The 72,089-nt window shown below is 39.7% G+C and overlaps 3 protein-coding genes and 1 non-coding gene across 6 annotated transcripts; all 4 read right to left on the bottom strand.

Annotated features, from left to right (window-relative positions):
• Positions 1 to 372: 372 nt before the first annotated feature.
• trnastop-uca (transfer RNA opal suppressor (anticodon UCA)) lies at positions 373 to 459 on the bottom strand. Its single transcript has one exon. It is a non-coding gene; the product is annotated as a tRNA-Sec (tRNA).
• An 841-nt stretch (positions 460 to 1,300) lies between these two features.
• On the bottom strand, positions 1,301 to 10,482 carry LOC113037005 (uncharacterized). Of its 3 annotated transcripts, none has more exons than XM_080289256.1 (6): positions 10,461 to 10,482; positions 5,603 to 6,214; positions 4,451 to 4,732; positions 4,064 to 4,341; positions 2,211 to 2,398; positions 1,301 to 1,874 (listed from the first exon to the last, which is right to left on the bottom strand). In XM_080289256.1, exons 2-6 carry the CDS (start codon positions 6,210 to 6,212, stop codon positions 1,571 to 1,573), a joined length of 1,662 nt encoding a protein of 553 aa, XP_080145382.1. In that variant the 5' UTR covers positions 6,213 to 6,214; positions 10,461 to 10,482; the 3' UTR covers positions 1,301 to 1,570. The 3 variants fall into 3 exon arrangements, with proteins under 3 accessions (XP_080145382.1, XP_026049482.1, XP_080145383.1); XM_026193697.2 differs by lacking the exon at positions 10,461 to 10,482 and adding an exon at positions 7,623 to 7,782; XM_080289257.1 differs by lacking the exons at positions 1,301 to 1,874; positions 2,211 to 2,398; positions 10,461 to 10,482 and adding exons at positions 3,276 to 3,651; positions 7,623 to 7,782.
• A 3,618-nt stretch (positions 10,483 to 14,100) lies between these two features.
• Positions 14,101 to 59,179, bottom strand: ppp1r37 (protein phosphatase 1, regulatory subunit 37). The gene is made up of 13 exons (XM_026191277.2): positions 57,381 to 59,179; positions 38,489 to 38,586; positions 32,853 to 32,898; positions 32,572 to 32,672; positions 27,239 to 27,358; positions 23,647 to 23,797; positions 23,308 to 23,463; positions 21,697 to 21,809; positions 18,849 to 18,990; positions 18,578 to 18,744; positions 16,275 to 17,913; positions 16,078 to 16,155; positions 14,101 to 14,970 (listed from the first exon to the last, which is right to left on the bottom strand). Exons 1-12 carry the CDS (start codon positions 58,114 to 58,116, stop codon positions 16,079 to 16,081), a joined length of 3,546 nt encoding a protein of 1,181 aa, XP_026047062.1. The 5' UTR covers positions 58,117 to 59,179; the 3' UTR covers positions 14,101 to 14,970; position 16,078.
• Positions 59,180 to 60,309: 1,130 nt separating this feature from the next.
• On the bottom strand, positions 60,310 to 61,152 carry LOC113035672 (histone H2A-like). Its single transcript, XM_026191279.2, has 2 exons — positions 61,033 to 61,152; positions 60,310 to 60,816 (listed from the first exon to the last, which is right to left on the bottom strand). The coding sequence occupies exon 2, from the start codon at positions 60,784 to 60,786 to the stop codon at positions 60,370 to 60,372; it is 417 nt and encodes a 138-aa protein (XP_026047064.1). The 5' UTR covers positions 60,787 to 60,816; positions 61,033 to 61,152; the 3' UTR covers positions 60,310 to 60,369.
• Positions 61,153 to 72,089: the final 10,937 nt, after the last annotated feature.

Below are 72,089 nucleotides of genomic sequence, written 5' to 3'. Positions count from 1 at the left end.
TTACTTAAAAAGAAATAAAAATATATAAACAATCTTTTTTTTTCTTTTTTTTTACATATATGTGTTTTAACAGTTGCAGATGTGTCTATCTGTCACAAGACGGAGTGGAGACGGTGTACAGGTAGGGCTTTGTTTGTGAAACCCTTCTGTTTAAAGTGCTCATGGTTTGGAGGACCATTACCATCTCCTGCATTGAAGAGTTCAGATATTATTTTGATACTGATATATAGGAGTCCGTAAACGTGAACTTTTATTTTGGAGAGCAATGACGAAGGTTGACAGGAAGTGGCACAATGCGTTTTTAAGTGTTTATACAACACAAATCATTAATCGCTCAATTAATCATCATTTCAAAACTGTTCTTCGCCGTTACGCCCGAAAGGTGGAATTGAACCACTCTGCCGCTAAGCAGCTACAGGTTTGAAGCCTGCACCCCGGACCACCGAGGCTCATCCGGGCACTTACTGACATCCTCTTTACGCGTATAAATACCCCATACCTTTAATACTCATCTGACTCACGGTGCTACATACAGTGACTGTTTTAAGCGTGCTTTAATCAAAGATAGGTCACAAAAACGACCGTCTACTGTAAGACAGATAATCTAATCTTTCTTGTGCGAATAAATCACTGAAGAAAAGACATGTAATCAAGTCTGCGCTGTTATGCAAAGCAGACGTGCTTTGATTGGCTGTCTGAAAATATAAAGGAGGAGACACGGATTTCTCAAAGGTAAGCTGCATCATCACCGCTACAACAGAATCCAAACAGCCGACCGCTGATTATGGCTGTATTGCCTTTGGGTGTGTTGTGCTGAATAGAAATATTATTATATAGCATTCAAATTATAAATAAAAGACTAAAAATGAGAAATGCATAAAGCCTATTGATCAGATGATGTAAAGCGGTTTTAACAGCTGTAAACGGTTTTTAGAGGCATCTCAGGCACATCTCACACATAGCTGAACTCACCTCCTGCTCTTCTCTTCTTGCTTCATGGGACTTTGACTTAAACACAAGATATTTTTCAAGATCACAAAGATGTTTAGCAGGGATAAGAAGGACTCACATGGTTTACACTTACAGGAAATTTACCCATAAATGTTTGTTATTGTATTTTAGATTAACTCCAACTTTTCCACACAGTATCAAACTCGTGTAATGTTGCAAATATAGCATTTCACGATGAGTTATAGCTGTAGCCAAATTTTAATCGTAGAATGATATTTGGAGTGAACAATCTGGAGCAGTGAATCATTTTTATTACTTCTTACTCCTGTTTTAAAAAAAACAGAACATATTAGAATGAAGATTTGTTTTATTGTACAACTTGGAAACACTAACAGAGTTTTCAGGCACAAGTATGGCGACATAGGGGATTACAAAAAAAATCGAAACCATTTTACTACACACTGCATAAAATTTCTTGGAGTAGCACCACAAAACTCGAGACTGATATTGAGCTTATTCGGGTCATTTTATTTCCTCACATTTCACCATCTTCCCCTCTCCGTCATGAAATGAATGTGATGATTAATTTCTTTCCTCCGTGGTTATTCTTTGGTTATTGTCAGAGAAAAGTGTTCTCAATGATCAAAGTCTGAGGCTCTTCCTTTGTTTCTCCACTCGGTGGCGCCAGGAGGCTCTGGATCGCCTCCTCTGGAGGAGAACAGCACATACTCCTGGCACAGGCCTTTCCGCAGGAAAGACTGCACGCCAGGGGAGGTGGTGGTGAGGGGTCCTCTCTGTGGATAACAGGAGAAGCTCCGTCCTCGCTGCCTAACGAGGTGGAATCAAACTCTGGTTGAACAGTGCAGCAGCTCACACCTGCACTTCGCAGCACTTTAGTGACTCCAGACATCATTTCAGCACACCTGCATACATGTGAAATGAACCTGCATCAATAAAATGTCGCATTTTGAATTTAGACAGATCATATTTATGATAGCCACTCAGCAGTGACAGTTAAAGTGAGACTGGTGGTCACATTTTGACCACCATGTTATTATTCTTTGACTCTATTAGAGTAACCTTGCATTATGCAAAGTTAGAAAAGGATCCTTATTTAACATAGAATGGAAATAGAATGCTAGAATAAAAACGTTTAGTTAGATATGTGCACAACAGCTCCTCTTTAAGTACATTCCCAACTAAATACTCAGTGCTGACTGTCAGAACACCACCGAAGAACAGAAACCTATTCGTCTCACCTGTGTGCTGGAAATCCCGTGTAGCAGTGCAGATGAACAGAGGCCACAATGAGGGATTCAGTTAACTGCCAGACGTGGAGGTCGTGCACAGCCTGCACTCCAGGCAAGCATGCAATCCTCCGCCCAAGATCAGTAACGCAAATATGTGGTGGTGTGGCCTGTTGTAGCAGCAGCCCATACCTGTACAACTACAGAGGGAAGCAAGAGTGAAAACAGAGGCCTGTACTACGAAACACACTTTGGAAGTGCCAGAAAGTGATTGGCAGCATTTGAAGTGTTGTCAGAGAATATGGAAAAGGGAAATAGCTGCAAACCTATAATATTATTATATATATCATATATAACCTTATTGTAAATCCTGTGGACTGCCCTCTATCAAAATATATATACATACATGTATATATATTCATACATATACATGGATATGGCACATAAAGAAAATGGATACAAATGTCAATAATAGACATTCAGTCAGACTTTTGCACAGAGAACTAGGATGGTCTAAAGTTTGTTTTTGTTTATTTGTGTTTGTTTTTTCACAAAAAAAGCACCTAAAGTGGAGTTTTTTCTGATGAAAAGCAGTAAAGAAAAATCAGTAAAACTGAAAATCAATAAAGACTCTTAGATACAAATGTAGTTTTTTTCCCCTGTTGGCTGCAACCAATTTTATTGTTCTATAAACCAGAATATCTGACTCTCAAACAGAGCAACTATTTGCGTCTGCTGACCTTATATCGAATTTATTAAGCCTACATTTGAATTATGTTTTTATATCTATTCCTGACTTGCTTGCAGACATTTAAACCACCAATTTAATGTGAAAAACTGTATTTTACACATTAATTTATTCAAATACTTGATTTTAATCCACCAGAATCTCTTGTCCATAACTGCATTATTTCCTTCCTGACTTCAAATTGGCTAAAACTTACTAATGCACTAAGTCTATACCTGTCTTACTTACCAAAGTGCTTAAAGCACAAGCATATTCTAACTGTACTTTTAATAATAAACTACTGTACACTGCTTTTCCTCTCACACACTCTCATAGTGTGGATTTACAGTTGTGTTGTTTTCAGTCCGCATTACGTGTTTAACCTCTTCATAGTTTTCCTGCAATATAATTTTATTTGTAAAATCAGTTGCTCTGCTGCCAGTTAACTAAGTAGATTATAGAAAGATACTCTGCTTGAGATGAACTCATCTGTCATGCCAGCTCTGTTCTAGGATGCCCTCTGGACCCAGTGGAGGTGGTGAGTGACAGGAGAACGGCGGCTAAGCTGTCATCCCTGTTGGACAACGTCTCCCACCCCATGCAGCAGACTGTGACAGCACTGAGCAGCTCCTTCAGTGGGAGACTGCGGCACCCACGGTGTGGGACGGAGAGATTTCGCAGGTCTTTCCTCCCCACTGCTGTCAGACTCCACAACAAAGACTTTAACTGAACAAACACACACATCCACACATGTGCAATAACACTAAGTGCAATAATCTTTTCTGGCATCGTTGTATTTTTACTCAGTTGTATATAGCATTTGTATTCTATTTTTATCTTATTGTATATTTTTATTCTATTTTATTCTACTGTATATAGTATATTATTTTATTCTATTCTGTACAGTTGTGTACTGTATTTATTCTTATTGTATTCTAATTTTTGCGTCATAACTTTTGCACTGTCCACTTCCTGCTGTGACAAAACAAATTTCCCACGTGTGGGACTAATAAAGGTTATCTTATCTTATCTTATCTTATCTATTCTGGATGCAGACTAGAGGCCTGTCTCCAGACCTTTCAAATGATTACAACTTTAAGTGTGTAGTTTAGCATGACATAAACACACAGAGCGTGACCTGCGGTGCAGAGGTGGCAATCAGCGTAATGACAGCCAGCAGAGAGAGGCCAGGATCCAGGTAAACCAGGAGGCAGCAGGCACCAGAGCTGTCGATGACCTCCGGGAGGATCAGTAGCATCACCAGACTGTTGATCAGGCCCAGAAGAGACGTAAAAACTCCCTGAGTGACAAAGATCAATGACAGGAGTCTGATGGGCCAGCGGTTGGTTGGAACCGGATTCTCAGTATGAGGTAATGACTTGCAGACGTCAGAGGTTTTAGACGCATTTTGACTCTCTGAAATAAGAGAAAAGAGCAAAACACATGCTTTGAAACTGTTGTTTGGGCTAAAACACAGGAACCTGAACAGAAAAAAAGTGGACAGTCTACAGAGCTGAAGTGTTACCATGATGTCCCGTGCAGGTGTTGTGTTCAGGATTCTCTGTGAAATCACTCTGACCCTTACAAGCCTTCGAATCTTCAGCACTGCTCGCTACTTTAAATCCAGGCGGGTGAACTTCTGGCTGTTGTTGCTGACTTTGGGCGTCAGTGTCAGGGATGCTGGAGGTTACCGGATTGCAGAGGACGAGCGCCTTGCTGTGGAGCATATCGTGCATAGCAGACTCAACTTTTGATACACTCGTGTCTTCGAATTCCTCTTGGCCCATGGATTGCTCCTCAGCCAGGACTGTGGGAGTGGAACACAGGAATGAAAAGCAAACATGGACACCATTTGATCTTCCTTACAGCTGAATATACACTGCATAGCTACATTAGAGTACATAGCTAATAATCCATTCCCAACGTCTACATGCACTTGGCCTAATCTAGCCATTAAAAAAAAGCTTTCTACTCTTCTATAAATTGATAATTATTTTTGAAAATCAACTATTGTGGCAGCCTTACCAAGATGTTACAAATACAACTAATTCTAGCAACCAAGGGTGCACCAATATATCTCTTTATCTGCTGAAGTAAAGTGAAATGTGTTGTAATCTACTGTGTCATTTGTAAGCAGCCACATTTAGTGTGAATGGGAACTTAGCCATGTCCAACCCCTTATTTCTTCATCATTTTAAGCCAATACATGCTGGCTGTAGCTTTATGTTTATTATACCGTCTAATCATTTCATTCCTCTTGTGTGATTCTCATTCTAGAAGTCTACTGAAGTATCTTTGCATGATTCACAGATCAAAATAATCTTTATTCCTCTTATATTGAAACTTGGCAGCAGCTCAGTTCATCTTCTGCATGAAACAAGCTGTTTTAGCTCTTTAATGCTTTAATACCTTTAAATCAGCAGCAAGTAGGCAGGGCGTCTGTGCTTGCAGCAGAGTACAGATATTAATATGTATGTGAGTGTAAAATATATAAGAAAAGAATATAAGAAAAAACAAGAGTGACTAAAAAAACAGATCTCAGGTCTGCGGTTTGAAGCTGTAAATCTGCAGGATTGGATCAATGCTTACCATCCCTGATGGTACAATGAGCCGAAGAGTTGTGTGCAGGTAAATAAATTAGCCCTTTACCTTCTTTCATTATTTTTTTGTGTGTTACCTTTTTGGTTAACTAGTAGGTGAGATCCAGTCTCTTCCTCGCCCACCCCGGTCTTCTTATGTCGCAGAAGATCACAGCTCAGCCCGAACACAAGCATCTTATAGAGCGTGCTGACTACTCCAACCACCACAAGCAGCTGGGGTTGATGCACTGGGTGTGGCTTCAGGAAAAAGTGGATAATTTCCATGGAGTATGAAATACATAAGGAGACCAGTAGGAGGGTAGAAATGAAAACCCTCACAACCTGAACCCTGCTGTTGTGGTAAGACAGACCGCAGTTTAGAGCTGCAGGGGAAATCTTTGGGGAGAAGGGCTGATGAGGGTTGACCACTGATGGTGTCTCATGGTTAGGCTGAGCAGTGACTGTCTGGCTACCAGCTGGAGGTTCAATGGAGGAAGCATGTGGAGAAGTAGAGGGCTCCAAAGCGGAGAGCGATGTTTTAATTGTGCTTGCAGTCTGAGGAAGAGGAAGAGCCAGGTGCATGAGGATGAAGAGCGTGTGGAAACCATCCACCAGGGTGATGAGAGACTTACACAGCTGACTGATGGCGATCTCGCACATCAGCAGCAGAATGGTCACTCCCAGCATGGACCAGTGTAACACCCGCATTCCTGCAATTAAGAGTACAGAAACATTCAAAACACTCAGAATCTGAGACCCCACTGTTTGCACTGAGGTCTAACATGAAGGGCGACAGTCACATAACACATGAACAGGTGACTATAACCACATGTTCTGGCATAATAATAAATAATAAGTGATGACCATTTATAGCTCAATCTAAGTGGAGATGTTTGTTGAAAAAACAGCATGTTAGCACTAACACCTGATACCAGCTACCAAGCACGGTGGTGGGAGTGTAAGGATTTGGATTTGTTTTGCAGCCACAGGGCCTGTGCACCTTGCAGCCATGCAACATGAACTCTTCTGTATGCAAAAATATCTTACAGTCAAATCTGAGGCCATCTGTCCGACAGCTAAAGCTCGGCTGAAATGGGATCATGCAACGGGACAGTGATCCTAAGCTAAGCAGGAAATCTACAACAGAATGCCAAAAGAGCCAAGGTGTTGTAATGACCAGGTCAAAGTCAGAACCTCATCTGACTGAAAGGCTGTGGTAAGACTTTCAAGGGAGCCCACAAATCTCAGCGAACTGAAGCAAATAATGTGAGAGGATAAAGTCACAGGGATGAGATGTATGTACTTTCTCACAGGCCTAGATAGAGTCTTTTGAAAAACTTCTTTCTTAACAACATGTATGCAAACCATTTATGCATCCAATGGTTGAATGTGTTATTATTTTAAAGTCAAGAAAAAAAGGAGTGAGAGAGTGAAATTCATAAAAAAAATAATAACTTCAATAACTATTGAAATCCATCCATTCACTGATTTTCTCAACTGCTGATCCAGTTGAGGGCCATGGGAGAGCTGGAGCATATTTTTCAGCTATCATAGAGCAACAGGCAGGTTACACCCTGGAGAGTTCATCATCCACCGCAGGAGCTACAAACGGGTCAAATGTTTCACAAAAATGAACATTTCAGAGTTAAGAGCTGAATTCTATCCCTGAAGTCAGATTAAGTTTTGTCCTTGCCTGAAGAAACAAACTCAAAGAGCTACACTTTGTGTTGTGATGTTGCAAAAGCATCTGTTACACTCAAGGTCAGGATGTCAGCTGCATGAGCCCATACAATTCACACAATTCACCACATGCCTCTGTGCCGTCTGGTGCACTCATGACTTCTCAGCATACGCGCACTGATGATTGAATAAGTAGAACTCTTATACATGAAATGAAGCATTGCACCTTTTGAGGGCTTTTTGTTTGGTACTTTAAAAGTCATTTAAAGCCTTTTATTACTCTCGCGATTAAAATCTTGAGCTAAAGACGACTTTTTTTTTTTATAATTGCAGCAGTCTTGGTTTCAGAGAAACAACTTTTCAAACAAGAACACGTTTCAATCATGAAACCTACGACCAACTTTCCACAGCATGTCATATATTCTTAAGTTCATTTACCCCAGAAAAATGGATGTCCCTCAGCCGGCACTAAAAGGTAAGTTGGACTCCTGGATGTGATCCGTGCAGCTGAAGCTGAAAAGTGTCATTCATGGTGCTCACCATCTCTCACTCTCTCTGTCCCACCACACTCCTCCTCTGCTGTAATCACAGTCATGTGAGCAGGGGAGGGTGTGGGTGGGATCATCCCTCGTTGGTGGGAGAAAATACGTTGAAAATACGTTCACACGGCCCACCCACTCTTCAGATACCCTCCAAGCAGATCAAGTGAAGCTTATTTGCACTAATTAAACCCTGATTGTGTTGTCAGGATTATATAATGCCATCATGAGGTGAGACCTTCTCAGCTCTGCCTTAAACTATTTAGGATACTGGCATCCAGTCAATATTATAGCTCCATTACCAATGGACTTGCTGCCTTCAGCTGGCCTGTCTAATTATAGTGGGAATCAGGGTATAACACTCTATTATAATTTGGAATAAACTAAATACTAAACACTCTCTAAGCCCCCTACTGGTAATAAAATGTTCATTCAGATATTCATTCAAGTATTTGCAGTATATGTACTGATTATTTCATCGTCTATTTCTTGAAATATTTATCAAAGGAGGCAGAAATATCATATTTACTGGGATTCGCATATTCTTATATTTATTCTATATATTCATACATACGATCTACAGCACATTTGTGGGGAGAAACGTTCATGCTTCGATGTCAAATCTAAGCTCATGTGAGGCTGTATGTTTGCCAGCTCAGTTTGTCAATGGGCCAAAATTTGATGAGTGAATTCCTAATGCTTTGTTCCACAGGCAGAAGGGTCAACAAAAAGTCAATGTTCAGATCACACATAAGAGTTTTCTCCATAAGAAGGCGAGTACTTTAGTGTATTTGCAGTAATTTAAGTTTAATCAAGAATCATTTTAAAATCTTTCCTTTTAAAAAAAAAAAAATTCCTTAGCCCCTGTGAGCTCGGTGGATGTGCTGCACCCTCTCTGTCCCCCTCTCGTGATCCTACTATGACGCTGCAGTCCCATCGGCCCCTGCTCCTTAGTGTCAGCGTGAGGGGGGTTGTTTCAGTCCACTGGACTGTGGATCAACAGGCCAGATAGGGGCTGACACCACAGATAAATCCCTACTGTTTCACCAGCATGCCAGCACATTCCTGAGGCACAGCTAAACCCAAGGAAAGACCCAGCGAGGAAGCATTTGATCACTTGTCGCTGTCCCGAAACAGAAAGAGGGAGCCATAAAGTTTGAAATATGGCCTGTTATACCAATTTCCCCCACCTCTGTTTTTTTTTTATTCTGGGACTGTGAATCAGTGAATCAAAGCTTAAAATCTTTACACTGACCCTGCAGCCCCTCTAGAGGTTTTATCTCTTCCAGCAATCTAAAAATAAAACTCTGACACACATTTGTATATAATTGCTTAAACATCAAAGAGTCATCAAGCAACCCCAAAGGACATGCCGTTCTTTAAAACACCTGTGCCTGTCTGGGTCTAAATGATTAATTATTCATTTCTGGTTGAGTTCATGTTAGTGGTGGGGAAACATGGTTAGGTTGTATTTTTTCTTCTTCACAGAGGGTTGGCATCCTACTTAAGAAAGGATAAGGCACCCTTGTTAACTATCTCACATTAACAGTTAATCGAGATCACATTAGTCATTTTAAATATGCTCAATAGCATTTCTGCACTCTGTGACTTTCTTTTGGCCCTCCTTCTCGGGCCTGTTGCCTGAGAAAATCCAAGGCTGTCCCATAAGTCTTTTGATTTTTCGAGATAGTTGTACATAACTAAATGTGATGGCTAAAAAGACAACAAAAAAAGCCACCTTTAGCCTATGTGCAGCAATTACATGCTCACTAAATAAAATAGTCTGGATGGCAACTAAAATGCTTCAGTTGGGAATGTTAAAGGAAATGTTTTAGTATTAGATCCAGTTCAGCTAGTTTTGGTTTAGCTTTAGCTCAAAGCTCACAACAAACTCCATAGATGCCAGCTAAAACAATAAGCTTGTTCAAACATACAGATTCAAGAATTAATACATTTCAGTGGTGAACTTGGTATAATTATCAGATCAAACTGCATCTTATTTATTGATGAAAAATAAATATTTAGGTATCATTGGTATCATAGCCAGTACAATATGTTGTTTTTAGAGGTGTTTAGGTGATATCTGAGAGTTCATTGGATATAATACAAATACTGTGCTAGTATAAACATATATCCATGAAAACTACATCCAGCTTTTTCTGAGGTGGTCTTGACCAAAGAAATTCCTCTCATCTGCCAACTTAGACTAAATAAACAAATCAAATCCTGGATGGATGCCAACAGGAGGAAACCAAAAACGGAGATGCACTCTTGAAATCACACTTCATTTTAATATTGATTAAGAGAACACTGAAAGAAAGGGGAAGCTCACTGATCTGGCCCACTTAATATTAAAGTGAGCCATATGAGGCCCTCGATGTAAAAAGAATTTGACAACAAGACTAAGCACAGTAAGAATCCAAATAACACAGATGAGCTCTGTGTGATAGACAAATTTTGATCAAAGAATTACATAAAGAATTTTAACATCACGACCCTACGATATATAGCTGACACTCAGAAAATTATTCATGCTTTTATTTCCTCTTAGTTCGATTTCGGTAAAGGCCTTGTATGTCAGAAAAAAAGTCATAGCTTCCAAGTGAGCAGCTGCTGTCTCAAGAATTTAGCTCTGTTTAATCCAGCGTCCCTGTGTGCACATGAAAAGCAATTTCCTTTGAATCGTTCTTCACTAGAAGAAAATCTGTGTCCAGTTAATATTTATTAAACCACATACCTGGTCCTGCTCCTTGCTGTGGGCAGTTATCAGCTTTTTCTACTTGAGGAAATTAAACGTCGGTGGAGAGATTCAAGAAAACTTCACACTGATGAACTTTTCAGCCATCTGCCCCGAGGTCCACAATCACATGCCTCGTACCAGCGTGGAGATAAACAAGCCTCAGGTGCTTTTCGAGCCATATGATAAGTCACAAAAGAAGAAAACGCAGGAGGCCAACAGAACATTAGGAATGTTTTATTTCAACGAGAATTTCCCCACGGATGCAACAAAACCAAAACTCTGTGCAGCAACAGTGTCACACAGTTTGTGTCCCGAGATGTAAGAGTCCAGACTGAGAAGAAAATCCTCCAAATCTACACCGAACGTGATTACACTACACTGACTGCAGGGCAGGTTTGGGTGGGTGATTACAGGCACTGATGACAGGAAGGACGTTTTGTGGCATCACAGATAACTGTTGCAATCGGTGAACACAGAAGAAAACTGAAGATTGAATGAATGTAGGCCTGTGGTTCCAAACTTGAGGGCTAACATTAAAATATATTTCTTTTCTTCTTAAATAATCGAGTAGTTTGGTGTCTGGCCTCTGGAAAATGACATAATTAAAAATGAATTAATAATAACAAACCAGCTGAGTGGTCAGAGCATCGCCCCTTACAGCAGTTGAAGTAAAGGAAAGATCACAGTTTCTGTTTACAACTGTAAAAGTTTACAAACATGAAAAACAAAAAAATAGTGATTCAAAATGCAAAGATGAGCCATTTCTGGTACTTTCTTCAGCATTTCAGGATTCATAATGTAACTTTGAAAACAAAAAACAAAGAAACTCTGTGACATTTACTTGAAACTTGCACCACTTTGGGGCCTCTTCTCAATTTTCTCTCATTCTTATATAATTGGGCGGGGTGGATTTGTGTGGTCAAGAATTTGTATAGTAAAACATACAGAGCAGAGCTCCCATCGCTCTCCACACCTTCACTCCAGGACAGCCTACTACACCCTAGAGGGATGAGTCGGTTCACACTGGGGAATAGTTTCAGGAGAGGGAAGTGTTTCTCCTGGAATCTCTGTGGTGTTCTAATAATAACGCCATGACTTCTTTTTGTTTTATACTTAATTTCAAAGGCATGAAATAGAAATGACCATAGGACAGGAGGGAGAGAGAAACAAGGATCTTAAGGAACAAAAGAAGGTAGCTAAAACATGCTTTTCTCCTTTTTCTGAAGCCAACTTTAAATTTAAAGGCTGTGAAACCCTGGTGCAGAGAAATGGGACACTTGTTTATTTTCCATCAGCCTGCTATGAAATTTGACTGACGATAAATCCAAACGAGTCCCCTGGTGCCAGTTGGTAAATGCTAGGAAACAGCCTCATTATTCACAAAATGAAACATGCAAATATTTAGCAAAGAATAAAAATAAATGAATAAATGTTGAACAGGTGGACAGAGTATAAAGATTTTCACACTTATTGTCTTCATGGAGTTTTTGTAATGCTACTTTTAGCAACTTCCTTACTGACAATCGGTCACCACAGCAGGCAGCACGTTTGATTTGATAGATTTATTTATGTAGGTGCCAGGTGCACTTCTTGACATCACCACAGAGGGATTTGTATCTCCTCCCCAGGATCCTTCTCCATTGTGAAGCGAATGAATAAACCACTGCAGTATTGAGCCACCAGAAATACAACGATAAAGTCAGCTTTCAAAAAACACCTTAATTTCAAATCTTTTCTTACGATTGAGATAATATGTGAAGACCTGAAACTAACAGTATACTCTCATTACATCAGCCAAACATGTCCTATAAAGAGTAAAATGCATGGATGTGTCAGTGCGTTTGGTCACACAGTATTTTAGTCCTGGTCAAGTTCTTAACATGGGGATCTTTGCTCAATAAGTTGCTATGGTCTACTGTAAAATTGTCTTATCTGAAAACAAATAAATTAAGCATCCAAAGCAAAAAGCAGAGGACTGTCTTAAGATCTTTCATTTTTGGAGCGTCTTCAGGTTGGGTATCACTGGTCTAAAGTGACTCAAATGTAGAGATGTCTCATGTATAAGTCCGATTTCTCTTAGTTGGAGCAAAAGGTGTGTGTGTGTGTGTGTGTGTGTGTGTGTGTGTGTGTGTTGGTGGTTGTTAATCAGAATTTGAGAACAGCCTGACAAGCTTGAAAAGTGTGCATGCAACTTGAAACTATGTGTAAAAAACAAAAACCACATTAATGACACAGCATCCGACGTTCAAGTAACATCGTTATCAGTGACAGGCTTTGGTTTAACGTGCCTGCGAGGAGCCGCTCAGCAGTGCAGAAAACAAGCCAAAAAGAACAAAAGAGCAACAGCACATTTCTTTCCTTTCAGAGGAGCCGTAATCATGTCAGTGCTGCTTGCTGCACTTCTTAACACCATTTTAATTGCCGTTACTGCAACATATTGAGCCTGGTCTGTTATTACATTATTTGTAACCCAAAACTTCATCCAAATCATTCTTGCTGTCATTCATGCATTCGTGTGCAGCTCCAAGTGGAGTATTTTCCATTGAAACATACATTCAGTCATATTATTAGTTATTACATGCATTTATTTGAGGAACAAATTTTGCCATACATAACTTTGTGATTACCAGCACAGTTTAATTAAGTTAACAAATTATTCTTTAAAAAAAAGAAAAATCTAAAATTAAAGCATTACAAACAGTGGGAGCAAACTATCGTTTGGGTGTAGAAGAGCAGGAAGGTTGAATGCTGCTCCGTCGGCAGGAAAAGAAATCCAACCTGCCGGTATCTGCTTCAGGGAGGAATTATCAAAGTAGAGATACCGTCTAACTGCCCTGCTCTGAAAAACTATGGTCAGGAGTTGGATTTTTACAGACATCAGCACGTGATTCTGCTCAGACTGTGAGCTCCTTTGGGCCTGTGGGGAAACAGCCATCACTGCCCCCTTGTGGCCACAGATTCACACAGCAGCGCAGCTTTAAAATATGTTGCCTCTTATGCCCACCGCTTCTTTGTTTTGCTGTTACCGTTTCTAATCATTCAATCTTATTTACCCTTCCTCTCATTTTTATTAGAGCCCCTCCCCCCTCAAAAAACAAAAGAAAAACTAAATATTTCCCCTAGTGTGATATGATATATACATCAAAAACTTTAAAGCAAACCCCTAATCAGAAGAAAGGAAAGGAAAATGGGGGGGGGTGGGGGTCAAATAAATCAGAGGGCTCATAAAATAAATATAAAGTAATTGATTTCTCAAAACAGCCAAACAAAAAACCTGGACACCTGCCCCCTTAGGAAAAAAATCAAAACAACACTGAATCTGAAGTGGTGAGACTGAAGGCAACATGATGAGGAGCGAGAACATAGGGGAGAGATGGCACGAAGTGCCAGTGGAAGACTGAGGGACCGGAGGAAAAGAGCGGGGAGATGACGACTGAGACCAGGCTGTTTTTCCTTACACTTTCACACAACAAAGATCAATCGAATAAAGCAATCACTGAGCTGCAGAGAATCAAAGGAAAAACTGATTTTTGCCCCGTATCGCCCAGAAATAAATCAACCAAAATCAGACGTATACATTTCTGATATTCACTAAAGTTTTCTTTTCTTTTCAGCGGGGAACAAATCACCGACTCGGTGAACTCTAAAAAGCATTTTTATTGTAGCAGAAGCGAGCGGGAGATGGTTGCAGCTCCTCCGCGTCAGATCTGAAAGGTCTGAGCGGTGGTGGGAACGCCGATTCCTGAGGGGCCAAAGTGAGTACAGGAGGAGAAAACAAACAGGAGAGGTCACTTTGGCAGAAGTCCCTTAGAGTTTAAAGGAGGGAGTGGGAGACACGCACACAGAAAATGTTGACACTTAAACAGACACGTTAACAACTTCAGCTTCTGTGGATATAAAAGCCTTAAAGAGCGACCTACTCCAACCTCAAGTGTTTAAGCCAGCAGGTCTGATGGGCAGGGTCTACCACTGTTCTTTTGTCTTCTGTCACGTCACATCATCTGTTATTGTCTTTGTGTATGTATGTTACAAAAAATCCTTTTAATTACTATTTTTTTTTTTTTTAATCATTGTGGAGACCTACAGAAGAGCGCAAGGAGCTGTGAGGAAGGTCCGTCTTTGGTTAGTGTTTCATCCTCTCTCTTTTGTCCCCACACTTCTCTTCATGTAAAGATTGCGGCTGACAAAATGTAGTGACAACAGGTTGAACTTTATTTCTCTCCCCCTCATTTCGCATATTCAATGTGCATGTGTGTTTCAGTGGTTGGGTGTAGTGTGGATGTGGAGGGTCTCCTTATGTCACAACTGAGCTCCACAGGCAAATCTTGCCCTTCAAGTCTTTTCCATTATTTGTTTGTATCTTCCTGTACAGAGCTGCGAGTTTAACACTGGGTCTTCTGTCCTTTATGAGAATGCTGTGTTGGAGGTTATGACAAAAACTTGAAGGGCAACCAGTCACGTAGCAAAGCCAGACAACTTATGCTGTTTTCACCTGTCCCGACAGTCCCTGTGGAAGCAGGAGAGAGGAGATAAACGTTTTAGAAACTGAACTTTGATCCGAACCACGTTTAAATATTTCATTAACCACACCATGAAGCTGTATTCATGTACACACCAGAAAATGGTCCATTTCACAATCATTTGCACTACAGAATATACTCTTTGTGGTTCAGTGGAGGAAATGTGAGCAAGATATACTTGTATATAAATCCACTTGGCCTTCACATATCAGCACAATCCAGCACCCCACACACACACACACTCTTACTACCAGTGAGCTGGCAGGCTAATGTCCGACTACAGAGCTGCCCCTCTGTTACACAAGTGTTTGAAAAGCTGCAGAGCATGTATGAAAACATCTTAACACTTCTCTTTGATACAAGCATTGCAACTAGTATGTATCATTTGTTTCTAGGCTACATGGATGATGACATTTAACACCTATTGTTTGCCCTATATAAGATCTGATTTATGACTGGATGTTATTGGTCATATGAGATTTAAGATTGTGCTGTTTCATTGTCTGATGAAGAGCAGACACTTGCGTTTTGCATCATTAATGTCATTATCTGCACATTTGGTCATTTTATTGCGTTTTAAGTTGTGAGAAATAAACTGTAAACTGAAATATTAAAAGAGCAGAAGCAGAAAACACAAAGTGCCTTTTCTGTCATTTTCGTGCTGTTTTTCTACCAGAAGGAGAATGTGCATAGAACGTGCTACATATTAGCACCAGCTTAACACTTTCCAGAAGCAGGTTCTGTAGCATTTTCTGCAAAGGGTTCTCACGTTATGGTTGGTCTTCATCAGTTGCATACTTTAGAGAATAAGGCTCGAACAAGTACACAAATATTTGTTTTCTAGCCACTAGAGCCAGATGAAGTCTCATGAAGGGCAGCTTTGAAATCCGGCCAATCAGAACTGACTGGGCTCTTTAGGTTTAAAGTAACTGAGGCTGACATGAGGGGCTGTTAGAGGGCAGGCAGAGACTCGTGTTTATTTGCTGATTAGCACAAACAGGAATTATGTTTTTTTTATAAGTTATAATGCAACAAAGTAGTATTGCTTCAAGCACACTCTGCAGCAGATTAATAGTGTGATAAATGCTCTATACCTCACGGTGCATCTCTCCCAGTCTCCAAACTGGCTTCCAGCAGCAGTTCCTCCAGGTCCTGTCCACAGCTGACACTCACTACACGAGTGACACATAAGAGACTTTAAAACAACCTTTCCACAACAACAACAACAAAAAAAATCTACTGAATGCGACCTGATTTAAAAAACATGACATCAGTGTTCACACATTCTCACCGTGCTCCATCACACAGCTGCCAGGCTTGGGGCTTTCAGTGTCGAGAAGATGGAGGGAGAACTCAGGTTTCAGGCCATTGGGCAGAGCAGCACCGACCACCTCCCCTTCTAGAGCCTCAGCAAAACTCTCTCCCTCGTCTGCAGAGCTCTCGTCAGCCGATTCCTCCCTTTCAACCGGTGGATTTATTTGAGTGATGGCTTCAGGCCAAGATGAGGTGGGGTTAGGACTTTGTGTTGCATCTCCTGTTTGAGGATTTGACTCCTGTGCTCCACCCTGAGTGACAGCTGGTGCCTGCAGATCAGTGTGGACAGAGGGGAAAGACTCTGCTTCCTGTTCATGTGCCTCTGGTTGTTGCTTTGGCCTTGGCTCCTCTTGGTTTGGCTGTTCTGTCTCTGCTAAACTGAGTTTTTCATTTTCTGGCAAGCTGACTAATATTTCCTGCTTCTCTTTCTGTAGAAGCGTCTCCTGTGTTTGGTGTGGTAAGCAGGCCTCCTCTGCCGCAGTTACTACATCATTTGGTAGCTGTTGCAGTCCAGATGTTAACAGTTCCTGCTGTGTAGGTAAACTAGTCTGGGGTGGATTCAGTTCCTCTGACTGTTCACGCTCTCGGGGTATCACCTGCCAATCATTTCCTACAGGACCTTTCGCCTCCTCTTCCTTTTTGTTTCCTTCTACACAAAGAGGCTCAGGTTGGGGGCTTTTAGGGCTCTCTGTTACCTGGTCTGATGAGGAATTTAAAGGCGGAGCTGGTGACTGTAGACTTGGATCTGTGTTTTCAGTTGTAGACTGTGGCTCTAGTTTGCAGGTCTGTGGAGTATTTAGTGCTAAAGGACTCTGCTCTGTCATTTTAGAGTCTGTCAAAAGAGCAGGTGAGTTCTCCTTCATTTCCTCCTGTGTCAGTTGGGTTTGTGTAGGTGTCTGAATTGTACACAGGGGTTGTGTCTGCTGTGTTGTGTCTGCAGGAGTCTTTGAGGGCTCTTTAGACTGGCTGGGAACAGCAGGCACACTTAACTGGAGCTGATGCTGTTCAGGGGGGCTCTCCACCCGGGTCACCATGAAAATCTTATGACCCCTCCCAGGGCTTGAGACGGATATGCAACGTCCAGGAGATGGAGGTGTGCCCGGAGGAGCTGTAGATTCTGTGACGGTGACAGAAATTACGCTTGACCCTTTGGACGGTGAGGCTGAGGATGTATGTGAGGCACTGAGTTGAGACTGTGCAACCCCTGGATGGGTATGAGTAGCAGTCTGGTTTGAGAGAGTGGAGGAGTTTGAAGTGGAAGATTTTGTTACCACCTCGCTTTCCTCCTCGTCCTCAGTGTCAGAGTCAGACTCCAGATGAGTCTGGGGAACATCTGAGTCAGAGCTCGCTCCTGACTGCCTGCTTGTCTGCGTTTCATTTCCTGCCGTTTCATCGTCTTTATCCTCTACGTCACCTCTCTCCTCTGATGCTGATTCATGCTCCTCCTCTTCCTCCTCCTCTTCTTGCTCTTGCTCTGTGGCAATTTCAGCCATAGAGGCAGACTGCTTCATCTTCTGCTCATTATCCTCTTTTTCTTTAGCAAGGATGAAATTCCTCTTACAACCATTCTGGATCTCAGCCAGCAGGGCACGCTGTGTCTCAATAAAGCTCTTTACCTAAGAGACAAAAAAATCAAAAAATACAAAAAACACATTTCTAATATGCAAAACAGTCACTGTAACAGGGCCTTACTTCTTTCATTTGTTTTAGCAAGAAGTATGTTCTTTCACAACACAATCTTTTTTTCTTTTTTTTTTTAAAGGATGGCATCGTGCTGGCATAACAGATGGAGAAGATCATAAGTACCTCTCCCCAGAAAAAAGACGATTGTACTTTTGTTGGGGATTAACTAACAACTGAGATCTGTTGCCTATTGGGTATTTATCAGAGCAGTGCACATATCATATCATAATATCAGCATGGCTCATCAATTTCTTTTACAGTTTTTGGACAGGAGAAGTATTTGGCACCGTCCAACAAGCCACACTAAGCTATACCTAAACTGTAAATACCTGTATTAGGTTTTGGTCTTCTCACTGGAATTGCTGAAAATGAGTCATTTTATATACACTGAAAACATCACCTCCTCTCCTTATGAAGTTAAGGGGGCTTCGAAATCCAGGGAAAATATTGGCAAAGTACAAAGGCACCTAATTTCAACCCAACAAACACATTTGTACACAGCTGAAATGGGATAATGCTGCAGAAATATTTGGACTATGTTCAACCATCTCCTTCCTGTCCTCTCTACCCTTTACCATTTCTTATTCACATACTCACAGTTTCTTTCTTGGGCTCCCGGTCAAGGTCGAGACGCAGCAGAGAGGTGTTAACCTTCAGGGCAAGAGACAGGGCCATGAGGCCACCTGTTTTAATCTCATTCTCTCGAAGGTCCAGGCGCAGCAGTCTGGGGCTCTCAGCAATGAATTCGGCCACAGCCACAGCTCCTAGAGCACACAACAACAGGAGGCCAGTCAAAAATGCCAAAATCCAACACACACGCACACACCAGAAAAAACTACAGCTGAGGAACAAATACATCATTTCCTACCTTCACAGGACAGCTTGGTGGAAGCAAGGCCCAGCCTGAGCACAGAGCGGTTGGCGATCAGCCCGTCTTTCAGCTTGTGGACTCCTTCGTTACCCACCGAATTATGGCCGAGGTTCAGAGTCTCCAGACTCTGTGTGCATGGCTGAGAGGAACAATATTTAAATTACAAGTGGAAATAATAATGAATAACATAATCACAGTGTTTTGCTGTGTTTTTTAACAGTACAGGAATAAGTACAGAAGTACAGTACAGAATGTCTATTCTTATTTAATACACTTAATGTACAGAATTCACCTGCTTGCTGCATACATGCTACATACATGCACATTCACATAATGTACATAATATATAATGTTCTTCCTCTCTCCCCCCTTTTGCACAAGTTTAGGAGCGTGTCAGGTTACATTTCACAGTGTGTTATACTTGTATAACTACGCATGTGATGAATAAAGAACCTTGAACTTGAATAAGCTTTGTACATCTAGTGTAATTTTAGAAATGTCAAAAAATAAGCAACGCTGTACTTTATGCAGGATTCAATGCCTACATGAAGTGTTTACAGAAAGTCATTCTCTTTAAGTATCATTGAGATTTGTTTTAAAGGTCTCATCCCCAAGTAGGCAGTTTTGATATTACTTACTATTTACTCATCCATTAAGAGTATTTATTAAGATCATTCCTGTTAGCTAGTGCTAAAACGTCAAATGCCCATTTAAATGAGTGAGCACCAAGCCGTGCTGCTTTTACATTTTTGGGCAACATTATCATTTCATAACATTTTAGCAGCCAAGTAAACTGTGGTCAAATCCAGGGCTGTGAATGATTAGCCAAAACAATCAAAGGTTCTTTTTTATCTGTGAGAATTGAAATTTTAGGACATTTTGTTTGAACAAAACAAACAAACAAAAACAAAAACCAACAGACACATTTATTGGAAAAATCTCAGAAATACTGGTTTAAGTAATCGAAAGGCAAAGACCACCACAGGTTATAAAAATAAGTGAATCCCTCTTATAATTATTAACATGTGTGGTTTAAGCATAGTTATCTGCCACATTAGGTTTGATGATAAATTTTTAACCCATTTTACATTATTGCATTTCCTTTTCATGTAGCTTAAAGTAAATCCTGTTTTTATCTAAAAAAGTTTGCTTACAATAACAATTTGTTGAAGAGTTGTATCACAATGCAATCACACTGAACCTAAGAATCAAATAAAACCGATAGCTTTATGTACAAGATACAGGTATGGGTCTATGTAACAAATACAGTAACTGTGATATATACAAATCAGGGCCATTGCACCTCCTGTGGGCCCAAGTTCCAAAATTCCAGGCTTCAGAAAATGTAGCCAGTTGGCCAATGACACCACTGGTGCAAGAAGCTTTAAACAGAGCTGCACACTCTACTGTATGCAATGGAAAACAGCACTTGTCTCCAATAAGATATCCTTATTTTGGACTTATCAAACAGTGTCATGTAATGCAAGTTGCCTTTTTGTCCACATAACAAACACGTCCACTTTAAAGACCATTAACATTGAACCTCAGTTTGATAAAGCATGAAACCTGGATGTTGTCATTCTGATGCTGCCAGTTACGTGGGTCCAGAAGGAAGCGTCTCTATGGCTACGGTAGCTTTTATGTATCACATGATGGGAGCTGGCTATTAAAATGAAATTCAAAAACTACATCATAGGTTAAAAATGACAAACAGTGAAGCGTAACTGCAGCCCTGCCCATAATGAACATAACTACACCAAGTCAACAAAATTAACCAAATCTCATTAATCACCATCAATAAACTGGAAGTAATGAGATCAACAAATGTACTGCAGTGGATTCATGCAGTCATTTATGTTATGTTAGTTTTTTCTTTTTTAATATACCCAATGGTTTGCAACAAGACCTCTGACCACTACATACAAACAGAAAAAAGGCAGTTATCTGTCCTTGACAAGGCTGAAGATGGAATGACTCATCAGAGTCTGTAGTACTAACACAATAAAAAGATGGAAGGAAAGGACACTGAGAGGAACAGATAATGACATTCAATCCCTCAATGACAGATGTGCGACTTCAGCAATGGATTATCTGTAACTAACCACTATGAATTTATTCCAGGTTGAACTGGAAATGGCACGACCAGGACATGAGATCACATTATTCACTTAGTGAAATACGTCAACACAAAATGTCAGGTGTATTAATGACAAGTTTATGCGGAAATGTCCAGTCAAATCAGACGTCATAGCACCTGTTTGCACAGCACACTAACACACCAGCTACACACCTGTCTAAAGTAATTGAACAGCAGTTTCCAAAAGGATATGCAAGTATGAATGCCCATGAGGAAAATAAACAGAGTTCTAAGTCTTATTTGTCCAGACATTAAGGAGTGTGAAACATAGCCTGTGCAACCTGAGGAGAAACTGGAAACCCCCAACCTTGCTACGTCTGCTTCAAGCAGGGTCCTGGATGTGACTCACCATTATTCCAGTAAAGATGACATGCTTTATGGGTAAAATGTATTACAATAATTAAATTACAGTCATAAACATTGACTGAGGTAGAATTAAAATGTGCACATGTGCAGGAAAGTGAGCCCTAGCTGGGGGTGGAATATCCTAGCAGGATATTAAGAAACGAAGAAATAAATAGCAGACTTCTATTCGGATCACTTATCTGACAGAGTTTTAAAAAAAAAAAAAAAATTAAAAAAAAATTGCCTTCCAGGTGCTTTCTTTTCTTCTTTTTCTAAGTTTACACACATAGGCTGTTAAAACCTTCAATCAATGTGCCTGACTTCACTGTGACCAAGTGTGTGTATCTGTTTGTGTGTGTATACCAGTGCAGCAGCAAGGTAGCCCATGCCATTATGCGTGAGCTGGTTGTTCCATAGCACCAACGTGACGAGGCCTTTCCTCTGTTCTTTTAGTCCCTCACACACATAGGCCAGACCTGCACAGAAACACACACAGACCGAGTTCTGATGAGCATCTAGAAGATTACTGTAATGTTGATGAAGTGCAGTGGAAAAAACTTTAGCAACTGTAAACTGTAAAGCCCATATTAATATCCCTATGCATTGTCACAACTTCTATTGATATAAAGAAGACACATTTGAGGTTTTTTAGGACCCCTTTAATGTCACTTTAAATGAAATCTAAAAGTGAACATGCAACAGAAATACAAAATATATTTCTTCTGCATAAATACATTTGCTTTAGCTTAAAACGAACAGTAAGGAAAATGGTTAAGTAAAAAACAAGCCAAAAAAAAACCCCCCACACCATTTAGACAGAAAATGAAATCGGCAGCATCAACATGGTATGATTTTTAATTTGAGAAGTAGATAAAAATGAAATGGTTATGAAAAATAATATTCCAGTGTTTCCTCAATCTGTGGGCCAGTGCCAGGACAAAGTAACAGGAATTATTATTAACAGTAAACAGTAATAACAACATATTATTATTATTATCACTACTACTACTATTGTTGTTCCTATTGTTAATATTATAATTCCTTTTTTTTTCTAAAGACAGAAGTGACAACATATCTAATTAGCCTATTGTTACCATTAACCACTAAGATACATGTAATTATTGCCTTGAAGGCCTGAAGTGTTAGTCAGACTACAAGGGGAAAATAGAGTTCATTATGTTATGACTAACGAGTGGTTCAGCTAATATCTGCCCCCTTAAGTTATTATTATAGTAGACTTAATCATCAATCGCTGTATGTACACCAACTGCAACAACAGTGATTCAGTGCTCCCCAAAATACTGCAGTCTTAAAGTATGCAGTAGCATTATGGTGCCTAAATGTGTAGCAGGAGTAAAAATAACATTTTTGCACAGTGCTGTAACTAAAACATTTCAAGTAACTGAAGATCCTTAGGCCACCCTGTGTGTGAGACCATGTACTTCTTATAGCTTTCATGGCAAGGTTTTTCCTTAATAAAATCAATCTCGCCAGCCACTAAAGCCATTTTGTCTTATCCGAAAGGACACTCACCAGGATTGTTTCTTTAAGTGGAGTTTCATTTAATTTTCATTTAATCAGGCTAAAATCAGTATATGTATGTTAAAGCTCGCAGCTGCCTTAATATGAAGATACTTCTGTTCAATACCTAATGTTATTTTACTGGTTTGTGTATTAGCTTTCACTTGTTTGCACTGCTTTAATTTTGTATTATTTAGCATTTTGTGTTTGCCTGCTTTTGGTTTTACTGCTCGTTATACAAATTTTTAATATCTGAATATGATCTACTTCTTTTATGTTGCCCCTTTGCTGAGACTGAAGGATTTTTAAAAAAGTTTCAGTGAAACAATATTATGGTACATAGAGCAAACAAATCTAACAACAAATACCACCCCGATGAAACAAAACTGTAAATAAATAAATAAATAATGATGGTACTTGTTACTGTGTCAGAGCACTATTACTGCTTCTTACCAGAGTCCAGGATGTGATTATTACGTAGGTCCAGGATCTGAATGTTGTAGTTAAACTTGAGCAAATTGCCAAGTTGGGCTGAGTCCTGCAGGCCATTGAGCTTGTTGTCAGCAAGGTACAACTCCCGGAGGTTCATATTCATCTTCAGAGCTGTAGCTGTATCAGTGAGATGAAAAACAAAAGAAAAGTGAGGGAAGAAAAGGTGAAGAGGTTAAAGAAAACGGTAAAAGGAATAATAATTTTATGTTTAATCAGATAAAAAGCTTCTCTGAAGGTGAAATAAAGCTCCACTTGCTATTGTACATCCTCTGTCACGCCCTAGTACTTTGGCTGACTTACCCAATAACATGAGTGGTCTGCCAGAGAGGCCAGCGTTCTCCAGATGGAGGACTGCCAGGCTGCCACTGATCCTGAGCGCTCGTGCTACAAAGGGAGCCGAGTGGTCCAGTAGGGGAGTGTTACGGGCATCAAGATACTGCAGAGAGCTCGTCTGAGGGGGAAACACCAACAGAGGTGCAAATTATTGGCTATACAACATAAACATCCCCAAGCCCAAAACAATCCACATTACTGTGATGAAAACAATCACAGCATGCCTCTTGGAATGAAATAAAATCCTAGTGCAAAGGCCAAGCAGGATAAATATGTAAGTGACTGAGTAAAATAGCCAAAACACACAGAAACATGCAAACTTTTAGTGGAACTGCTTTGATTTTAATTGAAGCCAACATAAAGGCAATGAGAAGTAGTGTTGTTATTTATGTAACCCGAGGCAGATCTCAGGGATTGAAGGACATGCACTTGCCGAAGCATTTGTTAATTCGATTCCATTTACTTCATTGAAATGAGTTATGAGTTTTCATTGATAATGTTCAAGCTGTGCAGCATTGCTTCATAAATCAGACGGTCATTGCTCGGAGACAGGGAATGCCTTTTGGTCCAAGCACTGATCAAATGCCAAAGAAGTTTCCCACACATAGTTTTGATTACAGTAAGACCGTTGTACACAGTTACCACATAATCACTGACTGTGATTAAGAATGTGGTGTTTTTCCCTCTAGGATTAAATTAATGACCCAAATGGAAAATAAAAACAAATGAGTAGGCCACAATAATAATAAAGAGTGCAAAGTAATTTGTTACTCTGCAGACAGTTTGCATACAGAACAGATCCACAGAAGATAGCCCTCCACTCTGTGATGAGCCACCTGGAGCAGCAGCAACGCTACATCCGAATGCTCTTAGTGGATTACAGCTCAGCTTTTAATACAATCATTCTGGATATTCTCATCACAAAACTGGTCACTCTTGGCCTCCTCCCTCTCACGTGTGCCTGGATAAAGGACTTTCTCACTAACTGGCCCCAGACTGTAAGACTCGGCCCTCATCTCTCCTCCACTCGCATGCTGGGCACTGGCTCCCACAGGGCTGTGTGCTGAGCCCCCTCCTGTATTGCCTCTGGACCCAGGACTGCAGTTCGACCCACAACAGAAACCTCATCATCAAGTTTGTTGATGACACCACGGCAGTTGGACTCATCTCAAAGGGAGACGAGGCAGCCTACAGAGAGGAAGTCCTGAAGTTGGCAGCATGGTGTTCAGAGAACAACCTGGCAGTGATCACCAAGAAAACCAAAGAGGTCACTGTCGACTTCAGGAGGCACAGCACTGACTTAGCTCCCCTATACATCAAAGGTGAGTGTGGGGGGGGGTCCACACCTTACGGTTTTCAGAGTCCTCATCTCCACTGACATCTCCTGAACAGACAACATCACAGCGGCTGTCAAGAAGGCATCAGCTGCACTTCCTGATGGTCCTCGGGAAGTACAAACTGGACTCCAACCTGCTGCTGACCTACCGCTCGTCCATTGAGAGTCTGCTGACATACTGCATCACAGTATGATACGGTAGCTGCACTAAGGTGAATAGAGTGAGGTTTCAGAGTGTAGTCAAGGCAGCACAGAAGATCACAGGATGCCCTCTCCCCTCCCTGATGGACATTTATTTCTCACGCTTCCTCAGCAGAGCAACAAACATCATCAAGGGCAGTTCCCACCCTGGTTTTGACCTGTTCAACCTGGTTCCCTCAGGGAAGCGCTACAGGTGCATAAGCACAAAGACTATCAGACTCAAGAATACTTTCTTCCCAAAACTCCTTCAACTCACACATGCACTGACAACACAGTTCCACCACCCAATCCAAGGACTTCCCTCTATACACAGACTACATAACTACCATTACCAATACTTAATTTTTGTGCAATACCCCAGACTGTAAATATATCACACTATTTTCCCCCCCGATTCGTATATTTTATATTTTTGAATATTGCTCATATGTATACAGTGCTGCAGAACCCCCCTTTCTTTTCCCACATGTCTGCACTGAGTGGGAGATGCTCAGTATCTTATTGTACATGTGCACAGTGACAATAAATTGCATTCTATTCTATCCTATTAGTGCTGTTCACCGCAGTACACCGAGCCAACCTAACACACAAAAATCTCTGCTTTTTCATAAAAGTTTGAATAGTTTGGGAGGTTTTTTTGGGTTATGAGTCACACTTACGACAAAAAACAAACCAACAAACAAACGAAAGAACAGTAACCAGTAACTCCACATAGTTTGCTTTGATTAAACAACAGCTGTTCACATCAATGTGTTTTCTCTCATGTGCTGCTGTCGTCCTTATATATCAGTGTGTTTAGCCGTTAGTGATTTGAATTCTTAATAGTAATAAGTGATGACTGACGTCAAAGGGTGACTTATGTTTGCAGCAGCACTGACGATGAAAGGTCAGAGATAAGAAACAATACAGAATCTTGGTCTTTTCCCCCTAGACACAAAGCAATGACTAACACAACACAAGTAAGCAACAGTTTGAGCTTCAGCCTGAAGAGCTTTCTCACTAAAAACAAAGCCTTTTTACATTTTTCAATCACTTGTGTAAATTGTCTTCAGTGACTTTTCTGAGGACAGATCTTATTTCTTTCAGTCATTCCATCATCTTCTGTCACAGTTCAACTATTGTTTTACTACTTGTTTTTTTCATGTGCAAAACAAAAGCACATCCTCTTGATTTTAAGGTTTTCTAAATCAGCACATAACAGAAAACTGGTCCTAGTGGGACTATTAGAAGGAAAAAAAAAAACGCTAAGGAGTTGCTCACATCATTTTGAAGAAATTCTGGCACACTCTGTTCTATTCAGTTCATTGAGATTTGCAAGGATTTATTCATGTACAGCTCTTTTAAGGACCAGTGACAGCGTTTCATTCAGGGTTGCCATTCACCTTGATTCTTTTCTTTTTCAGCATTTCTGTTGTAGACCTGCTGCTATGCTTGAGATCCTGTTGCATGACACAATATCAGACACGCTTCAGCTGTCAGACAGATGGCCTCACATTTGACTCCTTGGTACTTTGGTATAAAGACGAGTTGACAAACAACTCAATAACTGCAAGATTCCCAGGTCATGTGGCCGCAAAACAAGCCTCGCTTTGCAGACCCTAACTGATACTTACCCCAATTTCTTTTACTAAATACCAAGAATGTCCTTCATTTTTCACACACTGCTTTGACACTATGTCCCAATGCACTTCATTTAGTGTGCTTACTTTTATAATCTCTCTTTTTTAAATCATGTGTTATTTTAGAATGATGAATGTTTAACTGACTTTCTTTTTTTAAATTTAGTGACAGTCGTTTTCATTTATTTAACTTTAAATTTGTTTACTAGTTGTTATTGTGCCAGGTTAGCTCCTACTATTGCAGTTTGCATTACTAAGAGCCTGATGACCACTTTTTCCTGAAGGGTAGCTGTATGGGCAGAAACAACCCTCCTGGTCTTTCAAGGGTTAAGAGTTCAACTCTGCTCAACACCATGACCTTTGCACACTGTAGTTGTTGGTGTATGGGAGGATGATCTCTCACCTTTCGCATCATGTGAGCTGCGGCCTGCCATCCTCGTGTGCCAATGTGCTTGTTGAAGGAGATGTTGAGATGTGTGGCCGACTCATAGTACTCTATCATGTCAAAGAGAGCTGAGGCACCCTGAGGGGGAGGAAGAGGGAGAGAATAGGAGAAACATTAACCAACAGATTAAAATCTAACAACTTAAAGAACTCTCACAGTTGGTCCATAGTGTTACAACGCTGGAAGAGATGTTGTAATGCAGCTTGGAGCAGTTGTAGTTGCCAGGGTAACAATCCCTCAAGGCAGGTGAGAAGTGCTGAGGTTCAGACAAGGTTCAGTCCACAAATTCTGACAACTTGCAATTCACCTATGCATGGTACAATCAATGTTCCCTCTAATGTTTCATGTGTCTGAGCGAACACGCAAACTCCCTGAGCGGACCCTTGGAGCACTGTGAGCAACAGTAGACGTGTGCACTGTGGTCACGCCAGCACTGAATCCATCCAAGTTACATGGTTTATTGAAATAATCAAATTACAGCATTTACATTTATGTTAGACTACTTACAATGAAAATTTAAAAAAAGAAATCTTGTTCATGACCTGTGTAGTATGTTAACACTACTGGAAGTAAAAATAACTTAAACTCCAATTTTGAAAACACAAGAATATATATATAAAGCTCTGACTTGCATTATGAGTATGAGCCTGTGGTCTGGGAGAGAGTCCTGTAACTCTGTCTGCAAAATACAGTATATAATGATTGTTGGGCAATTAAATATATAGTTACTTCTTCAAAAAAGTAACTGAGTTATGCAAACAACAAAGTTTTTTGCAGCAGTTTACCTAAAAATGCAGCCAAGGCGTTTTTTTTTAAATAAACAGTTAAAACTATTTTAAGAATAATCAGCTGTTCTGCATCAAATCTGATGCCACACAAATCATTTGTGCCACTCCAAAAAATAATTTCTGTCCACTATGAGATAAAGGAGAACAACAGCCTGATACCTGCAGGCCTGACGACAGGAGATGTATCACTCCTGTAACACCTGTAACATTCAGTAGTCGCATCATTGTTCTGGCAGACGCAACAAAACTATTGACAACACTACACACTAACTACGCAAGATTTGCGCTAAATGTGGCAAATCTCTCACATCTCAAAACACCGCCACAACTCCTAAAACTTCCCCCCTTCCTAAACAACTAAATGCCATGTTACCATATAATTTTTTGATTGGTCGACATGGTACATTTTTCCACCAATAGGAAAGGGCAGGCTTTTTTGGTCTTGTCTTTGCTCACAGGCAGAGAGTGTTTTCGAGCGCTTTCCTTATAAAACGCCGTTTTTACTGTTTCTTCCCGCAGTAAATATAAACAACGATAGCATTCAGGAAGAAAACCAAACATTGCATATATTTTATCATAACTCCGGTTTTACGTGGCCTATCAACACAATTTAAAAACAGGTATAAAGTCCACACTTTTCCCGTCAATTGTTCCGTCTGTCCTGCTCACATCTCCAATGGTTGTACACGTTGTCCTTAACGTGGCTTCACTCCACATCAGCCACGCCGCTTTGCTAGCTAAAACAATTTAATTTCAATTCAGGTTAGATTTTTTTGTTGTGCGCAACGCAGATTTTCTGTGCACAGAGACCGTGCCAGCAGTGCGCAATTGCGCACGCGAGCAGCTTAGAGAGAACATTGGGTACAATCATCACCTTCACAGGCTTCCTAAATAAAACCAGCCTCACCAACAGCTGTCATCACTGGTGACATGGTCATGCACTGTGAAATCATCCCTAACAGTGAGACTGTGAATAATGAGCTCGATTTTAACTCCCTGAGCTGTCAGAGTTTGTGTTTGGGGTGAGTACCTGAACTGTGGTTAAACTACTGTTCTTCTACACCCAGCACACTTAAACACTGAGGATTTTGGCACTGACCTCTCATTCTACTTAGCGGATTTGGCTTCCTGCAACTTTATCCTTTTAAACAACACGAAGTTCATGTAGAAGAGTCACTGTTTTGACACATTGGAGGAGGTCTGGTGCACTTTGTGATCACACATGAAACTGTGAAAAAGAAGCTGAAAAGGTTCACGCTTTGAATGGAACTGTGTAAAGGCTCTTTTGGTTGAAAAGTAAAGTACAAAATGCTTGATTAACTTGACGTCCATCAAGCAACATCATCATGTTGTTTCTGAAATATTCCAGAGTACTGCAAAAACCAAAGTGCTGTGTGATTGTAAGACTCCAAATGTGCGTGGTAAGAATCAGAGGCAGGACTAAAATTAAATATCAGGTGATCAAGGATGACATAAGTGCACTCATGATCAGTGTTTTAATCTGGCTTTAATAATAATGTCAGAGGGGCAACTCAGTATATCAGTAATTCCTGAAAAACTACATAAAGATGATGGCACCGTAGTGAGGATGGATGTCTGGTTCTTTTGCTTTTCCTATTTTCCAAATATAACTCATAGCTGAGCATATCAGCTTGCTGCTGCAACACTAGATCTCATGACTGGATTCTGTGTTTCTCATCTGTTTCAATGGAAAAAATAAATAAATAAACATACAATAATATCGAAATAAATAAATAAACTGACCCCACAACTGATCAACCAACTGCAGGAGGTGATCCAGATTAAATGTGAGATTATCCTTTTCTGATGCTGATAAAAACTAACAAAGTCAGACAGGCTATGCTACTGCATAGTATCTCCTAACCTTTCCACTTTGCATTCGTTTATACTGGAAGACATTACCGAGTATACAGCAATGTGTGTTTATCTACAGGGTGGAGGAAGATGAGTCATTCAGTCCAATAAAAGCCATCCTGTAACTCTGCTTCCCGTGCTTGCGCCTTCACAGGCTTCTTAAAACATCTCTTTCTAACCATTTTTCTCCTTTCATCTTCCCATTTCATTCCCAACAAGACGCCACTGCTGCACAGTCGAGTCAAGTATGAGCCAAATCAAGCCATCTACTGTATACCTCTCACACCCACTCAAAAATGAACCCATCCTCTTCCCGAGTCGATTTATTTTCTATGCCAGCTTCCTCTAATCCCAGCTCATCCGGCAACACTACTTCAGTATTTTCTCCTTTCAGAGCTTCATTTCATCTCAGCCCAAGGCGAGACACTTGCCTGAGACTGAAAAACTGCTCTCTGGTGACTCAGTCGATGACTCATTCTGCCACTTTATTCACATTTCTGGGGTAATGTTGCATGTTGGGTGAAATTAAAAAAAAGAAACAAAAAACAACAACAACAAAAACCATCACTCTACACTGTTACTTAATTATATATATTTTTTAGATTGTATGGTTTTTTTGGACTGAAATAAAATGACACATAATGTCTCTCCAATTTAATTAGTAGAAGAACTTGTGAGATGGAATGCGGTGATACAATTTTTGCGGTATCGATGCTCCGGAGCTGATAATGCACTCTTTAAGCCCTACACAAAACATCTGCCAATATTTGCGCAGAAGCCCTTCAGCACTGGTAGAAAAATGTTATCCATTTGGTTGTCTGGATATGTTTATCTAGTGCATGAAAACTGATCCATGGCTCACTGCATTTACACCTGGTATTAAAATGTATTTTTTCCATCTGGACTGTGCGAACATTGTGACTGGATCACAATAGGCAAATTAGTTAGAGCCGGCAGACTTGTTACTGGTTAACTGAAGCAGGTCCGTAAATGGATGTATAAACTTTTGTTAGGTTTGAAACTGTGACACAAGACCCACTGGTGGGGTCAGTGCCATTACAGGTAGGGCATGGATGACCAGGGGAAACTATGAAGTGAAACTACTTTGAATGAATGGGATTTTTGTTGGGGACTTCCCCAACAAAAATCCCATTCATTCAAACAAGAATTTGCTGGTGCTTTTATGGTGACCTCTATTTATCTAAAAATAACTTTTGTTATCTGTGGTCTATAAATATTCTGGCATGTATGTTTTTTTACTCTGAAGAGGTACTTTTACAAACACCAGGAAAGAACCACTGTTTACATCTGCTGAGATCACTACTCATCTGTCCTTCACATGCATAGTCTCTAAATCAGGGGTCAACGGCAACGAAATGCAGTTTTTATCCATCCAGAAGTGCTTTAGCAATTATATTAATATTATGTTAATTGTATACTGATTGAAGAAATATAATGCAATTTGGTCCTCGAAATTACTTTTTTTTCTTAGAGAGATTTTGTTTGTTGTTGAGTGCAATGTTAAAATAAGTTCTTTAAAACCAAAAAATTATTTAATATGAAGGTAATATGAGCAGAGAGTACAAATATGTTGAGCTATTGGCTGTGTTAGTTCAGTGAGAGAGTTCTTCATAAAGAAAACATTTTTCACTAGAAGTCAAAAACTAATGGGTACACTTATGTCTGCATTTTTATTTTGTGCACAAAATTATAGCAGAAGTCCTGCCACGTGTCTGGCCAGAAATAAAGTTTGTTTGTTTATTTGGTAGTTCAATGAAAGGCTTCAGTTAGTTAAGAGTGAGAAAAAAATGCATTCACATTTGCAGTTTGGTTTTCACATACAATATTTGAAATAAAAACAAACAAACAAACAAACAAAACACTACATTTTAGGAAATACTGGTAGGTTTTTTTCTTGTTTGTTTGTACTACTTGAACACTGAAGTCGCCTTCCAATCAGATAACAGTGCCTGCAGGGGCTCACAGCTCACTTAGGTTTGAGACCCTTGCTCTAAATAATAACATAAAACACTGATGCATATTTTAATATTTAAAGACATCGAGTTACTTTGTCTTTAAGGTCACTGAAGAAAATATTTCGGCATTATTAACTAACCATGATTAAATAAAGTGAAAGCTGCCCAGAACCATCAGGTTTCCAAGACCTCAAGGACTGCAAGTTAACAGACTCTGCAAACGTGCCGTTAACAGCAGGTGACAGGGAGCTAAATTAATTCTGCAGTTAAAGAGTGAAAGTACTGACACAGTTTTGACAGACAGGAATTACGTAATGAGCAGTAATTAAACTTTCTGGTCCAAAGCAAACTTCTTCCTGTATGACTCTGGCAACAGAGTATGTGTGTTCTGGAGGGTGTGTGACAGGAAGTGGTCAGTGTCCATGTGTTCCACACTACGACACTGTCTATCTGTGCATGTCTGCAGCCCAAACATTTTAATGGTGTTTACACAAGTAGACATCTGGGGTAATCAGAAAACTCGTGACCACATACTTCATGTCCTGCTAGTCCTGTAATCGTGGAAAAGTTAATGAGAGTGTAACTGAAAGCATGAATCAAACATGAAAGAAGATGAGAAAAGGGGGAGAAGCAGATATTTAAAGCATCTTACATCTTCATCCAGGTTGGTTTGCTCCAGGTCCACCAATTTAAACTGGACCCTCTTCAAAATCTCTTCCAGAGACTCGCATGCCTTGTAGTCCAGCTTTTCACCTAAAATATATCCACATACACTTGATCAATTAACCATTCAGCCATGCAGTATTAGATGCTGTTTATAAATTAAAGTTAGAAAAACTGCAATTACTATTTTCCACATGTTACACTGTTAATTGTACTGTATCGTTTGTGACTGTTGTAGTGGGGGTTTTGTTTTTTTGGTCTGGTACTTACCTTTTAAATCTAAGCACTCATTTCGTTGTGTCAGGTCTTTCAGTTCCTACAGAAACAAAAACAAGTAGTGTCAGGAAGGGTTTCCCCATTGAAGCAATCTTTTCTTTTCACATGTTCAAGCCTTCACGTGATTCAGCAGGCAGTTCACGAAATGGTAGATATCACATAAATCAAGACAAACAATTGCTGCTATAAAAAAAAAAAAAAAAAAAAAAAAAAAAAAAAAAGCATCTGCAGCATACATTAGCTCCAGGCTCCCTTAGAGTATTTATCTTCTGGTTTTGTTTTAGGATGCACTGAAAGGGAATGCTCAGTCACCCCCAATGATGACAATTTTGGCTGTATGGGATAGTGTGTTACAGAAAGTGTTACAGTTAATACAAAGTCTTGCAACATGGATGGGAACTGAGTCCCAAAGTAAAAACCTAAAGGCATGTAAAAGTGAAACTAAACTCTAAACCCAAATGCTTCATTTGGAAACTACAAATCACTGAGAAACTGACACATACACCCACAAAATGTAGAAACAAGCAATATTTCCTGTATCAGTGCCAGTTAGCGGCCTGTTTGAGGGCACAAGACGATCATGAGTTTGTCTGTGTGAGTTGGTAGAAACGTTTGTATTCACAGTTAACCGGCCCCAGCATCAAATGATCTTTTAAAACCAAACATGCTAGTGACTTAACGGTGAAAACTTTTACCTCTTGTGCCAGTAGAAGACCTAACCACCCACAGAAACATTAAAAACATACAGGGTGCTGCCCTCAACACTATGTACAGGTAAATCCCCCCTCTCCGGTTGACTGCCCAACCAATTCAGCATGAACTTCATAACCCCGGCCCTCCTGTCTCACTGTCATTACTAATGTGTATTGCTGAAGGTGATCACACTGGTTTATTTGTATACGGAATTCATTGCCTAACATATAAATTATGAGTTCCCTAACACACACACACAAATATCACATGACAATTGCTCAAAATATTGCACTATTAATACAAGCAGCAGGAAATGCAGTGAAATTAAATAATGCTGGAGAGCTGAGAGTCACTGAGCTGTGACATAAAAGTAAATGTACTGATAAACGTCACATTATCATTAGTTTTAATATCTTTTAGCACCCATAAGATGTTGACTATATAAACACAGACAGGCAAACATTTCTGGCAGTTTAACAGCAAGCACATTTTCACTAACAATTAACATGAGAACCTGTCAGAGAGTGTGATTTCAGCAGTGCAAATTCCTTTCAGGCAGAATTGCCAGAACCAAAAATAGTGCATGACGCAGAGTGTGCCTCTGCGCGAGTGGTTGCATGGGTGTGCATCTTTGTGTCGTGGGAAGACTATATCACGCCATGTTTCAGTTTAACATCTTGTTCGTTAAATGCTTTTACTCTTGCTTTACAGTCCCCACAAGTAATCTATTCCGTAGTTCACACAGTCATCTAGTATAAGGATTTTCTGCCCAATATCAAGACAGATATATAGCATCCAAGTACTCATAGCCAAAAGACCGAGGTGATGTATGACAAAATCCTCCACTTTTTTCTATTAAATGTGACTGTTACAAGGTCCTTTTTTGTGTAGTACACACTGGCAACATCATTCCACAAAAACAATCAAATAAACAGTAATACGTATCAGTCAAGTTTTGCCAATTAAAGTAAGGACAAACAATTAAACTGAACATTTAACATGTAGTCTAACAGTGAAGAATTGATTTTAATGACTAATCTTAACACAATTTCTCTTCACTGAGGTTAAATGTATGTTTAAAGATATACTAACATTTTATTAGTTTATGTAAGGTGTCCATTATTTGCACCTTGCAACTATTTTAATTAACCACAGAGAGTAGTCTATAAACTTATTAAATTATAAAAGAAATTACCCATATATGCCCCATCATGTGATATTTTCAGAGTTTATATCACTCCAGTTTACAGTTATATGGTCAGAAAGATGATGTGATACCAAAGTGGCCGGATCCATTCCCTGATTTGGGATAAAGCTGCTTCCACAGCGCATGCAGATGTACAAGCGGTGCAGAACATTTTGCAAAGAATTTCCTGGAGTTCTTGTGGATTGTGAGATCCTCATTTCAGACACCTATGCATACATAAGAAGCAAGCGTGCATGCTGGCTACATGTAAGACACTGTGCTCTTCAAGGAACTGCAGCAGCAGAAATGTGACACAAGGCTACCAAGTATCCAGGTTTCAACACTGTGGTCAGAGTTAATGCAGTAACAGGCATTCAGCATATAGCTGTTTAATGGTAAACCCCCCCCCAAAAAAAAAGAAACCCCTCAAATCTACACAAACAACTAGCCAGAAAAGTGCCACGTGTACTTAAACTTAATAAAGAAAGCCTTAAGAGTGAATGAGGAAAAACAGTAAACGGTTATTCATCTCTTGCTAACTCCCTCCTCTTACTGGCCAAACATCTGGTATGTTTATGGGCGGCTAAGGGTGACTAAGCAGAAATGAGAAGGGTAGAAGTGGACTAACAGCAGTGGAGAAGTACAGTGGGAGGGCAGACATGAGCAATCAAAATACGAGTGAGGGAAGGAGGGAGATGAGGCACTTCTGTGATGACGAGACATCCCCGTACTGTCAACCAGTCAGCCAGTGGAAATGTACCCAGACTAAAAGACTAAGTGGAGCTCACAGAGGCAGCTTAGCACATTGACGTGCAGTTCCACAAGTAACTGTAATGTTAGCCTGGCCTCTTTCAGCTGACCAGACATGTGATGAGCCCCTTGAATCACAAATGTGTTTCCATCTTGAGACCAACTTTCCTTCAACTTCATCACTCTCACAAACCAGCAGGTACAAATGTGCAAATAGTTGAGAGGCCCACTGAAGGGTTTACAGTTTATGTTCTACAGTAACTGAACAAACAGAAGTAAGTGCTAATTCACTGCTGCTGCCAACTCCCATCTCCTGTTAGCCTGATAATAAAGGAGTTGGCTTGGTGATGAGATGCTCCTACAGAAATAAAAACCGGGAGACAGCTACTCACATGTTAATAATATAAACACAGTTCTAAAGTATTACAATTATCAGACCAACTATTAAACTATTCCACTGATGACTGGGGCATTTATCTAAACAGAAGAAAGTCAATATAAGAGACAGGCCATTACTTGTACAAACAATTATCCCTTCTGACGCATTTGCATGAGAAATACTGAACTGTCACTTATTGGTAGAAAACATTTTAGAACAGTAGTATAAGTTTTCCTCCTGTAATACAATAGAAACAATTAAATGCACGGCTTTCTCTCTTGATGCAGGACAATTCAACCTCACCTCATTACTCATTAAATTACATCAAAATAATATATACTTAAAGTGTAAAGATCCTTAAGTATAACAAATATGTGTCCTTTTTTCAATATCAGGTTTCCAGCATAATCATCATTAATACTGATTTACCAACGTAAAGCTGAGTTTCTTCTTAACAAAGAGGTTTGTAAAAAATGTATTTTCTTTTTGATTTTCTCTGCATGCGTGTGTACTAACTCACATACAAAGGCACAAGGTTGGCAAACTATAAAAACTAACAGCCTCGAGGCTTCCCCACTGGATCTGAAGAACTGCTTATATTAGAGGGATTATGAGACACATGACTGAGCAGGCTAACCCACAGGAGAAGGCCAAAAAACACCCGCGTGCCTGACGGGAGTAACAACCACTCTTACGGAAAAACCCTGTATCTACAGGATACCATCACAGCGCTTGTCCAAAGTCATGCAATGAAGGATCACACCATGCCCTCAAACCACATTAACAGGCCTTTGAAGTGTTTTCATGACAAAAACAAAAACCTTCAGGATGTAATTTTTGGAAAAAAAATTTGTTTGACCTCACAAAACGATTTTTGGGTGCCGTCCAAATGTTTAACTGTTGGATGTTTGTCCACCTCTTGGTTGTTGAGTGGAGCCCAGAGCTGCCATAATTTGAACAGTTTCAGTTGTTGTATAGTATACATGTCCTGTATCCTTCGTATTGAACAATCATTTGGCTAATGGTTTCACAGTGTTTCTCAAAGAATTAGTTCCAAGGGAAACCTGAGCTGGGTCAGCAACTGACCTTTCAAAATAAGAGTACTGGGATTGTTCATTATATCTGGATGGTTTGGTTCTCTTTCATAAACAATGAAAAGAAAAATCAACACTGCAGCTTGACAAGGCAAAATGCATAAAAAAATTAATATTGTATACCAAGGCAATAGCTAAAAATAATAGTGATTAAAAGTTTCATAAATCTGTGAATAAAAATATCATACATTAAACTAAAGTTCTCGACATCTAAGCTTTAAATAAGACAAAATACCTGAGCAGCTTGAATTAAAGATGATATGAAAAACAAGGATAACAGAAGTAAGGAAAAAATGTATACAAACCCCCCAAAATTCACATTATCAGTATTAAAAATAAACAAACAATAAAAACAACAATTCTGATTGAATCTATGCTTTGTTGTACATGACACCAACAGGATTTTGTATTTTTGGGTGGGTTTCTTTTAGGTGGCAACAACTTTTTTTTCTCCACATATTTATGCAGAGACCTTTCATGGTTAGCACTAACATTGAACCATTGGTCATAAAGCAATTACCATCTAAAAGCAGCAATATCTACAGTAACAGTGAGAGGGAGGATTGGCCACATTAAACTGAGCTTAAAAAGGACGGAGAAAGCAGCGGGTCTGTGGTTGCAATGGTTTTGTTGCGTGCCAAGACATTTAGGACCAAGGTCCACAGGAGGCCAATATGGTTGTTATTAACAATAAATAAATAAATAAATAAATGAATATAACAAAATAAAACATTCATTATGTTATTATGTGCAGTTGAAAACCGGAAGAATTATTAAGTGTTTTTCCTCCTCTAGGTAAATTAACATTTGTGGGAAGCTCATCCTGTTTTTTGCCCACAACACATTATATGGATCAAAATAATGAGCCAAGACAATTTGTTGCTGCTTAAAATGAGACACCAGTTCATACCCACAGTGTTTGTATTTAACGTTTCAGTTAAAAATATTGCTCTTGTTTCTTCATACTAAACTGGATTGTTAGCTAGTAATATTAAGTATTAAAACCACCTCTATGAAAAATGAATAGATACACAGCTAAATAAGCAGAGAGCTTGAAAGTTCCTAATGTTGCATAGACAGTAGACCGCATCTGGTTAGCTGATACACTGCAACTATATCTTTATGTAGAGACACCATAGTAAACAAAGGACCTGCGTCACACACAGGTTAGTCACATTGCCGTTATCCCTATGGGCATAGGCTCAGTCGGTTACAACACTCTCAGTCGATCTACTGAAATCGACTGAGACTGAAATGGGGATGTTCAACCTCTAAGCCCTAAAAGTCTCAAGGTGGACAGGGCTTTGTAATTTATCACCCTTCCTGTGGCATTATTTTTATAACTTTGTCACTAAAAAATAACTTTTTTTCCCCCAACAACAGACAAAAATCCAAAGCTTGTGCAATACAGTCTTTAAAACAAACAAACAAACAAAAAAAAGACTTTATCACTAGTGGGCTGGCAACATCACTGACTTAATCTGTCAGTTGTGTGTCAACTGTGTGTTTGTATTATGTTGAGCCTTACCTGTATCTGTTTCAGCACTTTGGGTATAGGTTTACAGTTGAGTTTTTGACAGGCTTGTTTATAGGATGAGAGGATCTCCTCCACCGTCACATTCTGAGCTGCAAAACAGAATACAGTCAAAAAGGTTAGGGTCGCTTTTATTGGTATGTTTCTTCATACATAGTTCTTGAAAATGAAAACTCACTGCACTGAATGTGGCTCATGTTTGTGGGGCGAAAAAAAAAAAAAAAAAAAAAAGATTCTCCAGACATAGTGTCAGCATTTATATTAGAAGGCTTAAAAAAAAGTCCAACATTGAATTTCATGCACACAGCTTTCTGGGCAAAAATGCCATTTTGATGTCATAGGAGATTGGCCAGACTGCTTTGTTGAGTTGAGAGGAATGTCACAGTGACTCAAATAACAACTTGTTACAAGCACGGTATGCAGAAAAGTATCTCTGAATGCACAACATATCAAAGAAAAACTGCGCTACAGCTGCAGAAGACCTCACTGGCGACCTAGTTAAGATTCTGCTTTGTATTAATTAACAATTCAGGCTGCTGCTGGTGGCAGTAGCAAAGGAACATTGTTTAAATTCAACAGTCTGAGTTAGAGCAGGGCGATATGGCCAAAAATATTTATCACGATATATATTTGAAAATTTGCGATAACGATATAACTGACAATATAATTGATGCGAGACAAAATACAACTCCACAACATTACTAGCGCAAAAAGACAACCTTCCATTTATTTTCACTTAAACAAGAAGCTGGTTTTTATGTACATTAAAGCTTTATAAAAATTTAACAGTGCAAATGCAAATTCCTTGCTAAAAGTTTAACCAAAAGGCATTTCCAGTAGAAATGGGCTGACATATCCTGAGCATAACCATGTATAATATCCACTGAAGTTAAAAAGAGGTGCTTTGCAACATTAAACTGCAGTGTGCAGTACGTATTTTTCAGACCATAAGGTGCACAGGATTATAAGGCACATTAAGCGAAACAAAGCAGTCAGATAAATCAAACTTTATTAAACTCATTCTTCTTGCTTCCTCCACTTCTGTACCATTGATTCATTAATGTTGAATTCTCTGGCAGCTGCTCTATTCCCATGTTGTTGCAGTATATTAATAACCAACCTCGTATTGTGGATGGATTATCTCAGTTGTTCTCCTGACTGAAGTTTGGTCCGTTTACAGCATCCTGCCATGCAATTGCATTTGTCTCTAACCATGAGGAACCTTCACGTTAACTTTTATAAGTGGAAAAGTGTTAGTGTTCGTCCTCCAGCTTCACTGTTTATGTTATGCTAACATAGCTGTGTAGCTAGCGATCACGTAGCACATAATTATATACCAGCTAGCCCAACTTCAGTAACCCTACAAACGTCACTGCTGTTTAGTTTCCTGTCTTCATTTATGTTGGAAGTGATAGCAGAGCTGTACGTTTGAATTTTTTCAGAAATCTCTCAGTCAGAACATGCTATATCATGCTTAGGTAACTAGTGAAACTAGCGAGCTAACTTCCGCTAGCTTCTTGCTAACTTCTAACTCCGTTAAATGTAATACATTTTGTTTTCATGGATGCCTGGAAGTTAAACTTCATAGTTACACCTGGTAAGGCAGCAATGCTGATCGTTTTATTAAAGATGAAAGAATTTAGACAGTTTTTAACTCTCAGTGATGCTGCAGTGTTCGTTTGACCTGAAGTATACGGAGTTTAGGACCCAGATTACTCCCAGATTTAAGAGCATCTTAGTCCGACAAATACGACAAATACGACAATAACGACGGCCGCTTGCATGTTCTGCAAAAAAATGTGCTTTGTCGTGTATCTGACGGACAAACACCAAACCAGTTCCACATCACTGAAGTTGCACCATTTTTACAAACCAATTCTGGTTCATTTGTTTCACTCAACAATCGGCCATGTGCGTATGAAAACAAAGGCACTGCGCATGCGCGTTTTACTCATATTCTATCGCGATATTTCATTTTCCTATCGTTGCCTAACATTATGGCCCAGCCCTAGTCTTTTTTCTTTTTTTTTTCTTCTTTTTTTTTTTCTCTCACCTTGAGCCAAAAAGGGTGTAGTTTGTGGGTGTGATCACCCGTGTGTACACCTGTGAGCATGGACGCGTCTGTTTTTTGTTTTTTAAAAGGTTCCTTCATGTAATGATCTGCTAGAGGGTGTGGGGGGGGCCACAGCCCCGTCCTCCAGGGCATGAAGCAGGTATGGAGGGCCCAGCCCTAGTCTGAGTTTTGTTGCTGACCATGTCATTCATTTCTAATCATAGTGTACCCATCTTCTAACATTTGCTTTCACCAGGATAATGCACCATGTTACAAAGTTCAAACCATCTCAAACTCTTGTCTTGAAAATGGCAACGTTGTGCTCAAATGACCTCTGCAGACCCCATTTCTCAGTCCAATAGAGCACCTTTGAAATGTGGTTGAATGGGAGATTCACATCATGGATTTGCAGATGACAAATTTGCAGCAAGTGTAATGCTTTCATGTCAATCTGGAACAAAATCTTTGTGGAATGTTTTTAGCCTCCTTTTGATCTATGCCACAAGAATTAACCCAGTACTAGCAAGCTGTAACTACTGGTCAGTAAGTGCAAAACACTAACAAATGGCTGAATCTGCTTTGATCCATCAGAACAACTCAAGACTTTCCATGACTCAAAAAAATGAACATAATAAAGTCTAAGACACGGAGACTTAGAAAATATTCTTTTTTCATGTGAGCTGTTAGTGTTTCTGCCTTAGGGAGCACTCTCTTGAAAGAGAGAATCAGAGATTGCAACCCCTTTAAGTACTCCCCTACTTAAGTCAGCAAAAAGGAGGTATTGTTCTTGGTCTGCGTGTGGGTCAGCCACCGTTGCCATCCTAGACGGTTGTGGGGGCTAACTCCAGTCAGATGACTGGGCAGCATTCAAACCCGCTGTTCCGCCTGAGAGACTCAGCAGAGAAATGAAGTGAAGCACTTATGCGCCAAAAAAAAAAAAAAAAAAAAAAAAAAAAGACAGAAGAATACAGAAAATTACTAATAGAACGTGAGATGAAAAACAGAGTGTATAGAAGGAGGTTTGAAAGATCACAACAGTAAATTACATTGGCAGAAAAACAATGACATCCATTCTCTTTCCAACCAGTGTATCTACCCTGCAGAAAGCAAAGCTGTAACACACTGGCTGTTCTGTCTGCCTCTGTGTGTGTTATTGACTTTTGCTGCCGTCAGCATTTTGATTTGTCTTGCCAAGGTGAGAACTTGTCCACTTCACTGTTGGCTCCATTTCTAATCTCCTTCATCTCACACAATGTCCCCCATCACTTTAACTTACACCCTCTCAAATGTATTAATCACACCTGACGGAAAGGCTTCAAGCACCAGGAGTATTTAACAATAGAAACCTATTAGCTACAGTCCCACACGCCAACACAAATCCCTAGCCTAATGAGGACACACACATGATCTTTCTCTTCATATTTAGCTAAAACACAAAGCCAAAAACACGAAGATGAAATCCAGCACAAAGAGTCTTCAGCCATCGCCACAGTGATTTGACTTTAGAAACATGAAGCAGTAGAAACGAACTGCTCATCACTCTCTTTGTTACCTGTTAAAGATCAGAGTCCGGATGCTGCGCTGAGGTTGGCATTCATTCAGCTTTAACATCACTCTGGGTTCTTGGCTAGCTTAGTGTTAACATGCTGTCTATGTAGGTGTAAGTATAAACTGGTTGTTTCTGTCCTCAATATAGTTTGCACTTTATCACTGTGCCCTTTTGTGTAAAAAAAATAAAACTAATGTCCATATGGACGATGTGGGCTGTGCCACTATTTACCTTCTCCAACACATACAGAAATCAGCTGATTGTCATGTAAGTGGAACCGATAAACAGGATTGATAGGCAAGCAGACTAACAATTCCAAGGAATTGAACTACTGGGAACTGTGAAAGGCCAGTGACAGGTGTCGTGAGATTTGTGTAATTTTAATGCAGAATTACTTGCACAACATTTCCAATAGGACACATTAATCAGTTTGTTTGTCATCCAAGAGCTATTATAATTTTCAGACTACTTAGTATTTATATTTTTAGATATTATTTTACACATCTCATAATTATATTTACTGGGTATATGAACTGTCTTTTCAGCAGTATTTCAGCATCCATTCTATATACTTTTAGCACCTGCAACTTGAATGCAAAAGCAGACATACAATCCAATCCAAATGACAGAAGTTGAATTGTCAGTGCGTTATTATTTTTAGTAATTCCTAAGTAAATCAAATGGCGTAATTATAAATAATTTGCGTCAAAGATGCAATGAAAGCAGTGTAAGTAGTTAAATGATTCTTGGTCCACTAAAGCACAAATCTGCTCAAGTACTCTGTGTCAGACGATAAAAAAACAAAACAAAAAAACAACCAAACAAAAAAAACATAAATCACGTAAATTGTTAACATTATTTTGTTTTATAATCATTGGCCACTGGCAAACGGTTGAACGGTTAACCATAAAGGTCAAAAACTAGCAATTTCTTTGACTATGTAGTCTCTTCAGTCACGTTAAAAGAAAACAAAAAAAAAAAAAAAAAAAGAAGTAAACAACAAAAAGCTGAACTGCCAGTGTTCACCAGCATTATCACAAGTCATGTAGCTATGGATGCACATGATTCGCCGACTAAACAATTGAAGCTTATTAAGTTATCCTGGTTATCCTAGCTGGTTACAATAAACATTATTTTACTCCGATTTACAACAGCTGTTAACTCTGGAGTTATGTGGGAACCTTCATTAGCTTTGGTTCCAGCCTGGACAGCTCATGAAGAACTGCAGCCCCAACAGACAATAGCCCCTTCTCTGCTCTCAGGGGTCCAACAAATATGAATCACTGTTGAAGCAGCAAGGAAAAGAGCCCTCATCTGGCTTCAGAAGTGCAAGTTTGTTGACAAGTTGGCCGTCTTAAATGTTGGCCTTTAAGATGGGGGTGGGAGCTTCAGTCCTGCTGAAGTCATGTGCCCTCAAAAAAAGAATTAATTCTAATTACTGCTGTAAAATATAGCCACCAACCACACTCTCCACTAGACTGCTGATAAAAACTGACTAGAGCCCATGACTGGATGAGGATGCCCTTTCATTACAGTCCTGTCTTCACTTCAGTCATAATAGTACTCCATCTAAATTTTGATACTTCTGTAAAGCTGTATCTGGATATTCGACGAATCTATTTTTCATCTCATTCAACATTTTTAACTTAAATTTAGCAATTATTTTATTTCAGCTCAAAACATTCAGTTATCAGCATTCACACTGCAGTTTCTTCAGAAAATGCATTTTCTAGTTTACATTTGTGCTTCACCTACGGAAAGTATCTGGATCTGAATTTGTTAAGTCCTCCTGGATGTCACTTCCACCACTGTGTAAGAAAGCAGTCTTGTAAAGTTCTACAGTACATTATGTGCACTCCAATGAACACTGTGTCCTTGGCAAAGAGTTATTGTGCAGAGTCGCAGTGGAGCAAGTGTGTGTAAACATTTCCTGAGGGAAGGTGGGGTCTGAGGGTAGAGAGGGTCTCATGCTCACTACATAGTATTTTTACACATTCATTAGAGACAGAGAAGGGATGAGAGAGATTGAGATATTTTAGCACTAGTGTACAAAATAAAAAAGAAAGTTGTGCAAGGAGATTTACATCAAACACCTCAAAAACAAGCAAACAGACAAGAAAAGTACACAAAAACTTAAAAGGAAATACATAAGCAATAACACAAAGAGACAAATGCAGAAGAGACATCAGTATCAGAGCTACAGCTATTGCCTGTGTTTCTGCATGCCTTGGTCTTTTCTTCTATTTTATAGCACTCCCTCCAGTGCTGCTGGTACTTGTATGGAGGGAGTGGTGATGAGGAGGTGCACAGGAATAAGAAGTAGGGAGGGGAAGGACTGCTCCAAACAACATAGTCAGAAACCAAATTAAAAGTTACTGGTATGCAGAAGTTAATGGTGGGCAAAGAACAAAACACACACACGAGAGGAAAAGCACACAAACAATAAGAGAAATGCTCTCCGTGTCTAGAAACACAGCAAAAACAAAAATGCAGACAAATAAGGAAAAACATGTGAAAACAAGTGCTCCCCGATACTGTGTGGGAGCAATGGACTTCATTAGATAAGCAAGAACATTACAGATAGACAAGCACAAACTTGTTTTGACCCTTAAAAAAAACATTTTGTTAAATGTGCATACTGTATCAAGTATGCGCAGTCGTGTGTTGATTTCCCAGTTCAACGCCCGACTGGCTGGACCTTTGCTGCATGTCATTGCTCCGTTTCCTAATATTTCCAATCCATTTCCACCTTGAATACAAATTAAAAAATTACTATGCAGCATTTATCTAGATCCTGGGAATTCTAATATTCTGTTTAAACCCTTGCTGAAATGGTGGTTATCTCAGCAGCTAACAGCTCCAAAGATGATAGATGAGGGGCAAAGACATTTAGCTACCTTGATATTTCAGGTTTCAAGACAAGACAGAGAAATGATCTCTGCTCTGACTTAGCAAATCTGCTCAACCAAGCAATCAAGCAGCACGTCCCTCACACTTAATCACTGATTGCTGCCATAGATAAGGTTGTGAGCAAAATCAAAGGGAAAAAAAGCACCCAGGTTACTAACTAATATCAACAGAGGTGAATTAAAAGCTGCAGGATTTATGATTAAAAAGATGTTGTGCTATAAAAGACAAGACTGTGGGTAGAGATTTACTCCTTATTAAACATGGTGAACACCATCATCAACATCAAGTGGGAGCAAAGAAAAGCCAAATATATCCTCTACAGAATTTGGTCACTTATGTTTACAAGATGACATGTAAGCCATCACTCTCAAATTATTTTCTTTATTTCTAATCGTCACACGGATGCTTATCCCAAGACCTTTTTTGTTAAATAAGTTCATGATAATGTGGCTTCTTAAGGCATACCACTGTTAAAGTCAAGTGCAACACCAGTATGCCAAAAATATACAGGGAATTCAGCTTTATCTTTACCAAGTCTTTCAATAAACTGTCTGTTTTGACAAAGCAATACAGCTGAATGCTTAAGCTAGTGTGGAAGAGCAGAGTACAACATCCCTATTCCCCCACTCGCCTAACCAATAAGTCATTATAGTCTCAATCACTAAATTCAGGCCCTCTGTTAAGTGTCATGGTTGGCATTTTGGAGATTAGGACACTGTCAACAAGACCTGAAGGCTTAAAAAAAAGCTTTTTGCTGCTAATTGACAGCTGAGGTTGACAGTTTAGTCTGCTCCTGCTTTCTCTTGGTGCTAGACTTGCCCTGTCTCAGGCTTCCAACACATTTGTTTGAGTAAACAAGGATTTCTGTGATCCAGACAAGCCGTTCTACTGTGCTTGTCAGTAATTAAAAAAAAAAAAAAAAACTGACAGGAAAATGTCACAGTATTTAGGTAAGGTTAATGTTTGCATTTGATTACAACAACTGCCTTTTTTTAGTACAAAGTAACCAGAATAAGTTCTGCTCTGTTACTTCTGTTCTACAGTGCACAGCCAGCAGGGTATCTTGGAATAAGAAAAACTGCAGGAAATTATAAATCAATTGCTTAACCTGAACAACTGGAAGAATTGCAACAGGTACAGGCACAGAACTCTCTAGAGGGAGAGTTCACCACTTAGAAGAATTCAAAGCCTTCTTCACTCAGGCACTGAATGTGAGGACTATTCAATAACAAAAACCTGCTACTTCACTTCCACACCTCAACTGTCTTGGAGCTACAAAGAACAAAGGAAGAGCAGACAATTTCCAGAGCCGGCACTTCAAATAACATACTTGAGGCACAAGGAATTATTTTGCCCTCAGTATACTGCAATTTAATGCAACTACAAAAACATCCATTACTTTTAAATTCAGTTTAAAAAAAATCTAGCAACTTTCGATTCAAGCTTCAGGCAACTGAAACCTCAACCAGCATGTGATTGGAAGGGTTTCCTTGGTACAGGTTATCAGTCAATATGCTAGTACATTCAAAGCACAAAGTTTAGCTGCCTTTGAACTGATGAGAGAGACTCACAAGCCCTTTTCACAAGTCTTGGCAATATCTTTTTTGTATTTTTTTTTAAACTACATGTGCAACACCATGAAAGTCTCCCAGAAATAAAGAGAATTTTATTGATACTACCCCAGTACTCTTTTTGTGATTGCTTATAAAGGTTTTTAGCATGAAGTCAAACATTTTCCTAATTTCTAAGTCTGAAAACATTTCTTTACAATCTAGACTTGCACAACTCCAAAACTTGCAAAACTTATTAATTACTTTAACTGATTTCCATGAGAGTTATGAAGTGGAAAATATGAGTGTCTCGACAAAATGTTTACATAATCTGCCTTTTTCTCTGCTGGCTTCAATCTAAACTATAATTTATTCTTTTGTATATTTACCCAAGTTTCAAAGTAGCAAAGCATTAAACTACTTTGATATTGTCTGGGTAGGTATTCAGCTTTTAATTTTAGCTTTCTGATATGTCTGCTTTTCTTCTTTATTTTTAATGTGGAAATGTGTAGTAACTGTTAATGTCACTAACTATACTAATCAGCTCATTTCAGCTCATGTTATTGTTGCTAACTTAGTGTATTTTTGTGGCCCTTAAGCAACTTTTTTTCTGAAAACAAAGAACCTACTGACTACTGTTTTTGAGACGTGTGTACAAGATGGCCTTCGGTGTCTGAAAAGTTAAGTCAAGGCAAAAGTGCCTTAAGCTTGAATTTTTGTCTAATGGCCAGCAAGGCATGACTGAACTGGTTGCAAAAGGAAGTCCAGTTGTATGTAGGCCTACCGGAAAATGACCTCCCTTCTTCTGGAAACTTAAAACTCAGGAATCAAGGACAACCCAGGTTAATCTTTAAGGCAGGCCTACATATGAATGGTTTTACTATATTTAAACTCAAATGAGGGCCTGAAGAACAGGTACACATAACAGACCCTGTATAAAAGAGCACGACCAAAAAAAAAAAAAAAAAAGAGCTGTTTGCACAAGCGCAGTTTGTTACCGACCACACTGTGCAACATGTGAAACAAAAAATAAAGGCATCCTGCTGCTTCGGTTTCCCGCCAGTCTCCTTAACTTGTACAACTCAAACCAGACACATTTTTCTTCACCAAGTCACATCTAGTGCACATCCAATTTCTGTTACTTGTCAGTTTCCTGCAACTTAAGTATGAAAACAGAAATTACATCATTATTAATAAATGCAGCATCTAAAAATACAGGAGATCTATTCTCATTTGTAGCTGCACAACATAACATTGCTGCAGTCAAAGCCTCTACCACCACCCACAAAAGGTCAGAACGGATCGACCCACAGAGAGCCCACAATATGAGCGTGGGCTTTAGTACCAGACTTAGTTTGAGCTACTCTTACTGGGACAAATGAACAACCTGAATAACTATCATGAACATGGCATGCTATTATATAAGACGTAAAGCAAGAATTTTTAATTTAGCTGTGTTTCTAAGGCAAGGTGAGAAGCTATTTGTTACACCAGATAAAGGAATAGTTCACTTATTTAAGGAACATCCAATACAATAAATGATGTTATCAATTACAGCTACCTCTGGTCGAGAGAGAAATCAGCCAGATTTAAGAGCTCTCATTTTTTTGCAGTTTATTTTCTGTCTGATCAACAAATCTCTGATAAATTGTTCATGTTTCTTACTGGCCATCTCGCAATTACAAGAAGAGTCTACTTCACTCTTACAGCTGTATGCATCTCGTCTGCTGCATAGGACTGTGATGAGTGTGAGACTTAGAGCTCTGATAATTTCTTTCCCATGTATTCACACCTGGACAGCCACTGTACAAGCCCTACAGACATTTGGTGTTGTAAAATGAGCTGGGTAATTAATGGCCGTCCCATTCTTCAAGCTTTTGGACAGACCTTACTAATTTCATGCGAAGCTGTGTAAAATCACTTGATGTTGAAGCCAAGCCTCGAGTGCCTGCACACACATGTAATTATCATCTTTTAATACAATTAAAAGGCTTTCTCACCTACTTAGAAGCAGCTGTCGTATGAAAGTCCTGACTAACATAATGCAACAATCATACAAAGTAATCCAATTATTGACTTTACTGCACATTCTTTAACAAAATGTTGGTTCAGAGCCAATGCAACATGCACATAATCTGTAACTTTTGAGTAGGCCTGCAAATTTTTTAGAAGATACTTAAGTCCAGCCCAATATCATACACATCAAAATCCATCAATTCTCAGCCTTCCCAACAATCTGACGTAAAACAAAGTACAAACAAATTGGCTACAGACACTGTGCTTTCTCGCCTAACTCCAGCAGCAAAGAGGAAACAGGAAAAGACAATTGTTTGCATGTGTGCAGAAGAAGAAACAACACTGTTTGCAGAGACAGAGACACAGCAGATCTGGCACACAGAGAGGATTCCACTGAAACTCCTTTGACCCACATAGTGTGTTGAATTTCACCTGTCTAACTTGTTTACACATACTGGCTTTGCTTGCAAAGACTGACACAGCAACTTCAGCACAACAGCAGCATAAAGAAATGCTTTAGGTTTGATATGGAAAAAAGCAAAAACTGTATAAGACAAGCTACTGAAGATAAACCTACCACCTATATGCATATCTGGTTTCTACAGAGAATGTTTGTAACAAAGAAAATATGACTAATCAAAAAACAAAGGTTATTGTGGACATTGCTACCCTACAACAACCTAGAACTACCTCTCTTGGTGGAAGGCTAAATAAAAAATCTTTGGAAAAGATCTAGAGTTGATTACTTAGCCAGCATTTATTAAGCTAAATTCGAAAGGTAAAAACCGGGAAACCAGTGTTGACAGGTTACATGCGTTAGAGGAAATTATTCCCAGCTAGCAGCTAAAAATAAAGCTGTGCCAGTAAAGAAGATTGGACAGAGAGTGGAACACATGGAAGCCAGATGTCCAACAGGCGGTGCAGAGAATTAAATCCATATTATTTCAGGTGTAAGCCCAACACCTTCACTAGTCTTTGGATAATTTATTTTCTGATTGGCCAAATCAATTCAAGCCTGAGAGTTCTTTATAGTTAGTCAGTTATGTTGCTGTTTGCATATTTCTGCACCACATAAAAATGGATAGGTGCAAATGTTAAGGAACACAGACATACTGCCAGTTCCTACTTAACGTCCAAGTGCCAATGTTCAAAATAGCACCCCCAAATTCTCCAGGTCCATTGGTTGCAATTTCACAGTGCTGTGTTGTAGACAGTGGTAGTAGCGTCATTCACACATGACAACTGGCTGCCTTGTACGTCAGAGGTGCGGCAAAAAGGCACGGCCTGAGGCACTCCTCCAGTTTGCTTGCACAAGTCTGCATGACGAGACCGTGATCATGCATGCACAAAAGAGATACAAGTCTGACACTCACACCTGAGCCTGTGTCTTAAATTACAAAAAAAACCACACAAAAAAAAAAACAAAACAGACAAGCCCAAAGGTTTAAAATTCCACCCAAACCCTTTTTAGGCAAACTAAAGGTCCAGTACAAGATCAGATAGAAAAAGTGAGTGAGTTATAATCTGTGTACTCACTTTGGAACTGAGATTAGTATGCAATACAAGCATACCTGGTCTTAGCCCACAACTGATGTGCCATCATATACATACGGTGCAATGAAAGTGGACATAGTTGAAAGTGGCCACTGCAACAAGGCCTGAGCAAGTAATCCAAGATAACCAAAACCAATCAGGACCTATAATCTGTCGATTATTCTTTTTTTGTCGTTGTTGGTTTGCTTTTTCTGTTAATACTTCCTTTAGTCTGTGTTCATGTACTATCCCCATTAAAAAAAAACAAACAAAAAAAAAAACATAGTAAGTGTGTAATGCGACTGCCCTGTCCAGCCTGCAACATAGAAGCATTACAGAAGACAACCCAGACACCAAGAAGACTGCACAAATGCTGTACCAAAGAAAAATACTGTGCTGTTTGTCACAATCATCACAATCTGATACCCTACAACTTCTTCTTCTTGCCCAAATAAATGTTTATTTCATAGGCTGCTGTTTTGACATAGTCAAGGAGACTCACCATGCATTGCAAATGTGCATCAGCAGGAATGGTCAGAACAGCCCTTTAGGGAGTGACCTAAAAACTGCAGGAATGTTGTGCACGGTTTGTTTTTTAAGTAAGTATGTGTTCTTACTTTTTGATTGTGCCACATACTTGAATCTCTAGAGGCCTGATATACATGTTCACCTATTCTGGAAATTATCACATTATATAACCGTTTCTTTACCAGCTCTCTCTGTGAACTTGTCATTTGGAGTTCTGCTCTGTCCCAGGTTCTAACTTCACCTGGCCAAAGACTTTTCTGTGGAAAATCTGCAATGGATTCCTAAAAAGAAAAACACAAATAACCCACACAATACCTGAGCTCACATTTCACATCACTGCAGAACAAAGACATTGAGTGTGTTAGGATTTCTTGAACATTACTACAGACTATGCAACTCTGTAACTGCTGCTAGAATACAGCAGAATATAAAAAAATCTTATAGAATTATATTGTTCAACACTGAGATCCAAATGGAAAAATTAAAAAATTAAAAAAACGTATATTAAACTAAATCTGCCAGACTTTTTTGGAGAGAGCAGCATGTGCTGAAAGGCAAAACAAAGGGATTAGAATGAAACACAATGATCATTTTATGTTTGTTATCCTCTTTTAATACTAGACAACAAATTTGGAATTCATTTTTGACCTTTCACTACATGCAGATTCCATGCCTTTAGCAATACATGCCCATCAACAGCCCTTCTCTTAATCTTTTCGGTATGACACCAGAAAAACAAAACAACAACAAAACAGTGAAGCCATTCTAAACTCACACCCAGATGACAAAGGATTGAGCCTGCCAGAGAGAAAGCTGCTGAACCAGATGGACAGTTATGAGGGAATGACAGTTGTATGATCCAGTTTTCTATGAGGCAGCATTTTGTGCATTTGCGTACAGACAGAGAAAGCAATACTTCAATTCCAGCCTCCTCGTGTGTTAAGAGAAACGACATTAGGGAGGGAAGGGCAAGGAATTCCTGTTTGATGAGGACGGAAAGTGAGGATCAGAAAACAACAGCATTCGAACCAGTATGCCATTTCTGCCATTTATAAGCATTCATCTGTTGTTTTTTTCTTTAAGACACGGTGCAGATTGGCAGAGTGTCAAAGGCCAGGATTTAGCACAAAACAAACACAGACAAGCACACTTACATACCATAGACAGAGTAAATGCATAATAGATGAATGTACAAACTAAAGACAGCCTAAAGGGCTGACTTTATCAGGTGTTGTCTTATCACATCACACATAAAGATCTGTGTAATGGGAGCTGAAAAAAAAAAACACTGCAGAAAAAAAGCATTAATTTTGAACCAATGTGGTTGTTACATAGATTTATTAAGGTGTCCGTTCTGCTGATATGTAAACGTACCAAATTCTTCTGTGAATAGCAAATTCTGCATCCATGTTGTCATTCTAACATCGCAAATGTCCAAGATGTGCATTCACATGCACAAGCTTCAAGGATAGAATTGGTAGAATTTGATAGAATTTAAATGGTTTCAAACAATTTATGCAATGATGCTGTTCATTTTTCATTTATTGAATTTGCATCTTAAAATAACTGCAATGACTTTTCATGCATGCTAAAAAGCTAAACCAGTATTTTCAGCTTTAAATCTGTTCCTTGTTGTTTTTTTAATTAATATTTATTCTTTCTCCAAATAATAGTCCTGAATTCACTATGTATCTTACGATTTTATGAGAAACTGGATGTTAATGACACCTAATAAACCAGATTTAATGATGTCAACTCGACTGATTTAACACCTAAATTTTCACAGCTATTTGCTTCCAACAGAATGAAAAAGTACATCTGCACACCTAACTAAACAAATTTGGCACATCACAAGATATAAAAACACTGTTATCACACAGTCCAATTATTACAAAGTGTTACGTTTGGATCAGAAAAAGAATTTAGTTGTTAAAACTTCAGCTCTGCTGCTCATGTAAACTGAACTAACTTGCAGGTTTCCAGAGCCTTTGTTCATGCTCTACACTGAAAGCTCTGCTTATTAGTTTGTAACTTGGTCTAGAGCCACAACAAATAACATTTCATGGGTCACAGAGCCTCTAATAATATGGTGCCAAGTGGGCCTTAGGTCTGACACCGAACAACACGTAGGCTAAAGAGTTTAATTGCTTCCAGGATAATCAATTGTACATTACCTGCATTGTTTATTGACTGTATTGCAATTAGCAAACTTTAACTTAATTTCACAGCTGAATTATAATAAGGCTGTTACAAATTTCCCTTGTGGTAGCCAGTCTAGAACTGTACCTCTACAGTTGTGCTGTAATAGTAAGAGTTAAAATTTAGAACTTGTTTAGTAATATCGCAAGTCACAGCGACTGAACCATCTTAGACCATATGCTTCCAATGTGACCTAGTGCTTTGTGTTCACAATGCATTGCTGAAAAGGCCGCCTGCACTTAAGCTAATCTAGCTAGTCAAAAAAGAGAATAGAGAATAGACAGGCAGAAATGGAGGAAGGTGGGGAAGCTATGCATCATGCTGGGAAGTTCAGAAATCTCAAGATATGATGTAGTATTTGCTCAGGCCTTAATGGAGAGTACAAACATCCCTCGGGTCTTAACTGAGCAAGACAAAAAGGGGGGGGGGGAAAAAACAGTTCTAGGAATATTACTCAACTCAGAACAAAATGATAATTATATATTTTACAACTTCCTTTATTTTGTTTCAGACACTGTCAACAAAATGAAGTTTCTGAGTAGACATGTTTACATTAAAACTCATAATGACTATATTTTACTTTTAAAACATCACGGCTTTGCTGTCCCTCAGCAAACTCCTTGAAATCAAAGTGTTTCCAAGAAGCTCATTTAGTTTTATTCTCCTGTCTTGGCTTGAAATAGACCAGTCACAGCCTGGCGGGAAGTGACTTTGGGCTTTGAGGGAAGGATGGAGGTGTGTCGCCATAATGGAAAGAGGTGGCAAAATAAGAGAATCATCACACACACAAAAATAAAAAATAAAATAAAAAAATACTGAAGACATGGAAGCCTTCATTGAAAATATGAGTCACACACAGCCCTATTTTAGCACTCTATCACAGCATTAGCTCTAAATGGTGAATGTCAATACTTTTGGGTTAATTCTTTTTTTTTTTTTTCCTTATTTTTCTCCTTTTGGGTTAATTCTAAAAGCTGAAGTGCCACAAGAAAGTGAAAAGTGACATCAGCCCCTGAGAACCCCAAGAGCACATTTCACATTGACTGCATGATGTTCACTCCTTTCACAAGTTTACTTTCTGGCAGTAGTAAACCAGATATCAGTTCCTTTTGTAATATTCAACACCAACCTCAAATGTCCTTCCCTCTGCTTTTACAGCTGTAACTCTCACTGCTTACAGATGAAGCTCCAGGCTCTGTGAGCTCATTTCACTTTTATCTTTATGACAGATGAAATAAGACAGGAACCCAGTGAACCTGACACTAGATCTGTAGAAGGGTCCGGGCGGACAGTGGCTCTATTGTGACACTGTGCACGCTACTAACAGTGCCTGAGGAGCCTTTGTTGACATTCAGATAAGATACCTCAGGAAGATATGAGAAGCAGGACTAACGCTTAAAAAAATATTAATTAAACTGAATACTGGCAGGCTTTTTGGCAATAACGAAGAAAAATAGTGTGAAAATATTTAAAGAGGGTGCCTTTCTGGTAATTTACTTGTATTTGCTCCCAGCTTCAGTTCAATGAGTAAAAGGAGATCATTTAGTCTGGCTGGGCATATTTCACTACCTGCCTTTTCTGAAACAACGATACATTTCAAAGTCTATCTTTTAGTTTTTATGTCCTTCATGCACTTTATGTTATTACATTCTGCAAATTTTTTCTTTTGGATTTGCTTTCCTAACTCTTGTTATTTCCTGCTGTCACACAGTAAGAGCTCCATACGTATACACTGTTGTGTAAATAAAATTAGGGGGGTTGTCAGGTTACTTGTAGTGTGGGAACACCACAAGTATGTAGACCATTCAGCAGTAAACCACAAGTCGCTCCTGCTGCTGCCTCATACACATAATCTCAGCCTTTACATGTGGGGAGTAGCTAGGAGGTTATTACATGGTCAATTCTCATTAGTTTTGGAAGAATGAACAGAAATCTCCTCCATGAAATCAGAGTGTGTTACAGCACCCTCTTCATAACACTAAAATACAGAAGGCCAACGGTTACACATGAATATATTTCTGGGGTGCACTAACACCATATGGCAGATAAATGAAAAAGCACATAAGTGCAACCAATGTAAAAGTTAGTCCAGCACCCTTCTGAGTGCTCATCACGGTAACTCTTCAAAATCACCAGGTGTTCACTATCACTACCAGCATCAACATTACTATGCAGTAGTGTCTGTCACGTCAACCAAAGAAAATGGGCAGATCTAAAAGCTTGTCATCTTGTGAGTTGACTTACAACCACAATCCTCAAAGTGTGCCCTGTGGGTCTTGAGCAGGATAATGCATCCACAGTTCATATCACACTGGGACAGCAGAACGTGTCTAAGGGAGCATTTTCATAAATTTAAACTGCTCTTTATATTAACTAAACTACTGCAACATTGACAAATTTATGTGCTGGCATGAAATAATACCCCCTATGGCTAAAACAACAGGACAAAATTAACAAAAACAAACCATTTCTGTACAGAAACTTCACAAAAACTAAAAGCACAAAAATGTGGTTTATATCTACGAAAGCCACTGAGAATTGATTCATTTTTAATTATTTTTTTGCTGAGTGCTTTCTCAATCCTGCTCAAATGTCCTTCAAATGTCATAAAACATGACACTAAAATTTAAACTTCCCAAAAGTGCGGGTTGATGCGTGCTGTTGTATATGGCATGTATGAAAAATGAAAATAATAAAATCCACATGTGACAGTCTTAAACAATTTTTCAGTCTTTTTCAACAGCAATTATATACAAGATAATTATCATTATCACTGATTATCACATTTTGTTTAAGAGTCCACTGCTCCAACTCTTCAGTCCAATCACTTCCAACAGGTCTTCACTAACCTCGAGTGCTTGTCCATGTCTAAATCAAAAGCACAATCAGCTGGACCTTTGGAACCTACCTAAAGTACATGATAACTGTCTTTGATAAAAAGTCAACCCCACACTAGAGTGATCTAGATACTTTACTGTGCATTGTATCTTTCATCAAGGTACAAAAAACTTGGCTAACTGGGTGAGACCTTGCCCTGATGGAGTCCAGCATAAGATATCCATGACCAGTTAACAATCAGCACGATTGCCTGGCAAAAAGGAGGAAAAAGAAAGAAATTATCTTAAAAAAAATATCAACACATCTAAATTAAACCTGTCATGGAAATGGGTGCAAGAAATCTGCAAATTGTTTTAAACTGATCAAATCAATGGTAACACTGGGACATGAATGTTGTGATAGAAAACTGACTTTCTGGGTGGCTTCCTGATAAATTGCAACCGGGGTGTTAATAAAACAATTAAAATACAGCTGAATACGAGACAGTAATGTTTGTGCTCCGTAAGCTTCCTGTTTTTCTGCTTTTGTTACCCCCCCCTCCCTTCTCGGATCACCAACCGTTGCTTGGTCTGGCCTACATTTTTGCAGGGAAAAATAAATAGGATAGTCACCAGCTTAGCCTTTAAGTGTATGTGAATATGGCACAAACAAACTGAGATCGTAAGGCTAGTAGTAAGCTTAACACAATTTGTCATCTTCTCAGGAGGCAGTCACCTGTGTAACTATGCCAAATGCCATCAGTGCTGGGAGCAAACACCAGCTTGTAGGTCTGTTTATTAAACGGCATCCTTTGTCCACAGCAGATGAAAAAGTGTGTGAGTCATGGTTAGTTCATGATAGAATTTTTTTTAAATGAAAAGAGGAAAATAAAAAACCTGCACTGTACAAATATGTATAAAAAGAACTAGACTGCAAATTAGACCTGGTAATACTGGAATAGTTAACAGCAATAAATTGAAACGAGTACTTCAGTTAAAATAAATGAGCATAACATTACATTTATTGTATATTACATTGTATATCCATATCACATATGGACAATAAAAAGCGAAAACATATTTCCTTGTAACTTTCAACACTAAAATATTTAAAGGTGGTGCAATAGGTGGCGTCGTGTCCTTCATTAGCTTCCCTAAACATGTTTTCACTGGGTAAACAGGAACCTGCTGTGGTAAAAATGGCACACCTCAAGGTGTGGTGGGACTCCGTCACAATAGTGCATACAGTACATACCCTTGTCTATACTGTATATGGTACGCCTCTGTGGGGGTAAAGCCAGATAAAGCCGTTTAGTTATACAAGTAATTAAAGTACTGATCTTCTAGTTTGAAAATGGGGCGGGATTGCAGGTGTTGCCTAAGCATTAAACAGACAGCAGTGTGAACCTGCAAGAGTTGTCAGGTTTTGAAGAAAGGAACAAAACAAACATTCCTCTCTAAGACCGGTGCTCTGGCACGCCTTCCATACATCAGTGTCAACATCTACTCGATAATGTTGAAGAATATGTGGGAAATTTAGCAGCATGACAGGACATGTGGACAGAGTCAACTGCTCCATATGGAGCTGAGGGACAAATTCTGTTAAAAAGCCTTCTAAGAATAAATTCCAGCAAACCACAGTATGCTGACATGTTCATGCAGGCGCAACAGACACGCAGAACTAACTCAATCACACATTCAAACATGTAGAAAAAAAATAAACAAAAATTACCATGTCTCCAGGGGTCCTTTGGCTCCACTGCTCCAGAGATGATATCCTCATCAGAGGGAAATGTCACCCTTTTGCCACTTTTGTGTTTAGTGTCCCCCTCTTGCACTGAGGGATACAATCCAGCTGGATCTGTGGCAGAAGCTTCTATGCTGCATGTCTGGCTTGCATCAGCCTGGCTTTCTGTCGTGCTGCCAGCTGGGACATCCTGAGGAGTGGACACTGAGTCTAAATTACTGTCTGACAGTGATCTAACATTTACAGATTCAGCCTCCAGCACCCCACTCTCATCGAGACTCAGATCCACACCTATGTCCATGTCCCCACCATAATCCCCTTCTTCAAGAACAAGCTTTGCAGGATTATTGTCCTTATCTTCCTTCATTTTCTCCTCGTGCTGCTCACTAGTAGAAAAGATAAAATCAGTCGGGTTCACGACCGCTGGTGGGTCCTGGGCACTATTCTTTCCATTTCCATTGACCTCATCAATTTCCACTGTGTTTTGTGCCTGCTGGTTGTTCTCCTCTGCTGTCTGAAGGTTGTCAGTGAGCTGAGGCATCAGGTAAGTTTCAGAGGCCTCCGTAGGAACAATGCTTTGTTTTTCTGTGTTGCTGTCAGTCATCAATTCGGAGATCCGAGGGATAACCCCTTCTGTATTGTTAGTAGTGTTGTGATCATCGTCCACGTTGTTTTTCATCTTGACATTGCACAAATCTAGACACTGCTCTTCGATATTCATGCTTTCATTTCCAGTAAAACGCAGCCTTTAACTGTGCCGAACAGCTGGGATCTCGGGTTAAACAGTGACTAGGAACCAAATGACATGGATAAGGCTGCCTTTGCCCTGGCTCATAACAATACACGCAGATAAATACCTATCTTGACGTTTTATTTACCAACTTCTATACAAGTGCTGATTTTTTTTACATCAGGGGGTGATTGAATAGATGTCGATAAACCCCAATTCAAAGGTGGCTGCAGTGCATACTTAAAAATCGGCCAAATAAAGTGCAATTTCACACAACTATCAATAATAGAAATATGCTATACCTGCGTGAAATAGATACTGTTACAGTAATAATTCATAGTCGTAGAGAACTTCGCTCAACTATGACTCGGGCAGGTATACAATTCAATAATTCTTACCAACCGTGTCCTATTATTCGACGAAAGGCTCCCCGGTCTTCAACACATTGCCAGTAGTATTTAAGAAGAGCAGGACAATCAATTGAAACAAACAAGTCACTCAGGGTGCCTCCATTACGCTAGCAAAGTGAGATTACTGCCCGACAACAAACCCAATTCATCTGCATGAATTAAAGCAAGCTAACGTTCGCTAGCGGGCTAAAGTTGTTGACCAACAATGACATCCAGGCCCGTGTGCGGTCGCATGCCCGCTTTTTTGCGTGACCCCGTCTGTTTCTCCCCGAGAAAGTCCATTTTCCGTGTCAAGACGAATATAATCCGACTGTAGCTCCGTCTCACCCTCTGCCGTGCAGCAACTCTGCTCGCATCACAGCCCTCGACCAGCGGCAGCCAGGAAAAAAACAGGCGTCACACTCCGAGCAGCAATGAGCGTGTTTGTGTTGCTAACATTAGCACGAGGGAACTGTGCCGGGTTACACGTGCCGGTACCTACGCTGTTAGTTATTAGGAGTTAATGTATAAAATATTCCGACCGCCCGGATTTCGTAAGCGCCTCTCTCTCCGTGAAAAGGCAGGCTCAACCTGTTCTCCTCTAGCGTTATCCTTCGCTAGCTTGTTGAAGTCCAACAACTGTTTGTTGTTCACACGTCTTACGTCAGCACGTCGTTAGGGTACGTCCAACAGACGCAACGTTACAAGAGCAGCACGTGTATAACGTCTGTGTCTATAGAGGGCTGCAAAACGACAATATTTTAAAGTTTGAGTGGAAAATCCTCACGTCTTGTTAACGAGTGTTTTGCTTAAAAATTCCCATCCAAATAGAATGTTTGATTTTTTTTAATAGTGCATATATTGTTTTCCCTTCCATTTCAAACTATACAAATGCAAGGATTCCTTGAAGTTAGTAGACAGGAAAAACTCAAGGATACTGAGAATCTTGATTCAAGGGAACGTGGGAGTACTTTGTTTTATGTCAGCCAGCCCAACATACTATCTGCAATCAACAGGGATGTCGACAGGCAGTCAGTTTTTTGTATTTTTTAAGGAGAGTTTAGTTTCTGGGGCAAGAATTTAGCCCACAACATGTACAGCACAAACACACCAAACTACACCAGGAAACAGTCATTTAGGAATACCATCGTCCAGCAGATGCACTAATGACTTAGTCTAATCACCATTCTGGTTATTTCTAGGTTAACTATAATGAACTGTGAAGTGAACGGTGAGTGAGCCTTGAACCCCAGATCTTAGCAGGAAGCAATTATGAAATAATTCATCCACACTCACTTCATGTGTAGTCATCAAGGCTAATTTTACACACCAAGTTTCTAATTTAGATGATTTATTCCAACCGTCACCTGGACTTGTAAACTAGGTAGGTGTCCCTTTTGACATACCCCACCATGAAAAGATGCTGGGTAAAACTGTCACGGTTGTCTGAGTATTTCACAAAACCTGAGTAGTGTTAAGCTAAAAGACATCCAAGAATGTAGTGTTGAAACTTATTTTGCAAGACTTCCAGAGGTCCTGTGGAGGAGCTAAATCAGTACGCTGTACACGGCAGAGTACGAGTAAGGTCCCTTTTGTTCAGAGGATGAACCCTTCTTGGCTACGGGAAGTAGGAAATGAAGCACACTTCCTTAGCATTCAGAGAAATTTGCACTACTCTATCCAGCTGCCATCAAGACATCTGGTTCCCTGGCTGTCAAGGTTTTAACAAACAAAAACACCCCACACAATCAGTACTACTTCCAGTTGGATAGCTCAAAAAGTTTGAAGACAAGCATAATTTAGAAACTCACTTTATTATCATTAAAACCCTTTCTGAAAGTGGTACCATTTATAATTAAAACTCTTGTGACTGGACATCTTTAGCAGATTTGTCATCCTTTGGTGTTTTTGTCTTCTTCGGCAGGAGGCTTGCCTGGATATTTGGGATCACACCACCATCTGAGATTGTGACCCCTGCCAGCAGCTTGTTGATTTCGTCATCATTTTTCACTGCCAGCAAGATGTGCCGGGGAGCAATGCGTGACTTCTTGTTGTCACGGCTGGCGTTTCCCGCCAGCTCCAGGAGTTCAGCACAGAGATACTCCAGGACAGAACACATGTACACAGAGGCGCCAACTCCAATCCGCTGAGCGTAGTTGCCTTTCCTGAGCAACCTGTGAATGCGGCCCACTGGGAAAGTAGTTCCAGCTCTGGAAGACCGGGAAACTGCAGATTTTGGTTTGGGTGCAGCCTTCTTTCCCCGGCCAGACATCTTGAACCCAAGTTTGAAGGAGACCAGTAACTAAAATGACCAAGAAGAGAATTCAGTGAGTTTTAAGTCAAATTAATATTCAGCAGTGGTGCATGAGATGCTGTTTGAAACAAAGGTAGCAACATGTGTGGACACTAGAGTTACTATAATCTTCAAATGCACAGTTTATCAAATTAGATTATGCCACTTGAGAGGGGGCGAGGAGGAGCCCAAACACCAACATTTAATTCACAGCTAAACACTCACCAGTACTTGTAAAACAGCAGCTGTCCACTGAATAGACAGGATACTCCTTTTATAGGAGCAGGGAAGGGCTTGTTGATTAATGGCACCTGGGTACTCTTTTTCACCTGTGTGAGCTGATTGTTAGGGTCAAATGATGGCAACATAAAAATACTGCTTAATCTACAGTTAAGGCATAGGACTGGTGGTGAAGTTAGCAGAACATGTTGATATATAACATTTAAATTGGTAGTAGTGAGTGAGTGGGGGAAAGAGGCCTTGCAAAAAAAAAAAAAAAAAATTAAGTTAAGCTTCAGGTGCAACGAATGAGCATACCTCCAACCAAAAGTTGTATAAAACAGGCAGTGCTGGTGTGCTGGTAAAACAACAACAACAAAACATTATGCAGTTTCACCAAACAGACCATGAGCTTGAAGTATTTAGATATTTACGAAACTTGTGTGATTGCTACATTATAATTCATCCAGTATTTCAGTACTGAGGACTATTAATCATGAACAGAAGTATTCAATATGCCTAACATTTTCTGACTTACTAATGCACAAAACTATTCCCTGAACAAAATGCTCATGAACCACTCTCACTCTTGCTGATTTTATTTATTCATTTTTGTAGAGCACTTACATTTTGCACAGTAGGGTGCTTGTGCTTGATGCACAATGGAAGTCACATGTGCCAGAAGTTAAAAACAGTTACAGTATACTGTATACACACCCACTGGTCACTTTGTTAGGTACAGTTGGCTAATACTGGTTTAGACTCCCTTTTTCCTTTAGATATGCCTTAATTCTTCATGGCATAGTTTATCAGTGTGCTGCAAACATGATAGCATTGCACAGTTGCTCAAGAATGTTTAGCTGTGAATATTCCATTCCTTCACATCCCAAAGGTGCTAAACTGGACTGGGATCTGATGACTGTGGAGGTTATTTGAGTGCAGTAAACTCATTATCATGTTCACAAAACCAGTTTAAGATGATGTGACACGGTGGACAAAGCCAGCAAAAGATACACCTTCATCACAAAACCATGGACCTGGTACTAAGGGGCCCCAAGTGTAACAAGAAAATATCCCCAACACCATTAACATACAGTGGGGCAAAAAAGTATTTAGTCAGCCACCGATTGTGCAAGTTCCCCCACCTAAAATGATGACAGAGGTCAGTAATTTGCACCAGAGGTACACTTCAACTGTGAGAGACAGAATGTGAAAAAAAAAAAAAAAAAAAAAAAAAAAAATCCATGAATCCACATGGTAGGATTTGTAAAGAATTTATTCGTAAATCAGGGTGGAAAATAAGTATTTGGTCAATAACAAAAATACAACTCAATACTTTGTAACATAACCTTTGTTGGCAATAACAGAGGTCAAACGTTTACTATAGGTCTTTACCAGGTTTGCACACACAGTAGCTGGTATTTTGGCCCATTCCTCCATGCAGATCTTCTCGAGAGCAGTGATGTTTTGGGGCTGTCGCCGAGCAACATGGACTTTCAACTCCCGCCACAGATTTTCTATGGGGTTGAGGTCTGGAGACTGGCTAGGCCACTCCAGGACTTTCAAATGCTTCTTACGGAGCCACTCCTTTGTTGCCCGGGCGGTGTGTTTTGGATCATTGTCATGTTGGAAGACCCAGCCTCGTTTCATCTTCAAAGTTCTCACTGATGGAAGGAGGTTTTGGCTCGAAATCTCACGATACATGGCCCCATTCATTCTGTCCTTAACACGGATCAGTCGTCCTGTCCCCTTGGCAGAAAAACAGCCCCATAGCATGATGTTTCCACCCCCATGCTTCACAGTAGGTATGGTGTTCTTGGGATGCAACTCAGTATTCTTCTTCCTCCAAACACGACGAGTTGAGTTTATACCAAAAAGTTCTACTTTGGTTTCATCTGACCACATGACATTCTCCCAATCCTCTGCTGTATCATCCATGTGCTCTCTGGCAAACTTCAGACGGGCCTGGACATGCACTGGCTTCAGCAGCGGAACACGTCTGGCACTGCGGGATTTGATTCCCTGCCGTTGTAGTGTGTTACTGATGGTGACCTTTGTTACTTTGGTCCCAGCTCTCTGCAGGTCATTCACCAGGTCCCCCCGTGTGGTTCTGGGATCTTTGCTCACCGTTCTCATGATCATTTTGACCCCACGGGATGAGATCTTGCGTGGAGCCCCAGATCGTGGGATATTATCAGTGGTCTTGTATGTCTTCCATTTTCTGATGATTGCTCCCACAGTTGATTTTTTCACACCAGGCTGCTTGCCTATTGTAGATTCACTCTTCCCAGTCTGGTGCAGGTCTACAATACTTTTCCTGGTGTCCTTCGAAAGCTCTTTGGTCTTGGCCATGGCGGCATTTGGAGTCTGACTGTTTGAGGCTGTGGACAGGTGTCTTTTATACAGATGATGAGTTCAAACAGGTGCCATTCATACAGGTAACGAGTGGGGGACAGAAAAGCTTCTTACAGAAGACGTTACAGGTCTGTGAGAGCCAGAGATTTTCCTTGTTTGAGGTGACCAAATACTTATTTTCCACCCTAATTTACGAATAAATTCTTTACAAATCCTACCATGTGAATTCATGGATTTTTTTTTCACATTCTGTCTCTCACAGTTGAAGTGTACCTCTGGTGCAAATTACTGACCTATGTCATCATTTTAAGTGGGGGAACTTGCACAATCGGTGGCTGACTAAATACTTTTTTGCCCCACTGTATACCTACCACTTTAAACTATTAATACAGGTTATGATGAATCCATGCTTTCACATTTTTTATGCCATATTCTGACCCTACCATACAAAGTTTGCAGCAGAAAAGATTGAGACCAGGCAATGTTTTTCCAACTTCCTATTTTCCAATCTTGGTGAGCCTTTGTGAACTGCAACCTCAGTTTCCTGTTTTAAGGAGTGACATCCAGTGTGGTCCTCAAGGTTCAACGTGCTGTGTGTTCAGAGACGATCTTCTCCATACCTTGGTTGTAGCAAATAATTATTTGAGCTACTGGCATTCTGGCCATTCTCATCTGACCTCTGACATCAGCAAGGCATGTTCCCAGAGAACTTCTGTTCACTGGATATTTTCTCTTTTTTGGACCAGTCTCTGTAAACCCTAGAGATGGCTGTATGGGAAAATCCCAGCAGAATGTGAGTTTCTGAAGTACTCAGACCTATCTGGCATCAGCAAACATATCAAAGTGACTTAAATCATCTTTAGTCCCTATTATGATGCTCAGTTGGAATTTCATCAGGTTGAGTTGCTGACAAGTGACTAGTTGACTAGATATTTGTGCTAACAAGCAGTTAAACAGGTGTACCTTCCAAAGTGGTCAGTAAACGCAGGTCATATTCATTTTGTAACCCCTGCGTTTTTGTAGACTTGCCAGAAATGGTGACATGAGGGTGGCAGGACTGATTTTGTTTGCTTTGAATTTCTGGAGTTAAATGTCCTGAACGTTGTTTTATGTTGCTCAATATGCTGTTAAATTCATTGGCTGTGTGTTTGAACAGGAAAGGTTTGATTCTAATCGTTTGGTGCTTCAGGAGAATCCGTTTTTTTAGAATGTGGTGTGAAAATTAAGTTTTGCGGTTCCATTTTTCAGCTGTAATTAATAAACTGACTGACTTGAGAAAAAGATTATTCTGCATGTGTCATCAATAGGACTCAAGAGCTTAGGAAGAAATCAACAGCAGATGGCAGCACAGACTTCATTTAACTTGGAGCCTCTGATAGAACACCGTGAGGCTTTGTCAGTGAGGGAACACTTATAAATTCACACTTATTGGTGTCATGAGCCTCCACTTTATGATTAGGTGCTTGGTGTATCTGATTCCCAGAGTGCCTGATGTACTTATTAACTGCTTGTGAAGCAGCGATGACTCATCTTGTATCTAAAATACAAGGATTTCATTACAGCGTTCTCGGAAACCAAGATAAAGTTTAAGGTTTGAAGAAGTCAACTCATTGCTGGTCACTCAGCTTTAAAGGCCAATGTTTTATATCAGTATTTATGATGACATCTCGTTTTGTAGTTGGAAGAAACATATGATTCATTCCTTTTATAAGATTTTCCAACAATATTCCACGGTCCTGTAGCTTCTTACATTACATTATAGTTTTTTTTTTTTTAGCATATCAATTCTTTATAGCTATTCAGATGCATTTAAGGCGATCACTTTTTATGTTTTAGTTTTTATGGCTGCAAAGTTTCGTTTGTAAAAGAGAGTTTGAGCTCAGTTTTACTTCAGAGAAAAATAAAGTGCAAACTGAAAAACATATATACATAAACTGTTTCATCAGAATGGAAGAGTTCTTCATCTGTGATATGGCCAAAAGCTCAAGAAAATTCATACACACTTTGTTAATGTGACTGTGATGCTAATTTATTGTTTTCTTTTTTCTTATCTGATAAAGAACTACAGATCAGTTGTTAAAATGATTGTTTACCTCACCAAATAAGCTTTTTATTTGCCTGCTGCACACATTTAGCAAAATGGAAAAAGCAAACTTTGTCATGTTAATTAAAAGTATTTAAATGCATGAGAAATTTCCTTTGATTGAATAATGGGCTGCTTTGTCATTGTCAGCATTTTCACTGCCAAATTGGAAGGCAACACGCTTCATCCTTTCTACTGTTTACCTTCTACTCAGTGTAGAAGGAGTGAGGGTGAAAGAGAGAGAGACATTTTGACTGTTAGAATTAACTTTAAAGTATGGCAAAGGGCCAATCAGCAGAGCAGTGGAAAGACAAATTAAGCAGGGACCTTCCCAGCAGGTCGTCCTTGGACAGATTGGATGCGATTCTGTTTAACCTCTCAACATCCTCCCGACACGAGGAGGACAGAACACGACTCACAGGCCGTCACAGAGCAGTTCACAATACATACCTCTGCAGCCCGACTTTCAAGTGAAGTATGTTGACAGCACACACATTGAGCTGTTTCTTACCACAATTCATTTGCGTTCAGTCGAGACCTAAGCACTGTATAAGACTGTAAACTTTAGTGTTTTATCATGCGAGTTGTCATCATTGAGAGTAGCCATTTGTTTTTGTGAGGTTCTCCTGAGGATCTTTGTCTGGATGAAGGCTACAGGCCCTCTGTATTTATTAGCAACAGTAGCTACTAACACTGAAGTTTGCAGTCTGCTGCCGGGAGAAGAGGAGAGATGAAAAAAAGAGCAGAGGGAGCCGAGAAATGATCCAAACATACCATTAAACTCAGAGATTGACGGCAAAACCAGACACCAAAGCTCCTAACAAGATTCCTTTTGTGTTTGCTAACTGCCAGTAATTTAAATAACACAGCTTATCATTCCCTTGTATGCCATTTTTCAAAAACCTTATTTTACCGTTATGTCTTAGCCTCTCCCTTTGCACAAGGGGCAGGTGGATAGGTAAATAGTTAAGACAGCCTAACTCTTTTTAGCTGACACACAGAAGCCTGTTTCCCTTTTCCTGGAGCTGCAATAACTCTGTAGATGTGGCTTTTAGGAGGATTGTGCTGTTACCCCTACTTTTTCCTCAGCTTTATGGAGATGTCAGTGGAGCCTGTGCCTCATCTTTGTACAGCAATCAATCTTCTACAACAAACTCAAAGGGTCAGTGACTTCTTTTGTACGTGCAGACACGCTCATATGATTATACCCACGAATGAGTGGTGTGATGTCTGAATCACTGCCGATTTTGAAAGGGCAATAACCCACAGAAAATGACCAAATGCTGGAAATTTTTCATTGTGACTGCTCACCTCTTTCAGCAGATAATAGCCTATTTATCATTAACTACTTTTCTCTGATTTATATAGTCCCACATGACAGCGACATTAGCAACATACTCTGTCTTGACAGCAGAAAAAAAGGTGGTGGATCCATCTGGCCCTTCCAGTAATTTGAAGTTAATAATGGGACAATTAATGTGAGGTTTCCACAGTAACCGGACAGTGAGTCACCCTCTGGTTCCACGTTAATTATGAAACCTTTTGAACACACACAGTGCAGCCGGGTGCTCAGAGGTCCCAGGATCCTCGGGCTCTTAAAGTCTGTCGCTTCTTGAAAAAAAAACTTGCCTACAAGGCTTTGATCGTTTTTCCATAACTGTTTCAGCAACAGTCTGGGCTCACTCCTGTTAAATAAAAGAGAAACCGCTGCAGGAGACAGTTATTTCCTGAGTTAAATCCTGGCATTCTGTGTTCATGTGTTTTATGTGTATTATTTATGTGATGATTATTACCCATACTGTTTCGAAGTGCAAGTGGGGGGGGCGTAGTTTATTGTACAAGAATGACGAGAAACTGGGGGCAAGAGGCTTATCTGAACATGCATAAATGAGCAGGTATGAGTGGGGGACCACAGGCTTGCTGTTTCCTGCTATTTTCAGTTTTTATATACAGCTAAGATCTTAATATTTACATCACAATTGAGAGCAGTTTTGATCTTCTCATGTAAATCTCACAAGAAAATCATTATTTGTCGTTTACTTATTTTAAATATAATAGAAGTAGAGTGATGCAGCAGTAAATGCTGTTTAAGAAACAGGAGAAGACATGCTGGAGCTGACCTTTATATACATGATGTAATATAAACAGCTGTGAACAAGAAAAGACCACAAAGTTATGTTCACACTGTCCACTGAAACAACAGCCTGGTTTAAAGCTTTTAAGAATTCTTACATTATTAAGGCACACTATGAATCTGTAGGGTTTCGTAGATGAAGCATTACAGTAATGCTAAATGTGTTTAATTGTGTTTAATTTGCAAGATTCTGCATTTTCCTATTAATGTCTAATCAATACATCAGTGTTTATTCATTTGTTTATTTGTTTGCGATCAGGTTAATCTGTAGTCTGTGTGTGTTCTTAATATAAAGCATGATAAAGCAAGTGTGTGTGTGTGTGTGTGTGTGTGTGTGTGTGTGTGTGTGTGTGTGTGTGTGTGTGTGTGCGCGCGGGCATATATGTCTTACTGAATTTTCTGTATAACCTTTTAACAAATATATTTGCTATGATAATAACCACTAATAGTCACTAATTGAACAACGTCTTTGTTTCATTTGGCAGGTAGAAAAAACAAGATCTGTAAAAAGGTTAAAATAAACAAAAATCTTCCTGTATTTTTGCTCTTAATGAGCAAATTTGATGTTTAATGACGAGGTCTGATATCCTTTAGTAAATGCATACACATGCTGACTAACCTTGACTTTCTTGTAGTGGGATAAGCTGTTCTAGCTTTTTTTTTCACATGCAAAACAAATGTTGAACTTCCACTTCACTGCATACAGTTTTTTGGGGGGTGATTTCAGACAAAAATAATAAACAAAAAAGTTGACTGTAGAACATTAATTTGTTCATCTCCATACATGAGCAACAGCAGTTGTGTGTGAAATCAAAGCCATCAGCTTTGGAATAAAAAAGACTTCATGTGTTACTGGCCCTGCAGTAGTAGCAGAGCCAACAAGAAGCCCTCCTGTACCATCCTCTCCTCTGCCCTCCACCTTCTCATTGCTTGCATAATTTTACATCCTCCTCATGCTGTGATGGCTACCATATGTCCACACTGGTTTCCCAATAAAAAAAAAACATTTCCCTTTTTAAACATTATAAAAACACAGGATGGACCTCGGGAGATATAAAATCGGGGTAGGATTTGGCACTGAACACCCATGTGTGGGGACTGACCAGCAGAAGACAGGCAGCGCAAATCCACTGCCACGTCATTAGAAGATGGGGGAAGAACGAAGGACAAAGAGATTTTTCATCATCTACCCAACCACCCATCCATCCATCCCACCTGTGCAAAACTCCCATTCCTCCCCACTTTAATTCCTCCATCTGTTTTCTCTCTTTCCTTTCTGCCTTTTTTTCTTTTCAGCCATAACTTGTTTTGGCTCTCTGTCGCAATATTCTCCACAGTATTGCTATTTTTTTAATGCAGTTCTCTTCCTGTTCTCTCTCTCTCTCCTCCATACACCCTTGGTACCTCATCATCCAACACACACACACACACACACACACACACACACACACACACACACACACACACACACACACACACACACACACACACACACACACACACACACACAGGCATTCACACACTTCATTTCTTTAAATATTCATTTCCGTCTGTCTGTGATGTGTTTAATGGAGTTTCCTGTTCCCAGCCCTCCCACTTCCCTGAGAACCGCCATGTAGGAAGTGGCAGTCCTGGCAATGGTTCCTCCTGCCCCCTCTGACTGGTCACATTCCCACCTTATAGAAACAGACATCGATGGGGAAGAGAGATGGACCTATGCCATAAAGGTTACTGTCCATTTAATATTAGTGCTTTCTGGATTCCATCACAAAAAATAATGTTTGCAATAGCATTTTCCCACACAATATACAATCTTTTCTGGACAACCTGCATAACTCTGGTCTCTAATAAACTTAGCATATTACTCTGTTTCACAGCTGGTGGTTTCCCAGAATTTCTCTAATTCTTTTGACAGAAACAATTCCCAGGTTGTCACTGAGGAAGTTATGGCATGTTTTTCCTGAACATAAACACATGAACTTGAATCTGTAAAGTTTGTTTCACACTGTAAAGTATGATCCTTCATCTGGCAAGGAAAAGAATAATTACCTGTGACAGATGAGTAACATTTCCAGAGTCCCTTCGGGTGGTCTGGAGTAATGTGCTACTGAGAGGTGAAAGGGAAAAATGATTAGTGTTATAAGGTTTGGTTACACTGAAAAGTCACAAGCTAAATTAATTTTTATCTTTGGGAAAAATCTGGGGAAATGTTCTGGGAAATGGGCACTAGTTAGGGACTGGTTTTGTCTGTCACAGTTGCTGTGAGCCAATGGCTGTGATGGGGTTGGATTAATTGGCAGGTGTATTTGATTGCAATGAGACTCAGGTCTATTTAAAGCCCACGCTACAAACAGGCCTGGGCTTACTATATGCCGCAGCACAAAGGCAGAGTTGGTTTGCTGAGATCGGGGTGACTGCCGGCCTTCTATTTACAGCGTGATGCTTCTTGGAGGACAATTGCTGTTCCCTGTTGAAGCTGTCAGCATGTAAAGTGTAACAGACTCACAGTATAGCTGGCTCTGGCCTTGGACTGTGTGTTTTATCCACTTTTACAAGTGGGACACTAGACTGTTTTAACCCTTCATTTTTATGGTCATTGCACTAATTACCTTTTAGAATTTTATTGGTTGTCATCTTTTGCCCATGGCTGAGACAGCTGCTCAGACCTAGAATCTGTGTGTTGCATTGCTTCCATACAGTATAAAAGACATGAATGTAAGAGTGGAGTGCTCATTTATCATTTAAAACTTGGAGTGGAACCCATGGACTTGTATAAGAGCTACATAGTCTTAAGTAATGGAGTCACAAAGTGGACACTTGAGGCTTCAAGTGACAGCTGTGGTCGCTGGCATAACATAGCTTCTTGTTCAGAACAATAAAGGGATGTGGAAGTCCCTTAAACTTGCATTTTATCTGAAGGCTTTCCTGATGAGTTTATGGGCTCAGTCGCTCATTTTGGGTCATACTAAATCTTGGTCATAATAGGTTTCACAATGGATGATTGTCTTCGTTCATGTATGTGACCCCATGCTCACTGTCCCTAGCCAATCAGCAAGGGTTTTACAGTCAGATCTGGCCAACCTCATCAGATCTGGCGACAGAAGAAGTGCTCATGTCAGGTTTCAAAGCGGGGCTTCAGAAACCAGTGAAAGATGCATCCATTATTATTGTTATACTACCTGTGCTCTGGAGCTTGTCATTGGGCTGTTCTCTGTTGCTACCACAGCATTGTGCAGTGCCATGCAGTTCCCACTGGTATACGTCTAGTTGGTCAGGGGTTCATCCTACAGCGAGATAATGACCCAAAACATAAGTCCAAGCTATGCTAGAACTACCTCAGGAAAAAAACACACGAGATGGTAAGCTTGAAAACATGGAGTAGCCAGCACAGGCTCCAGACTTAAAGCTCGTGTAGCTATTTTGGGATGACCTGGACCGAAGAGTGAAAGAAAAGCAACATACTGTACAAGTGCCACAAATTTATGGGTTATATCTGTTATATCTGCTAAAGGTGGCTACTTTGATGAGTCAAAAGTTTAGTTTAGTCTATAAATTGATTCCATGATTTCTTTTTTTCACTCCAATGGCTTATTTGTAATATGCTTTCATTTCATAGTGCAATGAGACATCAAACTGCATAACTTTCAGTAAAAAATTGAAAATTGGTTTGTTCTAAAACTTTTGACTGGTATTGTATATGGGAGCTATCACCAAGGTTAAAAGAAACAAGAAAAATCTTGTATTTTTGATCTAAATAAGCAAATTCTGTAGATTCTGACATTTTATATGGTGTATGTCTGTGATATGGTTAACTCTGCTACACGATTATGCAAGAAGCTGTATTTTGGAATGTTTTTTATTAATTTTTTTTGTGTGTGTGTTTTTCTATCTTTCCTGTTCTTGGTCAGATTTGGTTCTGTCTTTTACTGCTTTACCACAATCTCATTCTTTCCTCCCATCTGAACCACGCAACGCCTCAGGGTCCCTCCCTGTCTGATACAAAAATAATCTGCTGTATGTTTCAAGTCTCTGTGATGACAGCTCAAGGACGTTCTCACATTTGTGTTTATTTGTGTACATGTCTGTGTATGTTTGTGTGTTTTTGAGGGAAGACGCAATGCTCTTGTACAGCTCCAGGCTTGGTTTTCTCATTCTGGCTCCAAACAGACCTGTTATTCAGGATATGGTGTAAGACTGGAAGAGGGTTAGGGAGACGGATCCCAATATCAAGACCCCAGGACAGAAGAAAGCGATTGCTTAATTGTGGCTTGTCATGAACTTGATGTTGATCTTTGGTTTACACTTGATCATTGCTGATCAATAAGCCAATATAAATCTAGTATTAGAGTACAGTATATTTATGTTTATTAATAAATGCACAATGCTTTCAGTTCAGCCAGATTTAAGAGTTTTCAAGCATGAATCATGCTAACGAGTGTGGTCTAGGGCACTCCAAAAGCTTTATTTTGTCTTATTTAGGCATTCAGAGAT

The sequence above is a fragment of the Astatotilapia calliptera genome, chromosome 14 (assembly GCF_964374335.1).
Source record: "Astatotilapia calliptera chromosome 14, fAstCal68.1, whole genome shotgun sequence".
NCBI classification, from domain to species: Eukaryota; Metazoa; Chordata; class Actinopteri; order Cichliformes; family Cichlidae; genus Astatotilapia; species Astatotilapia calliptera.
The sequence above is the reverse complement of the archived record's forward strand: the minus strand, read 5'-3'. Positions and strand labels throughout refer to the sequence as shown.

Coding starts and splice junctions, on each gene's coding strand:
- LOC113035672 (XM_026191279.2), bottom strand. CDS start 60,786: ATGTCTGGCCGGGGAAAGAAGGCTGCACCCAAACCAAAATCTGCAGTT.
- LOC113037005 (XM_080289256.1), bottom strand. CDS start 6,212: ATGCGGGTGTTACACTGGTCCATGCTGGGAGTGACCATTCTGCTGCTG. Junction 4,733..5,602: donor CCTACTAGTTAACCAAAAAG/GTAACACACAAA, acceptor CCACTCCCACAG/TCCTGGCTGAGGAGCAATCC. Junction 2,399..4,063: donor TTGCCACCTCTGCACCGCAG/GTCACGCTCTGT, acceptor TTCCCTCTGTAG/TTGTACAGGTATGGGCTGCT.
- ppp1r37 (XM_026191277.2), bottom strand. CDS start 58,116: ATGAATATCGAAGAGCAGTGTCTAGATTTGTGCAATGTCAAGATGAAA. Junction 23,798..27,238: donor CAGCTCACATGATGCGAAAG/GTGAGAGATCAT, acceptor TTTCCCCCTCAG/ACGAGCTCTCTGCAGTATCT. Junction 17,914..18,577: donor GGGAGCCCAAGAAAGAAACT/GTGAGTATGTGA, acceptor TTTGTCTCTTAG/GTAAAGAGCTTTATTGAGAC.